This window comes from Aptenodytes forsteri, unplaced genomic scaffold (assembly GCF_000699145.1).
Source record: "Aptenodytes forsteri isolate BGI_AS27 unplaced genomic scaffold, ASM69914v1 Scaffold82, whole genome shotgun sequence".
NCBI classification, from domain to species: Eukaryota; Metazoa; Chordata; class Aves; order Sphenisciformes; family Spheniscidae; genus Aptenodytes; species Aptenodytes forsteri.
In genome coordinates this window covers 3,041,407-3,095,772 of record NW_008795490.1, presented here as the reverse complement: position 1 = coordinate 3,095,772, position 54,366 = coordinate 3,041,407, and the positions used below count along the sequence as shown (strand labels likewise).

Genomic DNA, 54,366 nt, shown 5'->3' with positions numbered 1-54,366 from the left:
GGGTGGGAGGGCGGCTCTCGGGCCGGAGGCCGCGGGCACCCCGCGGCCAGCGCTGAGCCGGGCTGAGGGGGGAAGGGGGGCGGCGGAGGGCCGCGGCCCCGCTCCTCGGCCCCGCTCCTCTGCCCCGCTCCGCCGAGGGAGCCGCTGCGGGAAAAGCCCAAACGCAGCCGGCAGCAGGAACCGGAGGAGGAAGGAAAAGTTCCCTTTCGGCATGCCTGCGCTAGCGCAGCCTGGAGAGGGGGGTCTCGCAGGAGTCCTGCGGGCTGCGGTCCCTGGGAGGGAGGAGGGGAGCCGCCGGCCAAATCTAAGGGATATGTGAAAAACAAGTCTGTTGTCAGTTGCTATGTGTGTGCTGTATGGGTGGCTGCATGCCGTGAGGAAATGTATATACACTGCACTGCCAAAAATGTTTGAGAATCACTGGTAAATCCATGCTTTTTTACCATGCCATGCCACGCCATGCCATGCCACGCCATACCACACCATACCCACTTATTCACCATACCTGGTAAATCTGGTTTGCTGTAACTTTGTTCCCCCTTTCACAGGCAGTACACTAGGTTGGACAAGGGAGTAACATGCTGTAGGGCTGGCTAAAATGGACTCAGAACCTCTCTAGGTGTGGCACTATTACTGAAAAAAACCCTCTTTATAGCCCCTTTAATGCTCTGAGCAATCTTTAGTGCATCTAGCCTTACAATATCATCTATTTTCCCTATTCTATAGACAAGAAACTGAGGCGCAGGGAGATCAAGTGGATTCCCCCTGTTTACCCAGGAAATCTCCAGTGGAGATTTGAATTTACCCTGGATGTCCCAAGTACTTTTCAATTGCACTAACAATTGTCTGCATTTCCCTTCAACACCCTGCTGCACCCACTGTCTCCTCCTCTTGAATCAAGATAAACTGAAGAAGAGATGCTACCTCTCCCTTTCTCCTTAGTCCTTCCTCTCATTTCTCAAGAGGATTTTCATTGAGGGAGGTTGTTTTGGGATGACTGAGAAGGGTTTGCGGTGGCAATCCAAATTCTAGTCTTTTCCGACTTTTTTTTTTCCCCCTAAGGCTGACATACAGTATTATTTCCACAACATTTCCAGATGTTTTGATAAAAGCAAATGATTAAAATGAAAATAGATCTTTATAAACAGATGGAGGAAACCCCCTTTTCTGTAGGAGTCCTAAGTGAGTCCTTTAAGATCTAGGCAGATGGGCCCTTTTTGGATGGTAACTCCTGCTGCCTTCTACTGATGGAAACTCTACCCTTTCAAGAAAGAGTCACTTGGAAAAGTGACTTGGGAGCTTCTCCAGGATAATAATTAGACACAGGCAACTCCTGGGAAGTCAAGTATTTTTCAGTGGCTGTTGCAGGGATTCTGATGCATAGCAGCTCCATATTTACTGAACCTTCTGTCTTTGGTCTATATGTTATCAAATATCTTTTGGTTGCTCATCACTCTTGCTTTATTTTCTTTAATGTTCCACTTAATAAAAAAAAGGGTTATAATCATAAAATGGCAGTATTTAGGAATGATGGAAAACCAATTAGACAAGATTGAGCAAAGAGCAGAAGCTTGTCTGAAAGTTTATCTCACCATTTGTATACAAACGTGTGTGATGTATATATAAATCAAGTATTACCTAAAATAGCTACATCATCTGGGGGAAAGAGATTTGGGAGTTTTTAGGTTTGTTAGTTAGATTTGATTACTATTTTTAGCATGTAAAACTGTGCTGAAATTTGTGGTCTAAAAAAACTCTTAAAGCCAAATCCTTAGATGAGAGAAATCTGCTTAGTTCCATGGAGGACCTGCTTAGCATTTACCAGACTTATCATGTAATTGTATTTTAAAAAGAGAAATTACATCAGCAATAGAAATATAGTTTCACTGTGGAAAAAAAAGAAAAATAATAAAAGAGTTGGTTTAGGGCTTGCGTATTATATCAGAAAAGGAAACTTCTACTGACTCATGAGTTCTGCCTCACGAATCATTGGGTCTGCAAGATCTCCCTTGTGCATTACAGCTCATGTTCCTGTAGATGAGTTCAGAAACTCTGCCTTTGATCCCATAGCCGTATGGCATTGATCCATGAGTTTTTAGAGCTTATAGAGCAGCTTGATGGAGCACTACCATTCAGCAGCTAGCAGAACAGCTTTTCCGACTTCCACAAAAGAGAGAACAGAAGAAATGTCAAGAAACTGTATATGAAGAGCAAAAAATACAAATAATAAGTGATAAGCTAACCTGCCCTTCTCTAATCCTTTAATGGCAAGATTAGAATAATCTCCAGTTTATGCTTTCAGTACCCTGTTGCCTTGCTTGGTCCCACTCTCCAATAAACATTCATATTGCTCAATATCGCCTGGTTGGAAAAAATGGATGGGGTCACTTGCTGAAACTTGTCCCAGCTTCACTCTCTTTGCAGCTATCTCTGAATGCTTCTCAGGAGAAACAAGGAGAAAACCATCAGTTCATTCTTTTAGGTAAGTTTTATTTCAAAAGCACAGTCCCTGTTCCATCATACCTTTAGCTTGAGTCTGTTCTGCAGACTCAGAAATGTGATGGTAAACAGAATAAAACACAGACAAATATTTTGCAATTGAAAACTCATGACTTGCCTCCTGCAGCAGAAACATTCAGCAGAAGAGTGCTTGTCTCCTCAGTTCCTAGGCTGTGAGGGGGTCACGCAGGTAGAAAAGGGGAGCCTTCGTTTCCACTCTCACCCTTCTTGAGCCCTGCTTTCAGGTCACAAGTGTGGATCCTCAGAGCAGAGTCATTAACCGGAGTAAACTCCTGCAACAAGTAAATCATATTAACAAATATGCCTACTATCTACAACATTTGTACAAGTCCCTCCTGTTCCAGGTGGTACCTTTGCATTATGACTGTGTGGGTTAACAATTTTCAAAACCAGTTTTCAAAATCACTGGAACATTTGGATTATGCCCATGACTCCCAACCACTCTTCCATCTCTTGCATTAGTGTATCCTGACATGTCATTAACACAGACACGCTTGACTAAAACTTCCCAGTGGATACCATGATGAGCAAAAGGCGTGCAGCAGAGCTGCTGACTCCAGTGGTACTCCCAAGGGACTTTTCCCCTTGTCTATCATGTCATCTAGGAAAACTCTTCTTGCTTGTACTTTAGGTCAATGTTTTCATACCCGCTGCTCCCTCACCCCGAAGTGCAATCTCAGCTTCTCTCAGACTCCGAAACAGTTTGGGATAGACATTTTGTTCTCCAGGTGTTTATGCTGTTTGGTATGTGCTTGAACTACTGCTTCATGTCCATCTGGTTTATGGTATGCGGCTGTCCTAGAAGTGTCAGTCCAAATTCCTTCTCGTTCTTTAGCATGGACATGATGTTTTTGCCATCCCCCTCTCAATATCAGACACGTGTATTCTGCATTCATTCCCCAGGAAGATCTGTGACTACGCAAGCTTCAACAGCAGCTTTAATATTTCTGTTTTTCTTTCAAAGCAGTCTCCTTTTAATGCTTCACCTAACTTGTTTAAATAATTTAATTCACCTTAAAACCCAGAAAATCACATGGTAATACAAAGCTTGTCAGGAGGCAGAGTAGTTTCCAGTTTGGTCATGTTGGGTATTCTTTGTTTTTAACAAACTATCTGAAATATGTCCTATTCCTACCAGCACTGTTATAATCTTCAATCTTCAGCAAAGGATCAGGTGACACTTTCATCACTGGAAATGTGTTGCTCCTCCTGCAGCTGCCCCAGCCCATTCCTCTTCTCTGCAAATCTAAAATAACCTCTGTATATGTCAAGAATGTATGTCTTTAAGATGCCAAGCATTCAGACTCGGCTTCTCACCCATTTTCAGCAAACTCTTTGCTTCACAGAGTTTCAAGGTTTTCTACATAAATTCACTTGTCTATACAAAAACGGATTTTCTGTGGTGAACCTTTGAAAAATCACATTATTTTTCACGATATTCCAACATATGTAAGTTTCTCTAAGCTAGTATCTAATTATCTAAACAGATATTAAGAACTGCCTTTCAAACCTGCGTCCCTACATTTTTGTCGTGCTTTTGGGCCTGTCACCTGTACTATATGATACCTTATAAATGTCCTTTTGCCTCTAGCTGTACAAAAGGAATACAAAATGGAAATAACCTCCAGAATCCCTTCAGATTACCTGTTAAAAGTAAAACCCATGCAACACCACAGTGGAGCTCAAAAGTTAGAAGGAAAGCCTGAGAGCAAACATGCCTGGGGCACCTTATCTTACTCTGATTCACTGTTGACACTCACCTCATGGAGTTTGGCTGCAAGTTCATCAGAAGCTCAGGGAATCCAACAAACTAATGATGCTAATGGCTAGGAGCATATTTCCACATGCAGCCGAGCTGTTAAAAGTCCCTTTGCCTTCCTACCTACTTCCTATACTGACTGCAAAAAACCCATGAAGTATCAGAGAATTTAGTCCATTTATAGATTTGTAACTGTATGATTGGAATCTTTTATGGGGTGTATACCATAACACCTGTGCTGAAAGGACTGGGATACGTCTCCAATTTTGCATAGATCCTTTTCCCTGTGTATAGTACAAGATCCTGGTTTTAGACTGGGTGGCCAAATCTTTTTTGTGTTCCCCCGTGAACATTGCTACTATTGCACTGTCTGGAAGCTTGTGAGAGCAGACATATCATCTCAGGATATAGAAAAACCCACGTCAGTTGGGCTGGAAGGCACATCTTAAGATGCTAATTATGCCAGGATAACTTTATCCCTTGAACTGACCTAATCATCACAAGTTCTTTATTTACCAAGCTGAAAAAAGCAACCATCTAAAAGCTAGGGCAGAAACAAGCTAAAAATGCTTCAGTCTCAAGCAATTACCACTATTGTCTTCATGGAAAAAGAGCTGAGAAAGGTTTTCTAAAACTGTCCATGTGTATAAAGGGCATAGTGTAACGTGCTGTCTCTTAGCACTACTCTAAGCCTAATGTACGTTATTATGGCTGTGAAAATCTATATTCACATTTAGTTTCCGTGAAGAAGCCATACAGAAGAAAGTATCAACCTGTTAGTTTACCATCCCTAATAAATTATATAATTTGGACTTAACTGTTTTCGGTATTAGTTATGGAAGAATTTTTGTAGTGTTCATGGACAAGAGAGATACAGTTCCAACCTAGTTTATCATTTAGTTCAACTCCCCAGGTCACTGGAACGAACAATCAACTCCTGTAACTTGTTTAATTGGCTTCTTGGCCAATACATCAATGGCTTATTATCCTTTTTGTCCTACATGAAGCTTTAAGAACATTCCAGTGAACGTAGCACCGAAGTCAATATATTCCACTTCATTAAGTACACATAAATAGATTCAGTACTAGTAGGATTCTAAGGGATTTTGGGAGGTGAAGATCATCACAAAGATAAAAGAGATTAATAGGCACAGCAACAACTTTGATAGCCATCATATGTGCTGTCATCATGTATGTGTATAATTATATTCTGCAATTTGTTTGAGTTTTTTAATTTGACAGATGAATGAAAGTGCTTTTGGTAGAAACAAATGAAACATTCAGCACCGGTGCTAATACAACTAATGTAGTATTCTCATTTCTATTGAATGTTAATACTAAAATGTTGCTAACTGTTGAACCTAAGCAATGAACTTTAGCACCTTGAACTTTGCTAAACTTTGTGCTCAAATTGTAACAAAGCATGAATTTATAAATTATTGATCTAGATTTGAATCTTGCTCCTGGTGACTCTGTCCATCATGCAGTTACATCAAAAGCTGCACAGTAAAAAAACCTGTATAACTCTTTCACAGCATGCAACTAGAGGATTTTTTATTACTATTTCATGGTAGTAGATAATTATTTTGTACAAGCTCTAAGTACAATTCCATCTCTCCAAGTCACAGATAATTTTTTATCTTACCTGAGACTTTTCTGGTTTAATCGAAAAATATTCCATAGATGTGGAATCACACAATGTCACAATAGAAAATTATGTCACACAACACTGGGTGTGGAAAGGGCAGCAAAGTTCATCTGTCGCAGGTATTCTTCCTTGCTCTTGTTTCGAGAGATGGTCTCTGGTTGCTTCTAGCAGCATCAGCTCAGGTGGGAGAATTTCCACATGGAGTTTTCCAGAATGATTAGAAGTTCATACACAAAGGGGACTTCTTTGTCTGTTGACGTTACTCAGTGAGTGTTGCCATTTTGAACACTGGGTTCAAAGGCCTTCAGAGTGAAGGGGTAACAGAACAGTTGGCTCAAGGATGCTTACCCTTCTCTCAGATCTTGGAACAAATATGTTGAATAGTATAGCTATGCTTTTTAGGACAGTGGTAGCAGAGACTGAAGCTGAATCCATAGCCCTGTCTTGGCCTCTGTTCCCTTGCGCACAATGCTCCATCCAGAGTTTTATGGCTCAGAAAGCTCATCCTCAGCACAACTTGTGGCCCGGGTGTCTGTGATTGAGCAAGGTCAAGGATCAGCCTCTCCCAAGAAGCAACAAGGGCTGCATCTCCCAACTTGACTGACAACTGTCTGGCTAGGAAAAACTTACTGATTGGCAGCTTGGAAGCTGAAGAGCTTATTAATGTTCAGTGTAGTCATATTTTACTCCTAGCTACCTACTATGTACACTACCCAGTAAATAACTGTGTGTACTCATAAGGTTGCATACAATTCTGCTTGCAGAGTTTGTGCACACAGTAAAAGATAACTGAACAAAAGTGTCCTAATAGTGAAAAGGTTACAAGGTCACTCAGCAATGCATGTAATATACAAATTTAAGAATACAAAAATAAGCCACAAACAGGAGTCACTAAACCAATTCCAGACTCCTTTCTGCCTTGTCCTCCAGACAGCTCCAGACGAAGCTGAACCCAAAGCGAGATCTCTCAGGATCTGTCAGAATATAACACATTTTGTCAATTCCTCATGCTGTCTAGAGGCAGTAGAGATTAGAGACAATATTTTTATAAGTCTGTAAGAGATTGTCCTGCTGGGGACAGTTTGTCTTCAGACAGTCTTGATTACAAGCGGGATCGCTGTAATGTTGGCCTCAACAGCCAGAGGAGACACTGGCTATCTGGTGCTAGAACTGTCTTTGCTCAGCTTTGCTTTCGAAACCCACCTCTAAAATGTCCCCCCAAATGGCGCCCAGAGGTGATCTTTAGCAGAGTGACACTCTAGAAAAACTTCTCTTTAGTCTTTCTCGCTGTCATCCTATTTCATAGGTGCATCATCCAGAGAGATGAGATGATGCAAAAAACACCTCTGTCTGTGCTGGTTTTGTCAAACAACAGAAGTGCCGAGACTCAAACAAAGCTGTGATTCAGGAGTTCCTAACCCTGCTCTCACATCAAATAATAGAAAGGAATGGCCAAGCACTGATTCACCATGACCTCCGTTGTCAGCCCCTCATGTGTCTGCATAAGGACATAAGGATCACCCTTACATCCTCACCGAACATTTTACATGCTCAAAGAGTGACTGGGCAGGTGAGATGAGCAGAGTAGTCATCTGTTTTCACAGAGAGGAAACTTTAAACAAACAGAAATCACCTGGCAGATACAAATTATGTTCTTAAATTAGGCAGTAGAATGATGTAGTTTATGGAATTTTATTCTGATTCAGCAGAGTTATTAAATATATGAGTAATCTCACTGCAGTCAATAATGGAGCAATATAGATTAAATCATCAGTGGTCAGCCAGAGCATTTGGAGGGTTAAGGGTTAAGTGTGAACAATCTGTTTTGCTGGATTGGGCTTGTGTAGCAAGGCCCTCAGTTGTGTGTCTAGCACACCCCATTTGCAAATCTACCCCTAAAGAACACCAATATATAATACAGTATATTTCTTACTTTCTTTTGATTCACTGTTCTGTTGTACTGATAAATGAACGGTTAGCCTTGAAAGTTTTTGATCAGTAATGACTCAGATTTTGAGTACAATGTCAAGCTCAACAAGATTGTCTGAAACATTCTTGGTCCGTTTTTAAATCTTTGCAATGCCCAACACTGGAAGCAGCTTTTAAATCACCTAGCCATTCAATGTCTTACAGGTGCCTTGAAAGAAGCAGGAACACCTATTTATACCTCCATGAACCGAGTAAATGCACTTAAATGTACGTGATGCTATCTAGCCTTCAGTACCCATAAAAGGTCCGTGAGAAGGCATGCAGATGCATGTGCTTTGTTATGGATTAGGGGTGACCGAATCAGGAGAGACCCTTTCAGGCATCTTTCAGGAACACTATGAGGGCATTAAACACCGTCACACTTTCACTTACTTTACAAAGTCATGGTAAATCTGCCATTCTCTAACTTACTCGGATTAGTTGAAGCCTGTCTTAACCTACACTGAGCTTTCTCAGTCCCTGTTTCTCTCCTCAATATTTTTCGTTTTACTGGGGATATCTCTGGCCTAGAGCAGGTTCCCTGGGTTGGTAGAAGAGACAAAAATCTGCAAATGCTTAACTTTGGTGTCTTAGAGTTTAATTTTTTTTAGCTAATACATTTCAAACATGGTTAAATGATGTGGGAACATATTTAATGTTCAATTTCCTTTTCAGAAGTGATTCAATGCCTAGAAGCCTTTGCACACTTTGAAAGATTTTATTTAGTGTATATACAAGCACCAAAAAATATGTTTTTTGAGCATGCAGGAATTTTTACAGGAGTCAGTTTTATGTTACCCAAAATGTTCAAAAATATCTGCATCATGAATTAGTGCCTTGTAGAGTTATAAGAGCAAGGCAATTCAAAGTTTTACTAAATGAGGTCTGTCATTTAGTTCTGACAAAAAGATGTCTGTATCTTTCCATGACATCTGCCCAAGGGATTACAGAAAAAAAAGAAAATAAATCACTGCTTTGATGCTGGCAAACTAGTGCTGGAGAGCTTATCACACGCAACCCAATCAATTCCTCAAAGTGATTCTCTGGGTAACAGTCATCTTCTCTGTTACTTGGCAGAACAACAAAAGAATGGGATAGAGTGAAGACCTGTGTATTTTTATCATCATACTTATCCACAGAGAGAGAGAGAGATGGAACTTACTATGGAACTAAATAGAAAAGCACTAAATGTGAAAAAAAAATCTACAATCCCTCAAGAAAAGGTTTAAAGGGAATTCTTCCCTCCTACAAAAATAACTTTAAAAGATCACCAGGATATACAGCACAGGAACAGAGCATAGGTCTCCTCCTTGCCTCTCCAGTGTGCTTCAACTCAAGCTCTAGACTGGTCAGTCTAGAGGCTGAAGATTCATCCCGTTTCAGTGCACAGCTAATTATCGGGAACTTCTCCATACGTGTCCAAAGCAATGCAAATTACTGCCAGCTGTGATTTGTGCTCTTGTCAAGTTGGAACAAGAGAGCAGCATCACCTTTCCTGTGTAGTCATCCATGTGCTGCCGTAAAATAAAACAGATCGATATTGATGCAGGTCCACCCTGAACTAGATATGAATAATTTTGCATTCCAGTGCCTTTCCATACTGTCCCTAGTCATAGGCGCGTCAGACAGTTATGTCCTAAATCAGCAAATCTAATTTCCTGCTATCGCACTCCCATCACTCTGCATAATCCCTTTTATGATGAAGCTACTCTTGTTTAAAAGAACTCCTTGCTCTAAAATAGTGCAACTGCTCTTTCACAGCCCTCAGCACACAGTCACTTGATTCTGCTGCTAAATAAATGGAAACATGTCTCTGATGAAGAATGTCACCGGGAAAGCAGACAGGAAACATGTTTACAGAAATAGCTCTGCGATCCAGTCCATGCCCATCAGACACTGCCATCCTTATGCAGTAACATCATCAGAAATCTGATGGAACCAAAAGCTTCCACAGAAGTTAAAAGGAGAAACGAGACATGCAAACCAGACTTCTCTCCCAAGTTGCTTCCTCAGGCTGCAAAATGTCTGGGGGCAAAAGCATGGAATAATGCACAGCCCCCACCAGCGAGGCCCGAGATCCTCAATGGAGTCACTGGTGCTGCTGCTACAGTGTGAGGCAGAAAATCAAGCTGAAAAAGTCTCCCCTTTCTTGCCCTGTGTGCTTCAAGAAGAGCTGCTGGCAGCAGTAGCTCACTTGTTGACTGCTGCAGTATTTTTCTCAAAACTCTCTAGCTGGATGAAAAATACCGAGTCAATTATAGTCACTATTAATATGCCACTGAAAAAGAGATTAGGATCATGTCATCTTTCTCAGCATTCAAAAAGGTAAGTAAATAATTCCTCACAAAGTCGTACAGAAACTCCAAACACTCAACCCCTTTGAAAACTCACTTTTATTAAGAGACCCAAATAAAGATATAGGTATTTTACCTGAGTTTTAAAACACTTGGTAAGGCTGATTTATAGAATTCTGTTCTCTGCTTTGTGAAGTTATATCAATGCTGTTTTCCTTAATCTGCTCTGGACTTGGTGGAGGTAAATTTCCAATTAGTGTTTTCTTTCTTTTTTTTCCAGAAGCTGTACTGCATCATAGACATCACCTAATTTTATCAAGTGCCTATAGGTCAGGGATCTGGCATGTGTCATTTCACCTCTGAGAGGATATTTCCAGTAAATGTAGTTTTCAGTTTATACTTAAGAATGGATGTTGAGATGACTCAAAAACTTCATGGTAAATTGCAAGTGAACTTTAAAAATTTGATTTGGCAAAGATAGATAGCGCATGTTCAGTGTGTTACAGTATGATAATCAGTAGCTGTCTGAAGAGGTGATCAGCAGTTCTTCAGTAGGGAAAGGTCAAGGAATATAGCACGAGCTACTTCTGTAAGTATGCTGGAGCATAACTATTCTCAGACAGAGAGCTGTCAAGTTTTGTCTTCCGTATGAAACCAGAACTGGAGCAATTGTTTTTGTGCACATGGACAATAATGGAACAGTGTTTCTCTTTATGAAGAGGAGAAGTAGCTCTGCTGACTTCAGGACAAGGTGTCAGGATATCTGGAGGTTGATCAAAGCTCTGCTTATCACTCCCTGTGTGATTCTGGGAGCACACTTTAATCACTGCCTCTCACTGTGAAAATGTATTACATGCAAAATTATTGTGAAGCTTAATTTATTGCTTGTGAATGCTTCAAAATCTTGAAATCTGCAGTAATATATATATTTTTAATCCATCTCTTCTTCCCAGTATTTTAAATTGAAATAAAAGACTAGAACAGACCATTACAATGGGCAAGTATAATCTTTTGCATATCAAACACCTGATGATTCCTGAATCCCGAATCGGGGGTTGATCCTGTGCAATGTGCTTTGGTCCTAATGCAATAAAATGTGCATGAGTCCATTTAAGCATGAACCTTATAGTGACTGCCCATGTGTTTAAAGCAAGCATTTGGTCAAACACTTTGTGGATTGAAGTCCAAATACTTGGAAACCAGCGGATTTAAAAATCTGTAAGCACTGTTATTTGTGAGAGACGTTCTCACTTGTAATCCTTGGAAGGTGGTGTCATATGGCAAATTCTGATGCTGACTTCATGTAACATCTTCAGCTTTGGAGTGTCTCCTCACAGGAGCAGAGGAAGGATCAAGTCCTCATTTACACTTCCAGCTAGATCAGCTTGCATAATTAAAGATGATACACTTCCCTTTAAAGTATCTGTTATAGACATCAACATGTTTAAGGAGAAACATGAGCTCGAGATTATAACATCTAACTTTATTTCACATTCTGAAGCTTCCAGAGTGCTTGCAAAACATTAATTTCAGACATTGTTTAAACCAGTAGTTAGGTATCTGACAGCCATACTGATTATGCACCAAACAATCTGTGTTTTTAATCTCCCTAATCCAGGGGACATAAAAAAGTGTTTTGATATCCGATCCAGATTTCAGGAGGAAAAAAATACAGTACATTTAAGCTTCCCTTTCTACATTGTTTACTAAACATAGTGTAATACAAGTAATAATATGCTATGGAAAGTTCTACTGTAATGTAATGTGCATTTACAATCCAGGAGTAAAAATTTACTCATCTAAAATGATTTCACTCTCAAGGAACAAGCAGTTTTGGCCAGCTGGGTACACACTGTAGGCCAAGTTATCTCTTCAAACAGTCCACCAAACTCAATAAGCAAAGCGAGCAGGCTTGAATTCTGCTTTTTGTAGGCACGTTAGAATAGGTAGCATCACCTATTCTAGAGCTAGGACACTGTGAACGCATGTGTGCATGCAATAAAGTTCACCAGACTCAGTAAGACTCTAAATGAAAAAAATATTATTAATGAATGAAATAACACAACTTACTTTCTCCAGAGGACTATTGTTTTAAGTCCGTAGCCTGCGACCAGCCAAATGCAGTTTTGCAGTCTTTTCAGCCAGTCCTTGGTATACTAGAACCTATAGTGTGTGAAATGTAAACTTTGTAAATGGTTGTTCTTCTAGCAATGACATATATCTCTCCAGAAGGGAAGATGTTGCACACTAAAAATAAAACAATGAAAGCCAGTCAGTAAATACATGCAAAGTAATTTGCCTTTACAATAAGGAATACTTGTGGTTTACAGTAAGTAACGCTTGTAAGCTCAATGTTTGGAGTAATATTTGCAAATGGGGTGATATTGGGCTGGAAGATTGCAGTTCAGAGATCAATACCAGTGTTTCCTGAGGGATGCTGAGCTCGGCGAAGGGACGCATGCTGCCAGTCTCCAAAAGCCTGGAAAGTAAGATTTGAAGCATTTTGCCCGTTCTCAAAGGCTGCTGAACCTTTGTCCCTCCCAGAAGACAGATGAGGGCTTCTTCTCTCTACAGAAGCACAGGACCAGCCCCCTCAGGATCAGGAGTCCTGCGGCTGGTGGTTGCCCAGCCCTTTTAGGAACAGCAGGCTTATTTGTAAGTGAGGAGTAGGACTGCTCCGCTACTTGTGGAAATTCTTTACCCTTTATTTGAACATGAAATATTTAACAGGAAACTGATACAATAAGACTTAAATCAGGCCCCATTTGTCTGTGCTGTTTCCAAATCCTGGACTTCTCTCACGCCAGCGCAATTAGTCTTTACTAAGCCAGGGGTTAGCTTGACATGATACACGTATAAGAGTCAAGAATATATGTTAATCTCAACTAAATATTCCGTATTTATCTTCATATTCCACCTAATTTTACAATCCCAGTATTCAGCCGCATATGTCTAAAATCTTGCTTCAGTGAAAGACAAGATTTCAGTGAATAATTTGCCAGGAAGAATGAAACGTTGGTACAATTTGAGAAAAACAATTTGAAATAAGGAAATGAGTAATCCCATAGCAAAACAGGAAACTTAATTAAAAAAATAGTTGTCATTCGTGCTGCTTATCTTGATAACCAGAACTAGAAAAATGAAACATGAGGAGTTCTGCTCCCATACAGCCTTACTGGGTATTAAAATGTGACTACCTGTTCTCCTGGCTGCAGACAGAAAATTCTTTATAATTGTTACCATGCATTTAGTATGTTGTTCGAAACTTCTCTCTGCATGAAGCTTCATATACTTCAATATTTTTCCCACATTGTGGGGAATTATATATAAGCAACCCTAACATGGAGTCTTTTAAGATCCTCTACAATCAGCAGAACAGGATGCCTATGACCACAGCCAGGACTGTGACATTAAATACTCTACAAAGTCTAAGGTTCCTCAGACAGAAGCTGTTCTGTGGTTATAGGAAGAAGCTCAGTAATGGGAGGTATTCTCTGAAAATTTAATGTCCTTGGGAAAATACATAGAACCAGACTTTTTTTTTTTTTAAAAAAGAAACAGAATAGTGAAATTTGCAGAAGTGTGTATATCAGTAATCCCTAACATGATCTGTTTCTTCAAGAAATGATCTGTTTTTTATGTGGCGGCATTTTCTTTCCTCTAAAGTAAAGATATAAATGTTATAATTAAAGATACAACACTATAAATATGCAAGCATATGGCAGAGCAGTAAATTAGAGCCAGCAGTGCAAAGACAAGTGATCCCTTGGACAGTGGGATATTGCGCTCTAAGAAATCGCCGCTACCCGCCTCTTGGCAATGTATGTCCCCTCCGCAACGGCAACCCGAGACTTCTCAGAGATCTTCATCACGCACAGAAAATTGTTGAGATGATTGAAGTTCATCCTAAAATGCACGTGCGTGTTTGCAGCAAGGACCTAGCTCAGGAGTCTGGGAAAGCTTTTATGATGGTTTCATAGGCAGGAGGGGGGGTTTGTGTGGAGTGGCAGATGCGGAGGCTGTTGTTAGACCAGTGGAATTCGGGTCGACTTAAGCTGTTGGTGGTGCTTCCCACAAGGGTTGTGGTGGTATTTGTGGGAGTGAGGGTGATCAGCTGACTGTTTGTCTCCACGGGGAGGGGAGGACATTGCAGGAAAGGGTGGAAGGTGGATGCGCGGAAGCTTGACTTCCTGGGGAAAGAGTTGGCTTGCTCCAAGGAGGTTTGCCGCTGGAAGGTGAGGCTGGCCAGGCTGAGGTTGCTCCGACGTTCGCAGCTGCTGTTGCGGTAAAATCCAGTCCTCCCGGTAGTGTGGCCATGGGAGGAGGGTCTGGACCGACGGCCGAAGGCTGAGGAGCTCCCCTGGGAAATGTGGGCACTAGCTCTGCGACGGGACAAGCAAGTGAACAACGCCCAGATGATCCCTCCAATCACCAGTCCAACCACCATGGACACTGTGAAGGCTATTGTTATCTGCTCTGAAATACAGCAAAAATACACAGCAAAGTTATTTCATTAACTCTGACGGATTTTCCTGCCAGAAAATGAATTTAAGATGGCAGCCTCCTTAAAAGATGAACAAACCCTGAGATCTTTGTATGTAATACGTGAACTTTACAACACAAACACAGCAGTTCAGATTGCTCTCTCTATACAGTGTTTTTTCTTTAATTTGCATAATTCAACAACATCCAGAAAGTAGCGTGCATTTAATACCAGTTTCTGTACCAATGCAAGGGAAAAGTCTTTAGTCTCTCCCAGAATCAGCCATGCACCATCCCCAAGGTGTGTTATAAAACTGCCAAGCATTTGTTTCTGTGGGCAATATGAGGTGTGGATTTATGCAGACTTGTCATTCTGTTTATAGACGTTTATGTTCTATGTGTACGTGTTTGCAGACTCACCTATTACAACGGTGATGTAACTTCTGCCATGTTCTTAATGGAGCAAGCCTTGTATTTATTACAACATGAGTACACATCCCAGCCTTTTACTGCTGAGTAACAGATACTTTAAATCCTCATAGTAATTAATGTAAATTACTATATCCTAAATGATTATGGTCAGAGATAACCATTAGTAACACTAAGTCTCTTGAATATTTCCCATCCCCAATGCCCAATTTAAAGATGCATTAATCTGCCATTAAGAAAAGTAAATTTCTAGCTCTTTTATAAATGCTTTCAAGATTTAAGAGATCTGAAAACAAAAAAGGGCATGGCTAGGATTGTTTTCTCCCCCACATGGTTTCACAGTGTGGAGGAATAAGATTTTTTCTTTCTATATTTCTAAGAATAGGACAGTTACTTCAGAAAACTTCACTTACTTTTGCAAAGGAGCACCAGCTTTATTGCTGTTCTAAAAGGTTCAGAGATACATTTGTAATCCTGGATAAGGCCTGAAATGAATGCAAAACCTTTATAGATGCCCTCAAAATTCAAGAAGGGATTGGATCTCAAACAAGAAGGAACACTGTGTTGATTACTGGTGAAGCAAAGTGGGAATAAGTGAAAAAGAGCCATGGGACAGCTTGAAACATGTTTATTCTGTCTGTGCCATGTTATCATGTTTGTGAAGCATTTCTGTTAAAAAGGAAATTGTATTCATTAGATAGAAAAAGGTGAGGAACTTATAGCGTACATCTCAAACAAGAAGGAACACTGTGTTGATTACTGGTGAAGCAAAGTGGGAATAAGTGAAAAAGAGCCATGGGACAGCTTGAAACATGTTTATTCTGTCTGTGCCATGTTATCATGTTTGTGAAGCATTTCTGTTAAAAAGGAAATTGTATTCATTAGATAGAAAAAGGTGAGGAACTTCTATAGCGTACAGAAGCACAGGTCAGCTAACACTGTGCCTGGCTGATCACTGTAACAGAAGGTAGTAACTCCAGGACTGGGATACAGACGTTAGAGCCCAAAAAGGGCAAGATGAGACTAGGTTCAAAATTTTCTTGCAAGGTAACAGCTGTTAAAGAGTTTCCCCTCAATTTATGGTGCTGCACAAACAGTCGTTTCCAGAACCCAAAATAATGACACCGAGTCAGAGCTGTGGGAATTAGCCAAAGCAGGTGCTGGAGAGGGAAAGAGAGCGAGTGGCCCGAGGGACAGCTATGGAGAGCAGCTGGCATGCAGCGGAGGGAGAGGAGAGGTGCCAGGCACGGCCAGCAGGACCGGCTTGCAGGCAGAGGCACCCCAGTATGCACTGACAGATACCTTTGCTTAAGTCAGGCCTCGGTGTCTAGCAAGGATTAAACTTAGGGCGGGTCACTGCAGGAGGGGGAAAGCAAACGTTTGCTTTCCTTCCAGCAGGGGAGATGTAAATGATTACTGGTATAATTGCACTTTAAGAAATAGTTATTATTACCTTCCTTATCTACCTTCTTACTTTTCTCCCTTCAGTGAAAAATTGTTAGCTATGTGATTCATACTTGCAGCTGGGGAAAATTAGCTCCTTGAGCACCAGAAAATTTAGCATAAAATTTTCATGGGTTTCTGGGTGGGGGCTTCAAGCAGCATTAAATTTGAACCCAGCCCTTGCTGCTGCCCATCAAACCCTCTCAGAGGGGCAGTATATTCACCCTACATGCCTTTGCAAGTGCGGTTCTAGACAGGACCAACATTATAATGAATTACTGACATCACCATGAATCTCCTACCCAAGTTTATTCACCTTACATTTTTCAGGATAGACTTGAATTTCCATGAGGCCCAGAAAATTTAAGCTCTAATTAAGCCGCTGATATTTTAAATGGCTATACAATCCTACTGTTGCTTGCTTGTAACCTCAGCTTTCAGACAGGCTTCTAACCATTATCCTTTTCAAATGGGAAAATAAAGCAAAGACTGGAGAGAATAAAGCATGGGATATTGTTGCAGAGCACTGCTCCCTTTTGGGAATGCTTTGTTGTCCTTTTGTTCAGAGGCGGACTAGTCTTGACCCTAAAATATAATTTTTCTTTAAGCCCTCATTTTTACAACTAAGAAACTCTTGACTGGGCACACTAAAGTCAAAGGGTTATTGTCTGGTCTGCTTTTTGCAAGAACCCACAGGCAGCATCCTGCGCTGCAACTCCTGGCTGCAGATCAGAGCTCCGTCACCATAAGCAGCCTTCTGACAAACTCATCATGATTCTGCCCTTTGTAAAACATCTCCAGAGGCACAGCAGGCCTTATTGTCTCCCTTTTGGTCAGGAATAGCCCATTATGCCATTTTAATGGATTTAATGCATTCTGTTACTGAAAGTTCCTACTCATACTCCCGAAGGTGGGAAGGGAGAGCCAGGACTTGGCCACCTCCACTTGACTAAATCCCAGGCAGTGTCCTAAAGACAGCACTTCCCAAGCACTAGAGCTGCAGTCTGAGTACCCCTACTGCTGTCCCTGCGTGGCTACAGGAAAGTGGAGCAAGAACTAATTCTTTCTTAGGCTGATTTCTCTTGTACCTCAGCTGGAATGCTAGTTATGTTACTCTATTTTGAGACTGCCAAGGGATCCCCCAGGCACAGGGCTCTGTGCTGCCACCTGATCTCCCTGCTCCTGTTGGGGCTCTCAGCTCCAGCAGGGAGGAGGAGAAGGGGATCTCTGCAGGGCTTGAGTGTAAGCAGAAGCACAGCAAGCCACACAAGTGTACCTGGCTCTGGGGTTGCCATGCACTGTGGTGAGGATTTGTCCCTGCATCCCTCTAGCCATAATTTTCACCACCTGCACAATCAAATCAGCATTTCACACTGTTAACAGCAGATGAGGGAATTGACAAAAGTATCGAGTGCAGCTCTTCAGTCCTTCCCACGTGCTGTTCCCCTGTGCTGGAGGTACAGCACAAACAATTATCCCTTTGGAGAATGTCTTCATTTTCTTTAACTTATTTGATTCTTTTCTTTTTCTACCTCTATATATGAATGTAAAAATAGAGGGTAAAATTATTCCCTGGGGAAACTCAGCTGGGTTTACACTGACTATTGCAGTTGCCATCTAGTACCCCAAATGCTCTCATTTCCATTTGGACCTACATTTAATCCTTCTGGTTCTTATTATAGAAATATCACTAGACCCATTGGTTACAGACACTTTATTCTTTCTATTCCCGGACTCCTCCGACTTCAGTGGGAACTGTGGGTCACACTAATAGGCCAAACTTGCTTTTTGTTGACTCCCTATAGAGGATGAATTTCACCAAAATGTAATTCAGTTCTAAAAACTTACGTTGAAGAATTGTAAATCTATCCCCATTGATTTCCTCGTTAGAATGTCCAGTGATCACAGCCCTGAGGTACATTGGAGAAAATACTACCAAACAGAGAAAAAGATCAAAGGCAGAGTGGGACTTGCTGCACCTGGGATTTTGAGGGGAACAGCTGGCTTTCACAGAGTTGTTTTTCTCTTCCTTAATCTGGGCAGTGCCGGGGCAGAACTAGCCTTTCAGGAGAGTCAGAGCAATACTGACACAAAGTGTCTCCCAAGGAGCCATTATAATATCTTTTGGTTTCCTGAGACCTGTGCATATCATTCTGTCCTCTGCTTTTAAGGAAAAAAATAAATAAATTTGGGGATAAAGTAGGGACGCTGACAATAATAATAACTCCCCAGGTGCTGGTCCCCTAAATGTGTTTTGATCTGTATGTTTCCCAGGCTGCTCTGACTGCAACTGAATATCTTAGCTACATTACCTTTCTTATCTAAGGTACTTCCAATGTGTCCATGTCAAAAAAGTTGGAGGTTCAGAACCCACAGTAACACCCACGACTTCTGGATGTTACCCCCAGATCTGAATACCAAGCCAGCATGTGTCTATCAGCCCAACACCTATCCAGATCAGGCAATTCCTTCTCAAGTCTCTCTATTCCCACCTCTCTGATTTCTGCATGCAGTGTTAAGCAAATGCAGTGCTACAGGTTTGTACAGGGGATTATTGCCTCTGCTCTGCAAAGCTTTTTCTTGCTTGTTGCAGCTTTCTTTAAGGCCTTTATAACTTTCCATGAACTGTATATATAAAGTGTTAGTATATATCCTATCAAGTTGATAGCCTCTAGCAAGTCCTTAACACTCTATAGAATCCACACAGGAGAAATTTGGACATGTTATTAACAAAGATGATAGACTGGCTGATAAGGTGCTTTTCCCAGTTATGGCCCTGAAACAAGTTCCTTCCATCCAGCCTGGACATCAGTAGCAAGGCCAACCAAAGGGGGCTTATACCAATCTGTAAGTCTTCTGAGAAGTGGACTACATTCCCTCCTTCATCACCTTGGGGTATACTTCACAAAAAATCAGCAACACAGTCCCTACCTAGACTTGTCAGTCCCTGGATCAATCAAACTCTTCATAAAATAGATTTGCTTTTTGTGATGGAGGATCCTGCCTCTATCATGGAGCTTAGCAGGATCTTTGCAGACATACTCAGGTCAATCTCTTATTTCTGCAAGGCTTTCATTTTCCTTTCATGTGCATGGGACCACATCAGATAGCAAGACATCCCTTTGAATTAAAAACACGTTTGCGTTGAGGATTCATTTGAATTTCCCTCTGGATTTTGTTCCACTAAAATGCAAGAGTTTTCCCAAGGAATCTCCCTCTTGCCCTCAGCTCTGTGACAGGCTGGAACAGCATTTTGCTCCCTGAACTCAGGAAATCCTTGGGACTTGCATCTTTCCTGTAGCCTTATTATAAATTCCCCAAGGTATGTAAAGTTAAGGTGGGCACAAGATCTTCCTTGCCCCATGCTCACAAATATATACATTTGTAAACTTTTCAGCTGGCCAAGTATATGAAGGGACAGTAATAGCTTTCAAAATCATGTAAGTAGCAGCTTCAATGAGAGCATCTCAGAGCAAGAACCAGGACAGGGCGGGGGAAGAGGGGACAAAGTACTGAATACAAAGGAAAGAGAAATGGAGAAGCGTCTTTTAGTCAGGCTGTGCACACATGACTTGAATTTGAACTGCATGAACTGCATCTTTGCCAATAATAGCTAATAAAGCTAATAAAGAACCTGTTACCTTTCCAAGCATCTGTTCTGTTCATGCTATTGCTAAGCACAACGAGGCAGAAAACACCCATAGGGTGAGATGATACCTACACATTTGATTTGATTTCTAGTGGGTGACTTTCAAATATTACAATCTTCTTTATGTTTTGGAGCTGTTAATTTTTTGTTGTTGCTTTATTAAAAGAGAAATAATTAAGTAGTTTTATCTTAAAGTTATTAGAAGTGGTAAGGTAGCTTGTCGGTCAAGAATGGCATTGTTCAGCATTCAAACTCAGCTTGCTATAGAGATGTTTTACTCACATTACATTAGAGCAAGGCTCTGTTCATTTACTTCAGCAACTGAGAGTAATTTCCTCATTTTTCTTTTCTTCCACCTGCCAAAACTAGCATGAAGTATTGCACACCTGACATGTAAACTTTATTCCATGTGGGCTCTAGCAAGCTTGTATGCGGAATGTACAATGATTTCAGCTGTATTAGCAATGAGAAGTATCAGAACATAGCACCATGTTGCATAGTCGAAAAGAGCCGTTTTTATAATTTCCATCCAAATTCTAGAATTGTAAATTTATTTCCATTTTAATTCTTTCCTTCTCACAGTTTTGTGAGGTCTCTTTGCTTTATGCCATGTCCTATGCCAGTGACTCAAAACCTGTCCAAGTAAGTAAGCATTCCTCCCCCTACATGCATGCACGCTTGCACACACACACATTGCCTTGTCCCAAAGCTGAAAAGCCTTGACAACTGGTAGAGGGTTTGATCTCAGACATAGAGAAATCCAGCTCAGCCTCTGTCTCACCCTATATTTTTTCCCGAAATGAAAGCTCAGTGACAAAAGCTGGTATAAAAACCATACAAACCAGTATGGAAATTCATACCTGAATATCACACAGCTTAGCGTAGAGCACCAGCTAGTGTATTAAAGCATGAATTGCATTTACAAATGACAAATCTAGTAAACCAACTAGTAAGAATGGTTCAGATACTGTTTTACAGGAGTCTCAGTGTCTCAGATTTCAAGTGAGGTTCATGTAAGTCGACAGCGGATATTCATAACATAGCCTCATTTGTGCAAAACCAGACAGGAGCAGCCAGGGTCCATCAAAGTTTGATCAAATTTGTAGCATCTTCCTATAGCTGTAGCAAATCGCTAAGCCGGACAGGCTGCAGCTAGTCCTCCTCACGCACCCCAGGCAGCAAGTTCGGAGAGGAAGAATATCCTGGGCCCAAAGAGCCACCACTTTTTCCCACCACAGAAGGTTTGAAGTGATTTGAACTACTTGAAATTTTATGCCGGCTCTACCAACTCCAAGAAAACATAGTTTAAAGCTGGGGCTGGTATCAGTAGCCAAATCCGGTGCTGCTGTTGTCATGCTGAGTTTAAAGAAGCAATTTCTCTGTATCTGACAAGTGTTGACATTACTATCTTCCCGATTTTTGCCACTAATCGTATTAGCAAACAGCCTCTCATTAATCATTTGTAGGCAGTCCATGATTCAGTTGGGTGGGCAAATCAGTTGCTGTGTAATATCAACCAGCTGTTGATATTACCAGTTTAGGAAAGGTCACACAAGACTCTTGTGGAAAGAGTGAGTGACAGGCTACAGCACAAGATGGTTCAGGTAGTTGTGACATCCAGAAAACAAACAGACGAGGATGGTGGCATCTGGAAAACAGAATCTGTGGGGAAAAAAGGTGAAAGAAAAGCAGACTGTGCAGGACACGAGAACTAAAAAACAAAAAAGTAAGATAGTTTAGGAAAGGTCACACAAGACTCTTGTGGAAAGAGTGAGTGACAGGCTACAGCACAAGATGGTTCAGGTAGTTGTGACATCCAGAAAACAAACAGACGAGGATGGTGGCATCTGGAAAACAGAATCTGTGGGGAAAAAAGGTGAAAGAAAAGCAGACTGTGCAGGACACGAGAACTAAAAAACAAAATAAGTAAGATAGTTAGGCTGTCAGAAATGTCAGTGCTCTGCATTCAGACACAGCTTGCTAGAGGGATGTTTTATTCAGCCTGTGCTAGTGCGAGATTCTTTTCTCCAGTAACAGAGAGTAATTCTCCCATTTCACCTAATAACTAAACGGGTTTTTATGTCCACTGCAGATAAAATAAAAAGCACTGGGTTTAAAATAGAGAAAAGGAAATTAAAAAATGTGTTTCTATTTGTGAGGACAGGTAAGAACTAGAATAGATAGTCCAGGTAGGTGGTGCATCTGCGCCCATTAAAGACTGTAAAAACCAGTATCAGTCAAGAGTTGTTGTAATATAGTTAATCTTGTCTTGAAAAAAGAAGGTAGGACAGATGACAGCTCAAGGTCCATACTGACGTTATTTTGTGCAGCTGCTAAGAATTTCTTCGATCAGGTAAGCAAATAGGGTCCAGAGGCATCTGAAAAATTATTAAGTAAATGACAAGGAAAAAAAATGCAGTCTGTGCCCTTGGATTAATTCTCCGTTTGAAATGCAGAGGGGACGGCTGTTTACTAGAGGGTTAACTTCACAGACGAGCAACCTACCTAGGAACAAGATTGCCCTCTGCTGGAAATTTATGCTGAAAATCTAAACAATTCATAAAACACCTTAATTCTAATAAAATAAGGTGTCAGAAAAAGCTCACAAGAAACATTCCAATGAAAGATTACAGAGACGTTAACAGTACCTCAAAACTCAGAAAAACTCTGAATTACATTGCCATAAACACTTAGGACTAGCATTTTGTAGAGGCTTTGAAAATAAGGTAGGCTGAGGCACAGCAAAAATGTTCAGAAGCTTAGTGAAGCAAAGCTTGTAGAATTTTGTGGCTTTGTGCAAATATCTGTGCTGATGGAGAAGCACGAGGCTAAGTCTGTTCTTAAATTCGTATTTCTCGCCATCCACAGTGATGTCCAGAATGATCTCCATGCACCAGAGTACATTTGCTTTGTCTACTAATACCATAATTTGTTGTGATAAAAAGCCAGAAGAGTGGAATATGCCATCTCAATAGCCCACAAACCAACTCAGAGTTAATGAGGTTCCCTTGATATTACTGGCAGTTGATTTTTACTGGAATGATAAATAAAGAGTAATTGTAATAATCAGAAGGAAACATCTAAGATAGAGATGTCAGCATGCTTAATTTAATGCCTTTGGCATAACTTTATAAAACAAAGCAAAGATTCCTTTATGCAGACAGAGATAGAAACTTTGTTACCGCGTGGTTTCATTATGATTCCTAATGCATTACAAAGACAGTAATACAATTTTGATCTTTTCCGCATGTGCAGCAAACAATCCTCTGGCGAGGCATTCTTGCCAACCTCACAAAACCAGAGCACAGGCCTAAGCTATATGGCCTCTGCATGAACCTAAATCAAATAGTAAATCACAATTTTCTGCAGTGCAATAGTTATTACTTAATTGATAAGATTATTTTACAGAGCCTAAGAATAAAATAATTTCCTATATGAACAGAGCATGAGTGACTGGAGCAAAATCTTAAAATTAAGTAGGATTTCCTAAAATTCTTAACATTAAGGAGGAAATACCAAAGTACATATGTTACATTTAAGAAAACAGAAGACATCCAGGGTTAGGACAAAGCACAGGGTTTTCAGGTGACTGGGAAGACTGTAGGGTAAGGAATACATTGAAATCATCCTCAGTCCCACCACGGCAATTCTGTTGTCTGTGGTCTGAGAAGAGCCTGCCTGACCCAGACACAGCTTCAGGCGGAGCTTGTCCTTACTGTGAGAACGAACCCACAAAATGCCAAGAAGTATTTATACTGGAAGTCCAAGTTTCATCAGAATATAAAGCAGAATATTTTAAAAGAGAGAAAACTCGGAGTGACAAGGCACACTCTGAGTACCTTGAGATACTAGGTATACTAGAAATAAAGACTGCATTTCAGTCTGTCCAGTACATCCTATAAACTGGTTGTCAATCCAGTGCTTTTCAGAAGTTCTGCAACCTCTGCACATTTGCCTCTGGGTCTCAAGTGTCTCTTTCCGTCACCTGGGAGGCAGGACCTTGTTTCTGCTCCTTGCTCTTAGCTGTGCAATCTCTCTCCCTCTCCCCCTGCAACCTGCTCAGCTGCTTCCCAGGAGAGGAGCAATATCCCCTTCCCAGTTCCATCCCTCTTACTCTCCATTTTAAATGTACATCCTGTATTACATAGACAAAATGAATGAAATAGATATGTACAACATAGTGTCTTGGCAGAAGCTGAAGGAAATCTACTGGGGCCCAAAACCGTAAAGTTTCTCAGAAACAGTTTCTTCTCACTCAGAAATATACTGCCTTTGAAATACTGCCACAGAGTATTCTGCTGACAGGTCTAACTTGTGTATTGCTTGTTCAAAAATAGCCATCAATGAAAATAGTGTTTAGTGTTCTATTTATAGTCTCATTATTTTTTGAGATTGCTAAAACTAGGGCCTTCTTCAGGTGACAATTAAGAAAGTTGTGCAAAGTTGAAGAATGGGAGGAAGAGGAGCTGTCTGTGATCTTCACTCAATACTGATCTAAATATCCAATAAACAAGTATTCAAGGAGCAGGAAGAGGGATCTGTATTTAGATCAGATTTTCCTATTTTTTTCACTGCAGTAATACCTGAGCTACATTCCGTAATGCAAAAATCTCCTGCTACATTTATCTTCCTCAGGGAACAGGTATAATAGTGAACATTTTGAGAATACAGAAGTATGTTCATATGTGGTAGTACTGTACTCTTCAATTAGTTATCTGCAGTTCAGAAATTTGAGCTTTCTTTCTCCCAGTACTTCCTGTGTGACCATCAATGAGTTTCAGAGATTTCTCTTGTACCAAATATGTCTATAAATACCTATTTCAGTGTGGGCTAGGAGACCTAATTAAGTAGTACTCACAAGAATCTGTGCAACCACAAGCTGATAAATGCCGGTATAATTTCTAAGTGAGGTGATTACTGATCTGGAGTATTAGTCAACTCTTGATGACCCAGGACAGATGATCCAGGCTGGAGACTCAGTGTGAAGTGGCACATTGGTGCTTGTCGCACAGGAGCCAGTGGTGTCTCAGAGGCTGTGTTTGCACCAGGCTGGTCCAGGTCCTACTTGCCTAGAGATTCCTGCACTTCTCAATCAACAGAGCCATCAACGGTCTCCTCCTTCATTTACACTCTGCCTGTGTAACTTATGCACCTTCCACAGAAGCCGCGTGTCTGCTTAGTTGGCTCATCCTTCCATTACCCTGGATAACTGAGAAATGGCATCAATATAACATAAATTTTTAAAGTAAAGGGTTTAAAATTAACAGATGTCAGTTAAATGGTCAAATATGCCATAAGCATGTGTTAAGATGCTGGCTTGTGAATTCAAATGCCTGAAACAGGGAATTAATTTTCTTCTGCAAATAAGATGCCAGAGAAGCAAGGCAGAGGCCTCTGCTGAGAAGCAGAAACTGCCCTGGCTGTTTGCTTCAGCAAGCATGTGTCAGAGCCCGAAGAAGTTTCTACATTGCATTGAACCGACTATTTTTTCCTCCCCCAACTATTTTGCTGAAAATTTCCTAGACATTATTTCACAACAGTGCTGTATATATTTGTATTGTTGATGGAGTTTTGGCTGAGGTTATTTAACAGATAAATCTTAAGTTACTATTGTCCCATTTTCAATACATGAAAATCAAACTCACGTGAGACTCTTTTCTATCTCCTCAAGTAGAAGGGGAATAAATTATGTTAGGAGAATAACTTAGGATTGCTTGGTGCAAACTTAACTACTATACAGCAGGTTTCAAAATCTGAATAAGTACCTTTTATTAAGTTTGTATAGGAAGTGAAGCTTCTACCTTGAAAAGCAGGAATAAATGAAGTTGTCTGTGCTAACTGTTATTGATAGTCTTTTCTGATTTTCTTTTTTTTTCCAGACAAAAGGATAGGGTTATGAAATGAAGATAATCTTACAAAGACAAAAGGGTCAGTCCTGAGTCTTGATTTTACTTTGTGCTCTTCTTTTGTGATTGTGAACATCTCATTCCATCTCCGTGCTTCAGATTAATCTTCTGTATAAGGGAGATGGCACCACTCACAGCCACTCATTTGGCTCACAAAGATTTTTGACTCCTAGTTAAATGAATTACAATGGTAAAATGGGAAGTTGTGTATAAATACAGAGCATTTTCCTTCAACAGGTTCTACAAGAAGAACTGAGGCAGAACCATTGCACCCACAATGTTCTGAGACTAACTCATCTCAATATGAATCCTGCTAGGCTCTAGCAGTTGAACATGCAGCTACAGGGGGTTTGTCTTGGGGAGAAAACACAGCACTAAGTTCCTTTTATTATGTGACACATTCACATGCCAACACATTCACTGGTGTGGTGCTTGGAAGAAGAAATATACTTCATTTCCTAAAGACGAGATTTCTGTATTTGGTGGATAAATAATGATGCTTCTGGCAGCTCATGTGACAACAAGCAGCACCACATACTCAGTCAATGCAGAAGGTGTAATTGCCAAAATGTGTATGCGCTGTGTGTTTGATTAATATTTAAATAATACTCTGAAGAAACTTTCCCACTTCCTTCTACTACCTCAGATCTGTGTCCTTCCTGCTAAAGATGGTTAAGCATTTGATAAATCAATGGTGTATGGGGGGGGGCGGGAAGCAGGAAAGAAGCAGTAATTAGGATGCAACAAAACACAGCCTGAGGATGACAGACTCACTTTAAAAGAATAATTGATATACAAGGAAGAAATCGTGCTCTGAATAGACAGCGTGCAAGAGTAAGACTGGTCTCTTCTCTTCATGACATAGTTTGTTGCTTTCATCCAGCTACAGCAATACACTTTTCTTTGGGCTTGCCAGAATAAGGGCGAGGAAAAAAATAGGTCCCTCATTAATATCTACTTTTATCTCTCTGACAGGCCTGCACATAAGATCTTGGAATGGATTTACATATTATCTTCCTAAATGTAAGGTCTGACTAATGATATAATCCCCTTTGCTTCAGTAATGGAAATGATAACTTTCACGCGCTTGTCAAATCTTTTACTTAACTGATAGCAAAATAAGCATAATCATATTAAATTTGGAATAGTTTGATCATTCTGCCCCTTGAGAAGACAATATATGATTTATCTGATAAATTTTTACATAGGGTTTATACAAAACAATAGTAGTCTAGTAGTTGATACAAAATGGTACCTCCAAAAGCTAGCTGGAAAATAAAACACAGCGTAAGGCTAAGACACAGTTCTGTCTCCTGGAGAAATCAGCATGGGCAGAGTATATTTAGGTTTGACATATGACCTTGACTCCTGTCCCTGATGGAGCACAGAGGAAGTGCTGGCTTCCTACAATAGTTTGGCACCAGCATAAGTAGCATTAGAAGGTGCAGTGCAGCATCTCTTGCCTGGCTGCTTCAGGCTCTCTGTAGCCATACTGGAAGACGATGATGCACGCAGACACAGCTGCTCCAGCAAACAGTACTGCCACGTGCATAAGAAGTTCAACTGAAAAGCTGCATACAAATCAGCCCTTCTCAAACACAGATGAGGGGGAACAGAGACATGGTATATCCTGAAGCTGAGAGGGGGAAGATGAGCAATGCTTTCCTTTTTAATTACATCACAAGTCATAGATTTATTTCTTGTTTGGTATAAGAATATTTCTGGAGGACTTCAGAGGAGGAGCCAGAGACCCTGAGTGTTACAGAGGAATGAGATTCACTGCTGTCATGTTGCCACTGAAGGGCTGATGTTCAAACACAGTTGCTGCCATTGCTAATGCCTCACCATCACATGCTATTTTTTATCTTTCTTCAGTTAGACCCACACCCTTTTTGCCATTTCTCTCAGTATTAGCACTATTTATGTGAAAGCTGTGTCCTGTTTGAGTCACTGGCCCAGGCTGCTCTGCTGCTGCCTTGTGACACATCCCAAGTCAGCTCACACTGTGGTCAGGGGAGCTGGAAACGGGAAGATCTTCTGGTGACCTTGACCTGGTAGATAGGACAATAACCCTCTTCCTCATAGAGATCTTAACAGGTTCAGGCAGCGGAAAGGTGGTATGTGTGGGTCTCCCTTGCCCCAGCAGTCCTCTAGCATGATCATTATCAAAATTATGTGGAATACTTAAATCAGCTTCTGACTGCTTGAGCACTTGAGAAGTGATTTAGTTATGTGACATTTTCTATATCACTGTTACAGGATTTTCGTGTGGATCAGTATCTCGTCTGAAGGGGAAAAAAGAGATTGCCATTAGTCAGGGGAAATCTCTGTTGCTCCGGAAACTATGCAGCAAAAGTTACTCGGATGTTGCTGGGCCTGGGAGGATGCACAACCCTACAGGCCTCCCCAAGAGGTAAAAAAAAAGTCTGTCTCAGTTCCTATATAGGTGAAGCGGAGTTTTACTGGTGTTGCCGTTACTTGTTTTTGCCTGTGTACTATGTTCTCAGGGTCTGTCTGAGGTCCCAGTGGGTGGCATTTGTAACAGACAAAACCAAAACTGGTCCCTGTCCTAAAAACTCCGCTGAGCTGTATAGGATTTTCATAGTCCTGATTTCTGCTAATTCACCATGCAGATGCATTGCAATTATTCTTCATCAATATGAAAAAAGTTACTTATTCAAGTGAACTCTTTGGTTAAGTAATTTGGAAATATGGCTTCACTATTAAATTTATGGCATCATGTAAGATTTCACTGAGGAGCAGGAGGGAGAACTTGTAGGTACACTAGATTTAAGACTGGTAGTAAGAAGGGAAACATTTCAAGGATATAACCTTACCATAAAGATCTCATTGTCTTTCATAGTGTTGTTTAACTGTATCATATTTTATACGTGTTGTACATCTGCTCCTCAGATAAATGTACTTGAAAACACTCAGTGTGTTTACAGGAAGCATTTGCAAAACCAGAACCGGCTTTCTGTCTGATTCTGTGTCACATTTTACCTCATTGTCTTTCTCTTGACAACTTTCCTACGAAGCAGCACAGGGAAGTTTCCTCTATTTTTCAAACAGGGGCCTGAAACGTGGAGGAACCATCTGTCTTATCTTCCAGAAACCCAACTAAAAATCTGCCTCCCAGTATGCTTATTTCCACGAATGTCTTTTGGGGGATCCAGCCTGCTCTAAGTTCAAGTTGACCATAGGGAAATAAAACAATTCTAGTTTCTCAGTGAATTTGGGAAGAATCAATGTATTTTACTCCATGTTAGGATCCCTACCTCAGCAGTCTGAACACATTTTGAAGTTGGTAAGAATTTTGTGCGGTGTTCGCAGGTTTCTTGTGGGAGGAGTGGGAGTAGGCTTTATGTCACCATTGCCTTTACTCAACACAGCTACACAGCCACTAAGCCAGGTGTGCTTGTGGGTGCATTATTTGATAGAATTGGGGAAATCTGCAGCCCCAAGGTCATGGTCTGTCCATACCAGACTGACACAAAGAGGTATAAGCATACTCTACTTCTTTCAGCACTATACCTTATATTATGCAGTCACACACAACTAGAAATTTCTAGTGCAGACAACATTTTGCACATATTTTAGAGGAATAATGCTTTAATTAGTCCATCTGATCAATATCTTCTGGGGTAAGAAACAGGAAAAAAGTCTCCAAGGCTATATTTTTCTATCAGTTTTCCTAGCCATTTCATGCAGTGAATTCTTAAAGCTTTCTGACTAAACTAGGAAATTCATCCCTCCTTCCTATTTATTATTTTATATGTTAGACTACTTTTATATTAGGTTGTCCAAATTCACATGCCACTGACATATACTAGAACCAATCAGTGAGGGCATTTGGCTCTTCAAAACAAGCTCTTTTTCTACCATCAGTAGATATACTTGGCTGTGAAATGGGAATGAAAGACAAGCAGCTTTTTGTTATTAGAGGTCTTAAGGGTATGGAAAAGTAGCTTTGGAGATGTACAACTTTTGCTTTTTTTAAAGGCTCCAGCTTGAATAAGTAAAGGAGAAAATATTAGTCAGAAAGTGGAAGGTTAGGAAAGCAATATAGAACTAGCTGTAGAAAATCTATAATAACAAACCTGGAAGTATGAGCCATTTCTTTGATTGGAAAAGATAAGTGGGGAGCTGGAAGGAGGGTTTGTTCACATACAATTGGCTCTCATATTAACTCCATCATGATGGGGACAGAGGTCTGCTCAATGATTTGAGTCCTTTAATATCATGCGCCATGAGGTAAAGCCCTGAGTTGCAAGTCCTGAGTGATGGATCAGTACCCCTGATGAGCCAGAAGCCAGACTCTGAAATTCAACTGTTAAGCAGACTTGTTAAGGTAGTGCATGAGAAAGCACTCTGGGAAGTCTGAGCAGGAAAGTTGTCGCTGTAGACGTAGTCAGTGTATGCCAGATGGGGAGATGCAGATTCAGTGTGAAGACTGCATTTTATATATTTTTATATATTATTATATATTAGTATTAGTACAGGCTCCTGACCAAAGAACTCAGATATATTCTTTCAGATATGTTTGACTTCAAATCAATATGCATCATCCCTTCCTCTGATAACATTTCCTGGGACACTTCTGCTCCTTTCCCTCTCACTCACCATGTATTGATGAATTTGGCTTGCTTTTAATTTTTATTTGTATTGGGTAATTTTATCTATTGTTTATATATCATTTTAATTAAATGCAAAAAGGCAATGAGGTTAAAGAAATTCAAAATTGACAAACTCAGTCATCACTGGAATACAATTTTCATTTATTGTCCCCAGTAGTACTGTGAATGGAGAACTGCTTACTTAGTCATCAAAAATACAGTGTGGTGTTTTCGGTCATGGCAATACGCATATTTGCTCACTAAAAGGCTCTATCCTCATTTTTAGTCTCTGTTTTCTGAAGAGAACAATGTCCTACTACTTTGGATAAGCACTGGAAGGAATTATTCCCTAAAACACTAGAGCAGGACTGCATCATGAGGTTGGAAGAAAGCATTTTGCCTCTCCATCTCTCTGTTCTCCCATTGGGGCTGCTTCCAACAACAGGAGCCTGTAAAGTCTGAAGTTGTCTGACTCCAGCAGAGTGATTTCGAAAGAAAGAAGCTCACTTGTTCATGTCCCATTTCCAAACTTTTGCAGGCATCAGTGATCTAACCCAAAGACTCTGCAGAAAGAGGTTATACCTCCTGTGAAGACATTTATTCCTTGTGCTATGAGCTCCTTATGATGTGTCATATGCTGCCAAGTATTGCACTTTTAAAATCACTGGGGTTTTCCAAAACACAGAGAAGTGGCAAAAATGAGACCAACTGCAAGAAAAAATTCCAGCTGATGTAGTGTCTTCAATCACCTTGCTCTATTTTGGCTGATTGGCATGAATTAAAATACCAGGGTGAAATTTTGAAAAGGGAGAAAAGGCAATGGAAGAGAAGAAGAAAAATAGCAATTCAGGAAACATATCCTTGAGGCTGATACTGTACCTGAATCCAAGGCTCTAATTTTGTCGTGTTTTCTTCCTACTTTGTTCCACTTCCACCCTGAAGGTTTTCTCTACTAAGAAAAAAATCTCCAGTGGTGTAAAGCATCTATAAGTGTCTCTATGTCACGCCTTCTCTTCCTCCTATCTGTCAGCAAAGGAATTGCATCTTCAGCTTAATGAAGTCCCCTGCTTAGTCTACCAGGATAAAGGCCCTCTGGGGTACTCTGGGTTATGCTGGTCTTTTCCAGCCATCAAACTAGGAAGAGTAGTAGCCTGGTAGAAGCTACCACTGCCACATCTGCTGTCAAGTGCTCCACAGCTTACTCCAAACTGTAGCTTTTGTGTATCCACACCTCCAGCAGGACAGCTGAGGCAGCTCCCGGAGTCTTTATTTGCTACTGCTAAAGTTAGACTGGAAGGGTACAAAGTGTGTGAAGAGGAGCAAAGGGAATGAGGAGAGATGACCAGTGGGTATGCTGGAAATGCGCTGACACAGTCATCAGAGTGGAAGCCAACAGGCTTAATCTGGTCACCACACAGGTAGCCAAATGCTTCTTTTCTCACCTGCAAAGAACTGGACTGGATTTGCTGCTGTTGCTTCTACCCTGCCATGGCTACCACCCATGAAGGATCCCGCAAGAGAAATCGGGTCCCATGGCTGTCTAGGTTGGACTTTCCTGTGTTTGACAGCTGTGTTACTGTTCGTGTCAGTGCTGCCCTTCACAAGTAGTATTTCAGTTCATAAAGAGAATGACACAAAGTCCTTAGCCAACATTATTGCTACACCAGTGACATGATACCACAACACAGTGTCAGACATCCCTAATGACCATCTTTTCCAGCAGAATATATAGTCTGACTTCTTTCAAGCAAACAGACATTTTAATGAGGAGAAGACCAATGGGTTGAGGGAGAGACAAGGCAAAAATTGACATTATATTTAAACCATGAGTGCATTTGTAGCTTATAAAGTCAAGTGATAATGCTTAAAGTATTAGTGCCAGGCAGTTCGCAATCTTAAAATGTTGGAAGCCAGCTGATATATGGCATTGTTTCCACACACTGGACAAATAACACCCTGGATTCCGATTCAAGAAAAGAAAAATCGTCCTTAATGTTTTTAAGGTATTAAATTGTAATGTTGCATTTTTAAATAGATACTTGAGTAAAACTAGACTGAAGGATAGTCTAGGGATCTAAGTTTATGTTGATTAATATCTGCTTACACTTTTTCTCTCTGCTGCTGTCATATTGATCAAATGTACTATTTAAATTAAATTTCCTGATCTGAAAGTATATTACTATCTGCACTGGAGAAATAGGATTGTCTCGAAGCCATTTATTGTATTTAATTGTGTGCGACTGAAAATGCTTTTAGGAATTACAAGAAATGCACTCCTGGTTAAAATGGAAACATCTTTGCTCCCGCTGTTAACTTACAAATCAAAATGAACTCAATAAAGACTATATTAAAACAGTAAAAAATGAGATTAGTGGTTGATGGATGGGTACCAAACCCTGAATTTCTCACTCAGCTATTGCCAAACCTCCTTTTGAAACTACCAATTAAAAAAATAATCCAGATTCTCTGTCTACAGTCCCATGGGATACCAACAGTGCCGGAGTTCAGCAGAGGCTGGCTTTAAGTGCTTCTTTTCCTACCTCTGCCAAAGTACCATACTATGGATTCCCACTGCAAAGTAGGGTGACCAGAGGTTACATAGCTTCATAGAAGCTGGCACCTGAAAGAGATGAGCTCCTGCATCCTTGCAGTAGCTCAGACAACTTGTCTGAAACAGGCACATATGTCTACAAAGACTCTGCACAATGTCTGTAGTAGGGAATAGCTCTAGCAAAGCGAGAATCGGAATCCCATTTTTGTGCTTGTGACACATTACATAAAGGATATTTGCTGACAGGGCCAGAAGCTCTATCATGAAACCCATGAATTTAAACCAGAAGAGGAGGTTAATATTCCTTAATTTTTTTCCAGCAGAATTTATTTTAGGCCAGCAAAACTACTGTTTTGCTTCTTCTGTTTTACTCTGCTGCATAATTTAGTAATTCAAAAATACTGCAGAATGACAATGGTGAAGACTTAAGTCAAAAAAAGAATTTCTGCAAGATCTGCAGCTAAGCATGTTATCGACTGTCCAGGCTGTCACTGACTCTACACCGAGCTTGCAAAAAAGTGTCCTCATTTTTTTTTATATATATTAGTATATGTTAAGGTCTTTGCATTAATATAGAGAGACAGGATTGCAACTGCTTAGGCAATTCACACAGCATGACTTATACCAAGGTGTGTATATCTTGTTTTTATCTACGCAGCTTTATTCATGCACACTTCCACTAGCCTGGAGCAGCTGTAAAAAGATTTATATGTGCTCACACATAAACAAGCAGAGGACAGTTTAGTTTGTTCATTGTTTTAAAATTTTTAGAGTCACTTTTAAGATGCTATTGTGTGAAGTTACCATTAGGAACTGGACAGCTTTAGAAAACAGGATGCCTGTATATTTTCCAGAGTAGGGAACCGGCTGTTAGACAATAGATGGTTTATAAAATTGTAAGAGATTAAATATCATTATGAATAGTTGCTTTAACAATTTTTACAGCATTTATTTTTTTCTCGAAAAGTTAGTCCCTCTCAGCAAACCTTTGCACACATGTTGAAGTTCACACTTTTAGCCGAGTCCATGGGAGCTGCTGAGAAGTCACACATGCATGGAAAAGGATCTGCATCTTGGTAATGTATTCACACTCACAGCACTACGTGGTGGGTGGCTTAGAAAGACAGTGAAACAGCCTGTAAGCCATATCCTGAAAAATCACAGTTTGAAGTACTGCATTCTCATTTAATAAAGAACTCCATTTTATTTTATCTATTATGTGTAGTTTTATTTTTACCTCAGGTCATGTATCTCCAAGGATGTCAGAAAATACACTTCTATCATTTTAAGTGGAGTTTTCTCACAGTGAGTTTGTGTCAGTCGTTGTCTTCTGACACAGACAATATAGTGGCCCTCCCTAGTCTACCGCATATGATATACCTCCAGGAAAGGAAGAGGAAATGCTATTAACTCTTATAAAATCTATCAGAAAAATAAGAAATGCCTAAGAGGCATCTTCCCTTCCCAGGACCGTGCAAGCTCACAAAAACCCAAGCTGTCAGGTTCACCTGCTGTCAGAGCATAAGCAAATGGGAGGTGATCAGGGCTGGGTACAGATCAGTCCCTGGCAAGCCAGGTGGGCAATACTGGCGAAAGGAGATGCTGGCCCTTTCAGCAATAAGATGGCTCATGCATGTCCTGCTCTGTGTTGCCAAATGCAGCTCTTGATATTGAAAGACTGGGGCTTGGCACACCTGGAGAAGTACCTTAAATGGAACAACAGAGTAACAGCAGTACCAGCGGGATCAGCCACATGCAATATGCTGTGAAATTTAAACGTTCACTTCTTAGGTACTTTTTTTGACTCTTCATGAAGATGGAGAACACCTTGCCCACAGTCTGAGCAGTATGGTTAATGAATCCTTAGAGTTTCATATAACTTTGCTGGTTTTTGTGTGTTTCCATGACAGTGAAGCAATAATTTACCTCAGAATAAAAGCAAATCTGCAGTAACAAGGGGCAGCACCTTTTACACAAGGATTCTTGAAGTACATGTTGATGAAAGCACTTTCATTTTTGTTCTGAAAGAGCCATTTTAGAATTACATGTAGTTCCACTCTACAAAAATGATAGTTATTCTTCAGACTCCAGCAGACAACCTCCAGACAACAAGAGACTCTGAAACAGTAATAACAGTATGTTTTCCTCAGTTAATCTGTAAGTATTTCTCAAAGACATCTAGTGTCATTATCCTACTCTTTAGCCCAAGACACAAAAATGAAGTGAGTTGCTCACTGGATAGATGGTATCCCAGTAGGAAAATATATGTGTCACTGCAGGAAATGTGGATGGCATTCGACAGATTCTTGTTTCTTATGCTAAGGAAATGAAGGAACTTCTTTAAATCTTCTTGTATAGTTATTTTCCACTCTTTTTCCAGGGCACTTCTATGCAACAGAAGTCTTATTTTGCTAATGCATATTATTTTTTAGTTTTAGATAGTGCACACGTTCTTGGAGGGGTCATTGCTCAATAGCAATAATGTAATAGACAAAACCAGATCATACGATTCACTCTAATGTTAAATGCTAATACATGTTAATGTTAAGCATAGCAAGCAATAGAGCTTTTTGGAGGGAAAGGTTCTCCACAGCTGTTCCACAGAATCCTTTAGGATCAAGTCACTGAATCTAATTACCTTGAATGAATTTCAGTATAACATATACTTCCACCTCACACTTTATACATTTCAGTTAATGAACCGTTCCCATGTTTGGGTGAAAGAAAACAGTCTTAATGGATAATAATCAAAATATACATTGAGGAAAAAGTAAGGAAAATCTGATCATGAGGCACCAAAACAAATTACAAATAATTTTTCATTCTGGAGGAGTAAGAGTTTATTCCAAAGGTTGCAACACGTTTAGTTTTTACTATCTCTTTTTCATCAGAAGATGAAACAGATCATGTCTGCCGTGTAGGTACATCCATTAAACGATTGAGAATATCTACCTGAGCTGAAACATGCTGGAGTCAATAGACACCTTTTCAACTGACTTCGGTAATGAACTTTGTCAAACAATCAATTCTGCCCTGGCAGTTCCCGCTGTTTTGATTAGTTTAAAACCATGATAAAACTTTGTCAAAGAAACATTTGGAAAACAATCTTTTGCACTGCAAGAAATACACATCTATTCATTACTTTTTGCTTCCAACATGAGGCTTGAAAGTATCTAGATGTATTTTTTAAGGCAATCGCCAGTGAATCTCAGCATCTACTTTAACGATATTCTAGAAAAAGAAACAAAATCCTTACCCCAAAACTTTGGTGGCCATGTGATTGGAGAATAAGTACTGTTTCTATCCATAACATCCAAATAACAAATATAGAATGGTATGTCCACAGAGGAGCAATGGGTTTCTGAACGTTTGAGATTTAGCAGAAGAAGCAATGCTTTTGTGCTGCCAGGGAACTGTGTTGTTTGCCTGAAAGGAAATGGATGTATCACGTTTCCTGCTTGTGGACTCGAATTAGCAAGTGCTCGCCTTATCTTGGAACACCGCATGGTTCCTGAGACGGAGAAATAGTTTCCTTCTCGTCATTTCCTCAGCCAGAGCAAATTGACTCAGAACAATGCCAAATCTCCTCCTTCTCTGAAACTTTTTGAACCCCAAAATGTCCAGAGATAGATGAAAATTTCTTTCTCTTTCCTTTAATGATTTTCCATGTTGAAGACCTTCCTTAAGCATTCAAAAGCACTTGTATTCGGTGGGAATTTTCAATAAGGAAGAAATGTGTCAAAAGGCTTTTAACAAACACCATTTTGTTAGTATACTAATTTAGGGCATGAGGATCATTAAGTATTTGCCATTGTTCCTCGGCTAGTTTGAGGAACTAGCTCGGCCTGACAGTGTAACTGTAGGCATTAATATTTTAATGAGTGTACTTCAAATTTCCTTTGACAATTCTTTTCCTTTCCACACCCCATTCTAAAATATGAGTTCCCTGGAACACAAATGGGCTTTGAGCTAATTGTTTGGACAGTTTTAATACAATGCAGTGTTAATTCCCTGTTGGAATTTGTAGGTGCTGCCGCTAAATATAACTAATAGCAATAATAACACCCCTACAAAAGAAAATAGCCAAGATATTTAATGACACAGACCCAGAATTAATGGAGAAAGCATGGGAATCAATAAAATATATGACTTCGTATTTATATGATAAATTCTGTAGGACCTGATTTTAACTATTTTCCTCTTAAATATGTTGCAGATAATGGATTTCCATAAACATTCTGCTGTGAATGTCAAACCTCTGTTCTCTGAAGAGTTGTAAGAGATTTTGTTTTGCCCATTTTTTAAAAAAAAACAGAATCAGCAAGCATGGGAATCAATAAAATATATGACTTCGTATTTATATGATAAATTCTGTAGGACCTGATTTTAACTATTTTCCTCTTAAATATGTTGCAGATAATGGATTTCCATAAACATTCTGCTGTGAATGTCAAACCTCTGTTCTCTGAAGAGTTGTAAGAGATTTTGTTTTGCCCATTTTTTAAAAAAAAACAGAATCAGCTACATCTATTTTTAACAATGAATATCAGGAATCCCCCAAATTTAGGAATATTCCAGTCTTAAGATTTGGATCTGGCATTGTTTTAATGTTGAATCTTTTTCCGTTTTGTTTTGTTTGGGACTTCTTTGCATGAGATAGATTTTAAAAAATACGGAGTAAAGATACTCTGATGGTTAATGGAAGACTGATGGCTTTCAAAGCTGGTGCTTAAAATGACATATCCAAATACTGAGTTAAGCACTTGCATGAAAAAGATCTGATTTTCAGATATCTGTGAACAAGATACAACTTGATAAAAAATGCTGGGATTATTTAGTTTGGTCATCAGAGCAGATGATAAAAATATACAAATTAAAGAATTCGATGACTAGGGTTAGTTTTATGCTCTAAGAGTAGATGGAAATACAACAAAACTGAATTATTGTAAACTATAAAGTGAGGAAATTTAGTGATTTTAGTTTACTGAATGCATCTATTGAGATGATCATTGTAAAACAGAATTAAATGCTGACCTTAATCTGGTTGAAAAGCAGCTGAGTTTAGACATGGACACTTGTACAGATAATTAAATCTTCCATATTATCAAGTGTATGAAATATGAACCTTAATGCTTTGTGAGAAACTCAACAGCAACGAGAAGAAGCATGGCAGACAGGGTATTCCAAGATGGGAGTTCTCTCGTTTTCCTCAGAAACAAACAGCTGATATGGGCAATTGTCAGCAGCAGCAGATCAGAGAAGCTGGACTACCAAAAGTGTTACCTGGGCCATACACCCGTAATGCTTATCAGCAAGTTGCAGCAAATAAAGTTTTAAATTAATTAAGGTGATGTGGGCTTACAATGACTTGCTAAGCAGGAGGCTCTCTCAGATCAGTTTCAAACTCTCTTTACACTACCTACTCCTGCAAGAAAAAGAAAGAGTTGCAAGTTTGTGCAACAGAACTTATCTAAAATTGGTACAGTGTATCAAATCCTGAGATGTCATAATTAAAATGGAATCTTCTTCACCAAAAAGCTAAAGCACGTTGATACATCAAAAGCCTTGCCTTAATTTATTATTTCAAATATTAGACTAATTTTGCTTCTGTTCATTTTATTTCTGAGTATTGAAAGAACTTATTTTCTCGGTAACCCCATTAGTTGTTCCATTTTTCTCTATTGAGAAGTATCTTTTCCTGAAAATAAAATCATCATAACTTGAGGTACCCTCACAGATAAAAATGCTCACCATCATTCATTATGCTGGCAGGTATAACACACTGTCACTTCTGACTGATGGGAGACAGAGGTATGTAGAGGACGAGCTGCCAAATACATTGCTGATGTGAGTTCAGTTCCAATGAAATGAGCAGTCTTTTACTCCTTGAAAAGAGGAACTGAATTCTGTCCTTAAAGGTTTTGAATGTATTGATTAAATGGGGGGAAGTGCTTTGAATTTACAACACCGCGAGCCCTAACCCTGAAGAAAGAGAAGAACTTTCAGGGGAAATAAATATGATGAGTATCATCATGTATTAGAAAAATCACGGGCAACCAAACTGTAGGTACCCAAGGTAGTGCCAGCAGGTGAAGAGTCGCCTGCTTCCTTGGCCGTGTGCAGCCACGGGGGGAGGACTTAGCACCATTGCCAGACTGCTCTGGGGGCAGCAGCTGCTTTCTCTGAGGCATTTATGCTTTCCCTGTTGCTATATTATGATTCTTCTCTTTTTCTTCGCCCCCCAGTAAACCCCTGATCAGCTAGATGTTTTCTGTTTAACAAAACACTTACAGTGGAGAGATACCTTATGGGGTGCATAGAGATTAATTTAGTTGAAACCATTTTTTCAGCTGGCCAGGGCTCATGGTGATGATGTTTGAGTATGATCAGTAAGCCCTACAAATTGAACCCAGATCTTAGCTACTGTCAATCACTGCCAGACAGAAGGTTCATACCACTGTCACTAGAAGCAAAAAAGGAACGCCGTGTCAGAATTTTAAAGCAACTTGCTGAAAACTACTTTTCAGTTTTTCAGTTGCTTACTGTTACTGGCACTTCTTGAGGAAACATAGGTATATATGCTGAATTCTCCTTCATGAACCCACAAAATCTTTTTATTTCAAACGTAAGCAGAGTTCACTGAAAAAAGAAGAATGAAAAAGAGTAGAATGAGCATCCAGTGAAACTTTATCTTTTTTTTTTACACTTTCCATCTGGAGATTATGATTTAGGCTGGGATTTCCTTTAATTGTTTCATATTTCAGCAGCCTCATATTTGTCCTTGGTTAGTTTTACAGCTTTCCGGATGCATGAAGAAAAACTCAGGAATTTTTGTTCTTTGACCAGTGATGAAAAATGTTCCTGTCTCCCATCAAACTATCCATTTTAAAGGCTGCTCATACTGTGACAGAAGACAGAGAAACTACAGCTTGAATTTACTGCCTTTAATGACTCACTTCCATCCTCTTCAAGATCAAACAGCAGATTTCTTCAGTTTACCTGCTACAGGTTAAATAGCCTACTTCCACGTGCTGGCTCTATCAGACTACACCTTTCGATATGATATGCCTGCTATGAATGAAAAGAAATACGGCTGCAGTCACATCGTCATCTCAGAAAAGACCTTGGTTTCCAGGAGTGTATTAGATGTTACTAATTTTTCTCCAGACTTTTCAGAGAAAGAATTGTGGGTAGGAAATACATGAGAATTTCAGACATGCGATATTTTTGGGAAGTGTGAAATCCTAAGGACATAACATAAAAAGGTGGTCCCTCATTGCTAATTATGTACCCTTACATGATTGGGAAGATAATGCCACTGTGCAGAATGTGAATACACTTTGTATTTACTGGAACATGTACAAAATTTTTACATCCAATGTTCAACTCAAAACTCTGAAACCATATTTTTTCCCTATACATGGAAGTCTTATATAGTCTGGTGAAAGGTGACTGAGAGACATAAAAAGAGGCAGAGGAGAGCCGTCCCCTTCTGCCAGCCAGACACTTTCAGATTACTGATCTTTTTCATGATATTTGTTATATCGAAGACTATGTTTGCATATTTATATGTGTGTGGGAAAGCGAAGGAGGGGGGACTACAAAAGGGTACACAGCAATATATATTTTATGTTAACGCATTTCAGCACTGGTTAAACTTAAGGCCAGAGATAAAAAAATCTTGTTTGAGTCAGGTTTATGTATCTCAAATACCTAATATTAAAAGGGGCAGTGGGTCCTGCTGGAAGCAACAGTGGTAAGTCGTGTGGGCAAAAGCCAGTTTTAGCATCTCTGCACTGTATTCCCACAGCCAAGTAATAGCTAGGGAGCATGGTGCTGAGAGTTGGCATTATGGGGCTTGTGTGGGTCCAGTTGTGCACCAGGGTAATGGGGATAGCCCTTGGGGACACAAGGAGGTGAAAGAGGGAGGGGGCAAATATGAGCTCTTTAGGGCTAACAGAAAGTCAAGAACTCTTTCTCTCACTGTTTCATATCTAACAGCTTGCACAGTATTTTGTGGTGGCCCACGTGGAGCTAGCAGTTTGGACTCCAACCCAAAAACCCCAACTCAAGCTTTTATTTTATCAGGAGACGAAATTGTTAGTAACCATCCCAGAACAGAAGAAAACAAGGTACTGTCATTATCAGAGGTTTCTTTTCTCACAAGGAATTAACTAGGTAAAATGGAGGCATAAACCCACCTAGAGACAACCTTCAAGTTGAAGCGTGATAAATTACTAAAGAAGATTATATGGCATAATTGCTCATAGGGGCAGAGAACTGGAATCAGCAATCAAAAAAATCCATCTTGCTTCTCTTTTCTCCTACAAATGCATCCTGTGAACCACTTCCCGCTCAGCAGATGAAAATGAAATCCACTAACATGCTTTCCAAAGGGTAGAAAACTTTTGTCCAATGGCCAAATTTGCCAATTTTGCACAAACTTGCAATCTAAGAAGGAGATTTGCCATTATGTCCTCAGAGTACAGCATTGTCTTGTCTTCAATTATGATGCTAGAGGTAAAAGGACAGGGCAATAGAGTCTTCCTACCCAGTTCCACACCCCTGAACCTCCTGAGACCTGCAGTGCTGAAGCATGACAATCAGTAGACTCGTTACCTTAATTCACATTACCATCCTATTCTTTCTACTGCCCATTAAGAAAGGGACCAAGTAAGGGGAGAGAAAGAAGCAACACCCAAATGCAATTCAGTATGACAACAAAATCATATTTTAATACTTTCATAGTAATTGATATACCTCTACAGTTGAGCTGTAAATTTTTATCCAGCATTGGATAAAAAAATCGTCTCTTGCTGTTGTATTTTGTCATACCTGCTGTTAAAAAGATGGAATGAAATGGCATCCATTTTTCCCACTCCCTAGGGTGGTCTGAAATTTTTAATTTCATTGACAAATAAAGTTCACAGATATATCTATATTTGTTCACACTGAGAGACACTTCTCTTTCACAGACATCAGTTTGCTGGTGTGAGCAGCAGGTGTCTCATTTACCTTTATAGTGCATGAACTGTTTAGGAGCAGAATTGCATTTGTCCCAAGTTGTCACACAGAATTTAATGGACTTGACTCGTCATGAGGCGTTGCCTTAGAACAGGAAAAAATATACCTGTGTGCTACCGTTTGCATGTGGATTTGTGCATCAGTGGATCTGTGTGGATGTTCAGTACCTCTGCAGTGTTGCTGTCCCTGGGTGGGCAGAGACTGTTAACTGCAATCCTTTTGCTGAGACATAAACTAGGACCTACCATGGACATGGTCTTCATTTTATCATACAGTTAGGAATACCAAGAAACATAGCGTACTGGATTCGAGGTATGTTTCTGGGACCCATTTTTATATGCATTTGAGCAGAAACAGCTCCCTGCTGTCATTTCATTACATGTGTTAGATAAGAGCCTAATCCAAACACATTGTTGCTAATGAAAATATCCCTACACATACTGAGATATCATAATAGGCGCGGCATGGGCAGATAAGCATTTAGAGAGTATTTTTATCTCCTGTATATATGAAATATCTTCCAAAAATCAGATGAGAAGGATGGTAAGAACAAAATCTCTACTGTCCATATGTTTTTAGTGAGGATATTTCCAAAGCTAATTCTTCTTTAGATTCCAATGTTAAAAAAAAAAAAAATCAGAACCACTTTATAACAGGATTTTTCCCAGTCTAATGCTTTACACCTGGATTACTTCATTATTTTTTCCAGACCTATATCTGGTCTACCAGGCTGGTCATGAAAAAATAGTCTTTGTGGAATCATGTGCCACCACAGATACCATTTTGGTTTGATTTAGTTAGGGTTACTGTCGGTATACTGCTTAATTTTCATGACTGCATTTGTTTGATAGATGAACAAATTGAAAATTCTTCTTTCATTTTTCTAGGCAAATGGCTTATGACAGTAAAAATCTCCTTTCTGTATCACACCATAGGTAAATGAGTAATGTGAAGCAAAACAACAACAAATATTTGATCATTATGGCCCCCTTCATCAGTTTAGTAGTACCATAAAAAAAGTTCTAGAAAAACAAAACCTTTTCTGAAGTTTAGAGCAAGAGGAAATCCTATGGGGAAGGTTAAGAATGGAGGCATGATGAACAATTGAAGGAAATTGCCTTTCAGTAGTCATGAATGTTTAATCTTCTCTTCCTCTGATTGACAGGATCACACCATAGTCACGGAGTATCCATTTATGCCTATAAATCCAACAAGCCTGGAATGCAACTCATGAGGAAATTAGCTGGACTTGTATTTCTCTTTTACATTACTTTTGATTTGCCCAAGGAAAATTAAAATGTACATGATGTCAGAATGTTCTAAAGTACATAAAGCCAAGATTAATCACCTGGAAAAGTACAAAGAGTGCCACAATACCTCATAACACTGTAAGTAAAGGTTTTGAGGACTATAAAATCCATGGGCAATGCCCTGTATGCCAATTTAGCTTGCTTGGTTTTGTTATTATTTATTATTCTTATTACAGTTTCCCCAAGGCATCCCATATGGAAATCACAACTCTGTTGTACTTAAGTACTGTACAAACAAATTACAGAGAGACTAGGCAATTTGCATTTCTTCTTTGTTGTGAAAATGATTGTTTCCCGTACTCTGCAAGAAAACATCATATTGAAAAGCAAAAGTCCAAGCCTCCAGCCATCGATATTTTTTCTTCTGATGATTTTCTTTGCCCTTCCCCTGAAAGCAGTATTTGAGGTTTAAAGGCCTTTCTCAGGGTGCGTATTTGGCAGGCCTGTCATCCTCGCCTTGCATGTCAAGCTGCAGTTCATTAGAGCAGGCCCATTACCGACTGCTGTGGGGACAAGATGCTGGCAGCAAGCTCTTTGTCTGTCGCACCTCAGCTTAAGCAGAGAAGTAGCCAAAAGCAAAAGCAGGTACTTGATCAGTTTTTAGTGGGAAAAAGATAAAAGTGCCCTGTCAAGGAAGTTGTATTTCCCTCAGCGTACCCATGAGTCCCAGAGAATTTCTCTCCCAAACTAACTACAGAAATTTTGCTTTGATGAAAGACCACAGTAGTTGTTCCTTCCACATATCCCTTCCTTCTTATTGCAGCAAATCTAGACATCCCAGCACTCTTCAGAGCCACAAAACGTCCAAACCCTTGCCTCACCCTCCCCCATATAGCCATCCTAGCCACCCCTGACAATCCCTGCTACTCCCTCTCTCCCAAGCACCCACACAAACATCTGTACTTGTAACCTCCACTCTGCTGAGCACCCCAGTCCCTCAGCAAACTAATCGGAGAGCTCCACAGAGAATAGAAATGCAATTATGGTCCTTTGGAAACCGATGAATAATTAATTTAACCACCTCCTGTTGCAGGTCATTAATTTTTACTGCTCTCAGATGGGTTGCTGTTATGGAGAGTAAGCTTAATAAATCTTGAACTGTAAGGGCCAGGAGTTGTGGACAGAGGCATCCAAGCACAGAGTGACTGCAGAAACTCCAGATGTAGAAAATCATTTACCAGTAAGTACAAGGAACTTGATACTGGTTTCATGTACACTTTCATGCATGCTTTCAGTTTTACACTGATGAAACTTTCAGTAGAGTAACTCCTGATTCATTCTGGAAAAGACTTGGGGGATGAGCATTTCTAAGATGTAAGACTTCTGAAGCAGATTTTTAACATACAGAAATCTGCATCAGTAAATTGGATTACATTGACTTACAATGATGATCTGAACAATTAAGAAGATCAGGAAATAAAATTATGAGAGATGATGAAAATATAAGGGAACAGACAGCTTACAAAAGCAAAGCATATAGCTTACAAAAGTAAAACAGTCAACAGTATGACTACCTCACATGGGCCAGTCAAACTTAAGAAAGCAAGCATTCAGTAAGACTAAAATGTGGAATTGAGGGGCATACACCAGAAATGACTGCTGACCCTTTCAATTAAGATCACCTGATCCTAACCAAAGAGCTCTGGACTGATCAGGGAAAAGTCCTAAGGCATAAATAAGGCTGTCAAGACAAGGCATGGATTGAGATTAAAAAAATAGGCAATACCGTGGAGATTTCATTAAGTAGAGAACCGTCAGAAATGGTAAGGGGAAGCAGTAATAGGAGAATTAATGTCAGCAAGAATGCCTCCACTTTCCAGTTTTGAAGACAAAGATAGTAGAGACAAAGGTAGTTGCATGTCTTTTGAAACAATGAGTGTTGCCAGCTCTCAGGAATATATTATGAAAGATTCTTGTTTGGTGACAACAACCTACATCTGATCTTCAGATAGTATCAGAGAAAATACCCTCTGACTGGCTGATTAATGACTTACTGCAGCCTTCTTTAGAAGAACAGTCAATAAACTAAGCAGGCAGACTTTATAGTCCTACTCCTCAGCAACAGAAAGAAATCTGTTTGGATTTTTCTTGGGACGGGTTGAGCTGACTGGAGTTGGGCTGGGAATTTTGAGATGAGAGAAGAGAAGAGGGATGGGAAGCATCTAATATGTTTTTCGTCAGAAGACAACAGAAAACAGAAAAATCCCAAGGATTCAGAGAGGATCAACTCTGGGTCCTCCCTAGTCTACTCTGAAAATTATCAGTTGGCTCATCTCTAAAGCTGCAAGTTAAGGCACAGATTGAGGGAAGAAGAACCTGGTAGGCTCTGCCTTACTTTCAGGACTCAGAGTTCAGGTTCAGCTGGATCAACAGAGGTATTTGTGGGACTACAAAGGGCACAAGATTGTTGGACTGCCGGATACATTATCTGGTTTGTGGTTAAAGATGTAGCATAGTTTCAGAGCCTTGTACTCAACCCCAGGTTCTGCCAGAAACTGGCAAAACAAAAATGCTTTGGAGCTGGGCAGGGGAGCTCCTGAATCAGAATACAGACCACAGAAATTAATTAAAAATGTCTCAGTGTCATTTGGTTCTTCATCATTACATCTGAGCCCCTGAGGCTTATAATACTGAAACACTGAAAAATGGAAAATCACAGAGTGGCCTGGAGTTGTCAAAGCCTGGGCAGAAACAAAATGACCAGAAAGAATTCAGTGAAAAAGGCAGATATGGTCAGCTCTACATAACTCTTATGCTCCCACTTGTATAAGCCACTACTGACCATACTGCTGACTCTTTTCTGTGTCCAGAGGATATGAGTCTGTAGCAAGTCTGCGCTGCAGAGTATTGGTAGTCCAGGTAAATCTGTAGCAGGTTGCCCTTTTATTTCTGGAGTGCCCCGCTTCAGAGTCAGAGGTGCTAGTCAAAGTGGTGGCTAGTATAGTCATACCTGCCAACGCAAACTGAACGCAATATCAGGCCATTCTGATCTGGTAGTATTTTATACCCACCTGAACTCCCTTCGTACTGATGAAACTGTGTAAACAAAAAAATCTGTCTCTGGAGAACTCACAATTTATGAAATCTCCAGAGATAAGCACAGAGGAGCTAGAAGCATCTGGGCTTTAATCCCATAAATTTGACTCTGACAAGCATCTGCAAATAGCACTACAGAAATCAAAGTGCATAGTGCTCCCCATAATATGGAGGACCTGTTTTAGAAAAGGTGCTAGTGGCGATTTAAAGGAAAACACTGTACGGACATAAATCATCAGTGGGCTGTTTGGGCTTCTCTTGCAGCTGTAAATCTTAAGTTTTGGAGGTCAGACAAACAGTTAGGAGAGATTTTTGTCAAGAGAAGCACTTTTCCAAAAGCTTGTTTGTCCTCCCAAGCACATCATTTAGCAATGATTTGTTCTAGAAAGGAAAAAGTATTCACCCAAAGCAATGAGGTAGCGACAAAGACTTCCCCTGCAGACTTTTTGTCCTAGTGGAGGAGCATACTTACTGAATAATTATTGTGATGAATTTTAACAACATTCTGTATTGTTGTATTGTAGCACAGTGTTTTCCTGAAATAAATGTTGCTGTGCAGAAGAGCTGTAGTCTTGAAACCGCCTGATTTACTCACAGTCACAGTTGAACACAGGAGACATCCAGCTAAAAAATATTCAGACATCGTCGGGATGAATGACTCACACGAAATGCAGCCACCTTCAGGATAGAGCACAACACTGTAAAACAGCAGACAAAGACAGTTAAAGCTGAGATAGGTAACATAAAATTTTGGAAAGCAAAGACATTTTGTAGGTATGCTAACTTATTCTTTCAATATTGCTTGGCCTTTCTACAGGCCAATTAGAAATCTTACAATTTCATTCTTAGATTTGATCTATCAATTCAAAAAGTGTTCTTAGTGAAAGTCCTCTCTGTTTCTGTATACATGAGATTTGTGTAACATTATTTTTCACTGTCTCTGTATTCTGTTATACTCTTCCTCCTTAAAACTCTTCTTTTAAATAAGCATTTTTTTACAAAAATTGTAATATTGTTTTAAACAACACCATCTGAAAAAAAGAGTCTCTCTATGCTTCAGCTTTTCATAGAAAACACCAAACTGCTTATTCATTATGTGTTCTTTGACAAGACATAGAGTTTCATGCTCCTGAATGAAAATGATCATGGTGAAAAGCATGGATGTCTCCTGGAAGAATCCTGACACTGTTCAGAAGAAATACCTGTCAACATCAAAAGGTAGAAAATAATATCTGATAAGATTAATTGCACAGAGATGACAGATTTCTGCCCGTGGAAGTTCTCATGAATACGAAGACGCTTCTCTTACCCAATGAATTTAAGATATATTCAAAACGAGGTCAGGAAAGACTTTGGATAAATTCTTTCACTCACACATAGTGTACAGTGGCTCAGATACATGCCTTGTCATTTAAAAAATTTAACATATTTTAAATATTTAATTTTTTTAATAGTTTTTTGATACATTTTTTATCAAGACCAGTATAGAAGTCAGAAAATACAGATTTGGAACTGCAAGCTTAATGACAGTGACAGAGAACAAGACAGTCGATAGTCAAGTAATGATAGTGATGGATAAGAATCCTAAATGTGTTGATTACCCATCAGGAAAAATCATGAGACCAGGGTTTTCTCCGGGTAGAAATTGTATGATCAGGGAGATAAGCCTCACACTAGACCCACATACTGCTTGGAACAACTGAAGTAAAGCAAAGAGGTTAAAAACCAAATTCTTCTTCAAATAATAATGCTTTCCCAAAGGGTACTGACTGATTTCATCTTCTTTCTCATGTCTTGGCAACATCAGGTTTGTTCCTGTCAGGTGCTGTAACTGCCTCAGGTGGCACACCAAGCTTCTCACCCCCTATTAAACACCCTGTTCTCCATTTCTGTTTAGATGTCCTTTCAGATTAGACCTTACAAGACACCTCCGCATCTTCTAATGTCTCCAACGTTCCTGTGAGCCCTCTCTTCCTACCAGGTTAGTCTTCTACTTTAGCCTCCAAACCATCATTTTACTGTGACCACTAACATACTCTGTGGGTTCAGTCTTGTTTATTATTTTTACCACAAGGAATTGCTGTTTGACTGTAGTATTGTACTTCAGAGAAGTAATTATTTTAATCTAAATTATTTTTCTGCTCACACATGTAATTCTGAACAAGTAAAGAAATGCTATTATTCTGCCTAGTGTTACATAATTTATGACTTTTCCTGGTAGGACATTTGTCCATGTTTGCTTGAGATTGGTGCCAGCTGAAATTCTGCCCAGTGCTGTTCAAAGGCACATCTTTCTATTAGAATGTAAGGAAATTCAAAATAACTTCAGTCTTGGTAGCAGAGAGTTTCTTGGACTGTTCATGCAGCATCTTTTTAGCCCAGCACTAAAGCAAAGAACTTTTTGATACCGTCCGCATGGTGGCACTACCCGATCATGTTTGCTTTGTACTGCTCGTTCAAGGCAAACAAGTTACTTTTCTCATGTTCGATCTGAAATTTTAAACAGATTTTTTTTCTTTTTTTAAGCTGAAGTATTATTAAAAATGTTATGTCTTTAAAGGCTTATCTCCACAGCACACAGGAGCCTGGAGGCACAAGGGTGGGTGGAGGAGTGTAGGAAAATAAAGGGATAAAGGGATAAAATGTGTCTTGTAAACAGGCTGCTGGTCAGTACGCTTGCCTGGCCATTCCCTGCACCTGATCAGTGCACTATGTACTGGCTTCTCATTAAACTCCATTTCTAGCTATTTTCCTGGGTGAGGGGCTCCCTATTCTGTGTGCACAGGTGTGTATGGAGGTCGGTGTGCCAGTGACTGGAGTGGGACCGAGGGCCATAGGGACCCACACATCTCCACTGCCAGCACCTGGAGAGACAGCAGAACATGCATGGTGTGCATGGGTGTGAATGTCTATGTGTGTAATCACTAACAAACATCAAACTCCATCAGCCAGAAAGCAAGATAAGAAGCCCAGGAGCCAAATATTGGAGTGTCCGTAAGTCTGGGCTGGATACTAGAAGGACCAGGGGGTCTGAGAGTTGGCTACTGGAGGGACCAGAGGGTCCGGGCCAGCTACTGGGGGGGTGACACCATGAGATCTAGTGAGGCCATAGGTCTGGATCAGCTGCAGGAGAGACCTTTTTGCAGGAGAGTGTGCCTGTATGAGGGGCAAGTAGGGGAGGAGAGGAGCCCAGAGTCAGCTACTGCAGAGACCAAATGTCCAAGGCCAGCTCTTTAAGGGAGGGCATGGGGGGGGGGGGGGGGGGGGGGGGGGGGGTGGGTGAGCTGGCATGCCCAGATGCCAGCAGCTGGGGAGACTGGGATCCAGCGGCCAGGCACTGGCCAGCTTGAGTGTTTAAAGTCAGCTGCTGGAGGGATCCACACTTTCTGGATGTATATGTATTTGTATATATTTTCCACTAACAGGTTTTCATGCTCATCAGCCAGAGAGGGGAACAGGATCCGGCTGGTCCTGTCATTAGTGTCTGCATGAGTGCTGTGCTTTCTGTCCCTGTTGAACTGCGTACACAGCCATGTGTATATGCATATGTGCATGTGTACAGTGAGTGTATGTGCCCCTATTGGGAGTACACACTCAGCCTCGCTACTGGCTGGACGTGGAGCTGTGGCAGCTGTTGCAGCCTTGCTGCTATTAGACTGCTGGATTTGGCAGCTCCCAACAGAATGTATGTAATTTTTAGATTGGTATTACTTCTCCTTGCTTATGCCCTTTAAATAATAACCTTTTAGTCTTATTTTAAACAATATTGGGGTGTCCGCTTTTCATTCCTGTTTAGGAGTTTGAGTTTTTAGAAGTGTTTTCCAATTTAGTGTAACTTATGAAGTGTGAATGAGGAAAAATTGGCACAACAATAAATTTCAAATAGATATAATGAGTTTCTTGACAATAATGAGGTGACTAACATTAGAAATAAATGCCATTTGTTTTAGCTCGACTCTTGCCATATGCTAGACTGAGCCCATTCTGTACATTTACAGAGCTTTAAATCCTAATTAGGCATCTCTAAGCTGTTAGAAGTCTGATAACTTCACTTACAAGAACATATTGTACACCATGGTATGATATACTAGTTTAGCAGATGATTTTTTTTTTCCTGAATTTTTTTCTGCTCCCACTTCACTTTTGTGTAATCTCATCCCATTACTTTCATTGATTTCAGCACAAAGCAAGGAAAGTTAAATGACTGTTCCTGTACTTCATGTAATTCAGTATCATTCATGTTAGAGGGGATATATTCTCTGGCTTCTAATTGTATCTTTAATTTATTGTTGAAGTTTGTTCACCCAAGTTTTGTTACATTTAAATATAAAACATAAACACATACAAATACGTTTACATACAATATACAAACCCTTTATTGAGAAAAATTCATACAGTTATACAGCTTACACATTTATACTCGATACAGTACATGGAAAGGATATGTAGAACTGCACAGATCTCTCAGGTGTGTGGCAATGTTTTAACGTTGCATGTTGATAACTGTGTGGCAGTTTAGGACAGGAAGGAAGTGGCAAATACTGCCTGCTGCAAAACCTGCAGAAAGCAGGGTATGCTCTCTTGCTCAAACCAGTCTCAACGTTCACAGAGTCACAGCAAACGGACTTGGAAGAGATCGAGACACCTAAAGAGATATCCTGTTCTGCACCCCGACAAAGTATCAAAAAAATAAAAATGCTTTCCAGGAAGATGCTTGTCTAGTCTGTACTTTAAAATCTCCCGTGATGCAAATTTCACTTCCTCCTTACGGTATATGGTGCAAAGCTTTATTTCCTCCTAAGACTTTTGGTTCTGATACGACAACCTCACCTGCTGCAAGATAGGCATGCTACTTCTTGTCCTATGCACTGCAGACACTGAGAAGGGATTATTCCCTTCCTTTTGTAGTGCTCCTTTATGTTTTTGAATGCTGTTATACCTCCATCACTTTCTAATCTCTAGATTAAACAGCTATTTCTTTTTTTTTCTTTTGGATCGTGCCTTCTAGACCTTCCACCATTCTCACGGTTGTCCTCTGGATTGTCTCTACTTGGTTTAGATCTTTCTCAAAGTCTAGCAACCAGAATTGGACCAAGCACAGAGAGATACAGTAGTGAGGCAAACTGAAACATTACTTTACCTCCTTTAAAGGCAGTATTTCTCTTCTGAGGAAGGGTGCCCTGAATTTTTCAGTGCCAAAGACCTCACTCATGTCTCAGCTAAAAGCAGCAGCCCTCAGTGGTGCTGTGTTGTCCATTACACAGAGCCAGCGTTGGTGCTACTGCCTGTATTTCCCTGCAATTTGTAATGCTTTACCAGAGTACTCAGAAGCGGGGTTTGTTAGAGGAGGGTCCCTACCCTTCCGTGACGGGCTAGACTTGTCCACCGGGGCAGTTCCTCTGGCTGCCACCTGTCCTTAGCTGAGGTCTTCTTACGTGAGTGCTCTTGGACGTGTGCTGCACACTAAATAATTTGCTTTGGACACAGCAAGAGGCCTCTAATTACCTATGTTACTATACTTCTTTTTCTTTTCTTTCTTGTCTCTACAGTGAAAGTAGTATTCACTTCTCGCCTTAATCAATGCCAACATCTAGTAAAGAATCCTCATTTAATATGACCATTTAACGTTAAGCATGTTTAAAATCATAGTGGTATCAAGTGTATGCTTAGAGTAAGGATGTCATTAATTTAAAATGAATAAATATATCTGAATATGTTTCTAGCTTTTCCTTTCAAAAAATTCCTAGTCATGATGACAGAGCACGCATGGAAAGTGAGGTGACCCCTTGCCAGAACTGCTATATATTAGCAAATATAATCCCTTTTCCTTCCAGAAGAGCTATCTAGAAACACTCTAGTGGCAACAGTTTCAGTTCATGATTTTTTAACAATTAAAAGCAAAATAAGAAAAGTAATGGTGGTGAATTGTAGTGCATTGTCCCTAGGATAGTGAAGACAATTTTTTTCTAACAAAAAAATCTGGATAAGTGCAGTGAAGCTTACAATGGCTACCACCTTATTTTGGAACGTATTTTTCGTACAAGGTGGACTCCAGCTCTGTCTACAGCTGGAGCTGATTATTTGGTATAAGAACAAATAGGATGAACTGGAGTGACATTATATGCTCGTGTAATATACAAAGAGGAAGAGATTTAAATAAGCCATGTCTTTGTTTCTGCATATTAAACTCAAAATAGCTATACAGAAATCAGTAAGGTTTCTGGGTGTTTCCTGCCATAACTGATATGCAGAATATACCTCAATCATTTTAGCTGAATATTTAAAACATACAGTGCAGCATATAGTGTTGCAATTTAGAGAATGAAGGAAGCTTACACTATCAAGTACTTTTCTTTGCTGAATTGCTTCAAATGATAGTAGTAGTATTATATGAAGTCTAAGCTTTAGTAGTGAAGATGCTCTCTCACGTTAATACTCATACTCTTAACCTAGGAAGATAAGATAAAACGGTATTTTCTGAAAGAGACAGCAAAGTGAGGAATTTATTCAGCAAAAAGATGTATGCGGAAAGGGGAAGCTCAGAAGCATGTCAGCATCCACTTCCTTTGCCATCTTTGGTGCTGCAACTGGCATGGGGTAAGACAAAGAAGCAGGACAAACAATAGAGGTAAGAATGCATTGGATGAAAAAGGCTTTGCAGTTCACCTCCTGCATAAAAACCAAACCAAACCAAACCAAACCAAAAAACCCACAAGCCTCAAGAGGAGGAAAATTTCAGGTCCACTATGCCTGGCTACACTCATTGTCAGGAAGAGAGAATTTTTGTGGATGGCTGGAGGTGACCTAGATACATACACCCCAGTTTCACAAGAATCCTTGTCGCAGCTCCTGGTACGTCTGCTTCTTCCACACAGTACCCTGGCTCCAAGTGTGCAACCCGTCGCTGAGTATTGTGTCGGGATAGGTGCTACAAGTGTAAGTGTTCCTGTCACAAGGGTAGCAGCAATGTTAACATGACTAGCGCTAAAGGAAGGGATGATGCTGAGTAATCCCTGCTGCCTAACTCAGATTTCATCCATCCACTCAGTAAACGCCCTGCATGCTAATGTTGCAGAATCACTGCAGCACTGCCAGAAAAGATGAAAACTAAGAGGTACATTGGCACGGTTTCTCCCAACTTCTCCATTTCAGCTCTATACGAGTGTTTTTCTTTCCTAATGATACAGACCAGAGATGATCCATCTCTCAAGCAGAAAAATATCCTTCTGCCTCTTGCATGAAGCTACTCTTAACTGTAACAATGAAAATGAAGGAGGAAAAAAGCATAATCAAGTCTCGGGGTTTGTGCAGTGTCTTTTGAAGAGGCAGAATCACATTTTTACTGGTGGCATAAACAGTGTTGCATGGCTAGTGTGGTTTTAAGCTCAAAAGTGGCAGACCACCTTGCTAGCTCCTATTTCTGTCCTGCTGCTGTTATGTAAGTGCCGGTGTCCCAGTTTGCTTGTGCAGCTCCCTGCCGAAAGCACGATGATGCTCTGGTGCCTACGCCAAAGGTAATGCCCTACAGAACGCTCTGTAATGCAACAATAATAATAGTAATATGACCAGTAATAGTAATTAGCAGTGACAGCTCGATACAGTCATTCTCAGAAGTATTCTGGCTACTCGCTAGAGCGCGCTTCGGGGGTGTTTAGGCTTGGGGCTGAGGCCGGTGCCTCATCCCCCGGTTTCCCGGCACAGCGGCCAGAGCAGTCGCCCCCGGACGGGCTG

At 40.2% G+C, this 54,366-nt stretch overlaps 1 protein-coding gene across 1 annotated transcript; it reads right to left on the bottom strand.

Moving 5' to 3' along the window:
• Nucleotides 1-11,660: 11,660 nt before the first annotated feature.
• On the bottom strand, nucleotides 11,661-36,652 carry MYCT1 (myc target 1). Its single transcript, XM_009281419.2, has 2 exons — nucleotides 36,522-36,652; nucleotides 11,661-14,665 (listed from the first exon to the last, which is right to left on the bottom strand). Exons 1-2 carry the CDS (start codon nucleotides 36,571-36,573, stop codon nucleotides 14,133-14,135), a joined length of 585 nt encoding a protein of 194 aa, XP_009279694.1. The 5' UTR covers nucleotides 36,574-36,652; the 3' UTR covers nucleotides 11,661-14,132.
• Nucleotides 36,653-54,366: the final 17,714 nt, after the last annotated feature.

Excerpts from the sequence above, each read along its gene's own strand:
- MYCT1 (XM_009281419.2), bottom strand. The coding sequence starts at position 36,573 with ATGGATAGAAACAGTACTTATTCTCCAATCACATGGCCACCAAAGTTT. Across the intron at positions 14,666-36,521 it reads ATGGCCACCAAAGTTTTGGG|AGCAGATAACAATAGCCTTC; the intron begins GTAAGGATTTTG and ends GCTGTATTTCAG.